Genomic DNA, 72,089 nt, shown 5'->3' on the forward strand with positions numbered 1-72,089 from the left:
TAAATTCATGATTTGATTTGATTACTTTATGATTTGTTACATGTTTTACATGATGTATTTTCATATCTGTATATTGATGTAACTTAGAAACATGCCTTAGAATCCTTAAAACAATAAATATTTGGGTTCACAATAGAATTCTAGGTTAAATCGTGTAAACAGGGTTTGAGTCGTCGATACAGTGCTCGAGCCTTGGGGGCAAAGCTCGAGCCATAGATGAAAAGCTCGAGCCTGTAAGGAAAAACTCGAGCAATTAGATATAAAGTTCGAGCCTGAGAAGGAAAGCTCAAGCAATTAGGTGAAAAGCTCGAGCTGAAGTAGGATACTCGAGCCTGATATAGGATGCTCGAGCAATTGGAACAAAAGCTCGAACCTTACTTGGAGAAGTTTCGGAAACAGCGTTGTATTACTTTTTATTGAATTTGAGGAGTCCTAAACATCAAATAAGGACTACAAATGGGTTTAAATAAATTTTAAACAAATTTAAATATATCAATGCATGCTATTTGATTCTTTGAGGAATGAATGAACTTAATCTTTATTTTGTTCTAACAATTAAGATTAAATGTGTAGCATGAATTGTATTTGGAGAATGCTTACTTGACTGTATAATAAAATATTAGCATGGTTAAGATTCAGTTGAGTAGGATATACGATGTACAAAGCTTAAATAATTTTATAAGTTATTCCTATTTTGCGATAACATGATATCATATTATTGTGTTTATTCTGGATTATTTGATGTACTCCTTTAATTGGTACTTCAACTGTTGGATTGTGTGGATGTGGTGCACCAGTATAAGATGGTGGCACTCTAGGGATGGATTAACTTATCAGTTAAGTCCTACCTATTTTATAAGGGAATGGATTAACTAAAATATTAAGTACTACTTATATTCGTATCAAGTCAACTGAACAAGTTGGATGATATGTAGTGGATTACTTTAGATAGGATATATACAGACATATGCCATGATATAAGCTTGAGTCGTAGGATCAGTGGATAGGGTGTGTATATTGTCAGGGATGTGTAGCTAGATATAGTGTGGTTGTGTGCCCTGGTAGGTCTAAGTATTCATATCCACTATATATGCGTTTTTGCATATTGCCTACTATTCAGATTGAGGCAACTCTATAGTCTAGTGAGGTTCCTTTAGTGTGTATATGTACTATGGACTATATAGTTATTGCATGGGTTAGCTATAGTTATATAGTTTCTCCGGTCTCTGTTTGGGTTGTTGTGGAAAGAACTTGTTCGTGGACCTGACCCACTATTACTTTTTAGGTGTTCATCAATTCTAGACATAGAGGTTATTCGTGCTGAGCAGAGACAGTCCACATCATTCTTCCGGTTCTACGTAGGACTCTCTTTATGTTTTAGTTTCGGATTATGTATTTTTTCAGTTGTTTTAGTTAGAATATCATTAGGGGTCCACTAGATGGATTTCTGAGTTGTAATGATAATTTAAGGTTTTGGATTATTTATTTAGTTAAGGATTTATTATTTAGTTTTCTTTCATGTTATTTATTTATTCTTAGTTATTTCTTTTGTAATCAATTGCTTGTTTATGTACTTAATTGTTTGGTATCCCTCGGATCTGTGCTCAGATTTGATCACCCGTAACTCTAGAATCAAGGGGTATCACAACTATTCATCTTTTGTCAACTTTAAGGTTATTATATAGTAATTTTGTTTCAATTTGGTCACCAAAATCTAATTTTCCTATTTTGAATTAAGATTGTTTTTTGTGGTAAATTTGTATATAGCAAGTTTTCAAATTGGTAACTATTCATCTTTTGTCAACTTTAAGGTCACCATATATCAATTTTGTTTCAATTTGGTCACCAAAATTTAATTTTTCCTTTTTTGAATTAATATTATTTTTTGTATTAATGTGCTGGTGTAATTACTTGCTTAAATTAATATGGGTTTGTTTATTTGTGATGATTTAGGTTATACTCATATTTTGTCTAAATTACACTACCTCGAAGTTCACTATGGTGGTAAATTTGATAACACAGAGAAAATGAATTATATTGGTGGGTTTGTTAGTAACATTGATGGAGTAGATCTTGATCGCATGTCAATGATAGATTTTAAATGCATTTCAGAGTTGATTGGTTGTCCTCGAGAAAGTGGTTTGTTTAACATATGTTTCATTGATGGGACTATGACAAAATTAGCCACTGACAAGGATTTTATTGACATGGCAAGGATAAGGTAAATGGATTGATATGCCCAAGGATTGTGGAAAAGTTAAAAAAGAATTCAGAAGATGTAAGAAGATTGCATGTTGAGGATGTTGGTAATGGTTAGTATCAGGTAGATAACATTTCATACCAAGATGCAAAGGTTAGTGATTATGTGAATGTCTCATATAGAACCTGTTTATGTAAGTATTGGGATATTAGTGGCATACCATGCCCCCATGCAATTGCTGTGGCAATGTTTAGAAGGGAGGATTCAGAAACATATGCTAACCCTTACTACTACAGGGACTCTTACTTCAAGTGTTATGGTCATGTGATAACACCAGTCTCATTGAGGAATATGAGTAGATAAGTTGGCACTTCCCGTATATTGCCACCACCTATTAGGCCTCAACTAGGAAGACTTAAAAAAAATAGGAAGAGAGGTCCAACTGAGGCCCCTAAAATTGGTGTTGTAGGGAAGAAAAAGGAAAAGTTGAGGTGCACTAGATGTCTTCAAAAGGGGCACAATGTAAGAACTTGTAAGGCAGTTGAACCTGTGAAAAGACCACGCAAAAGTAATGGTGGAAGACCCCCACTCCAGAGGCATACAGGTGGTATAGGTGGTAGTAGGGATGAGACTATTAGTACTAGGGCTGGAAGAGGTGGTGCTAGTGTTGTAGGTGACTCTGTTAGTACTAGTAGGGGTGGAAGAGGTGCTAGTAAAGATAAATGTTAAGGTCTTGTTAGGGGTGGCAGAGGTAGAAGTGGTGTTATTGCCACTGCTGTAGTTGATTTTGATGCTGCTAGAGCTGCAGTTAGGGCTGCAAGTGATAGGGCAGGTGGTTTAGGGCTGCAAGTGGTTTTATAACTGCTGCTAGGAATGCAGGTGGATTTATGAATGCTGCAAGGGCTACAAGTGATATTATGGTTGCTGCTAGGGCTGCAAGTGGTTTTAAGGCAGCAATAGATGGTTCTAGCATAAGATATGATGTTGGTGATCATTCACAGGTATATAAATTCTGTAACTATCAGCTTGTTTGATATATAATTTTGTTTTAGCATAAGATATGATAACTATCAACTTGTTTGATAACTATTAACTTGTTCGAGCATAAGATATGATAACTATCAACTTGTTCTAGTAGGTATCATCATGTTCTATCAAATTTGAAACTATCAACTTGTTCTAGTAGTATAAGATATGATAACTATAAACTTGTTTGATATAAAATATGTAACTATCAACTTGTTTGATAAAACCTATAACTATCATTTTGTTTTAATAGGCATCATCATCTAGCCGCCAACATTAATTGGTTGAAATGGATTTTCCTTCAACACAAGGAACACAAGATTGATTGGTGATGAAGAATTTTTTTGTGAATGAGGTATGTAGTGCCTTAAGACATAAATGTTTTTTCAGGTTGTTGTTGATGGAACATTAACTTATGGCTGCCTTTAATTTTTTTACAGGTTGATGGATCTTAAACTCATAGTTACAAGTGCACAGCTACCTTTCTGAACATTAATATTTTTGCAAGATGGACCTCATAGTTTTTGTTAATTGACCTCTTTATTAATTGATGAAATATTTGTATGAGGGATCTTGAAGTAATGGTTGTAACTTTGTAATGGATGATGTTATTTTTATGGACCTTATAGGTTGTTGTAACTTTGTAATAGATGATGTTATTTTTGTATGATGTATATTCCTTCTGAGCAGGTTATTACAATGTGAATGGAACAATATCATATGCAATTTAACGATGATATTGTGCATTTTGAGCAGGTTATTGCAATGTGAATGAAACAATGCCATGTGTAATGTGAATGGAACAATGCCATATGCAATGTGAATGGTTCAATTATAACATAGTGCAACCATTTCATTCTACCTCTTACATTCATAAAATATGAAATATGGTACAAATGATTAAATTCCACCACTTAATAAAACAGAAGCACCAGAGAAACAAAAATAACTTTTTATCTCCTTAACAAAGAACACATCACAACAAAAACACATAAGATGATACAGGCTGCAATAAGAACCATGATAAATTTCACTCTTTCTTCCCTGGCTTTTATATGCGACCTTAACTAAGTAATATCGTATTCTAATACCCTTTCAACATGTTGCCGAGTCTCAAATAAGTTGCCTTCACTTTGAATGGTTTCTTATGAAATTGGATAACATCATCTCCAAAATCCACATTCTTTGTTACGACATTTATAGTATAGCTTTCCCAACTTGTTATTATCGTTCTTTCCTGTTACCAATACTTTAGCCAATTCCCGACAATCACAATAAACATTCTTATACCTCAGATCTTGACCACCACCGAATCGAATGCTTGAGGCTGATATTATGTGATTAAAATCTACAAATCATACCAAAATTGAATTTGAATATATGAATATATATATAAATAGTATGCATTGAAAATAGTTGAAATATAAAATCCTAAATAATACGATTATGGTGTTGAATGAAACGAAGATGGATTACAGAGCTTTCCTTTTAGGGCTTCGATTGCACAGAGTAAAGGGGAAGGTGGATTACGGATTTCCTTTCCTTTTAGGGCTTCAAAGCTTCGTGGCCTCCCCCTTCCCTTCAGAGCTTCTGATTTCAAAGATGAAACCTTTGCACACATGATTATATATATACAGACAATACACAAGATTATATATATACAGTACACATGCTTATTTATATATATATGTATATATAAATAGAGAGGAAAAGGGAAGGGGAAGAGGTATTTTAAGGAATTTTTTTTGGTAAGCGCTTGTTGGTTACGCGTTACAAACCAAACGGCAAGTTAACGAATTTGAACGGAAATGGAGCAATGTGATGACGGTTTATAGTTCAGGGGGGTGTTTAATTTTAATGGGGCTTTTTAGACGAAAATGATAGTACATGGGGTTATGTGATTTTTCTCCTTTTATTTTTTAATTTGCATGAATAATTGAATAATATAAAGTAGATTATTTAATAAATTAATGATTCAGCATATTATTTATATATTGATTATTTCATAAGAATATTAGTATAAGGTTTTTTTTTTATTATTTTTTAATCTTAATAATATATGAAACATATATTTTCCAACACATTGAACTCTATAATCCATTGCTAGCCATCGAGTGTAGTTGAGTTGCAAATTTGAGGACATAATTTGATTTTAACTTCATTGTTTAAGATATCAATCTAAAAAAAAAAAAAGTAGAGCATAAGTGGTAGAAAACATAGAGAGTTTTAGAAAAAAAAAAATGTAGAATATTACATTATTAGAATTTAGAAATTAGGAGAGTGTCTCTACCAATTGGACTAACCAACTTACATTGAGTTGGGGACTTCCATACACTACCATGCAAAATTGCACTAAGCCCTTCTTAACTATCCAAAATTTCAAAAATTGCTTCAAAATTATTTTATTTTTTATTTTTTTTATCAAATAACATTTCTAACTCTTCAAAGTTGTCAAACTATGGCCCAATTCAATTGTGCATTTTGAGCAGGTTATTGCAATGTGAATGAAACAATGCGATATGCAATGTGAATGGAATAATGTTATATGCAATGTGAATGGTTCAATTACAACATAGTGCAACAATTTCATTCTACCTCTTACATTCATAAAACATGAAACATAGTACAAATGATTAAATTCCACCACTTAATAAAACAGAAGCACCAGAGAAACAAAAAACAACTCTTTATCTCCTTAACAAAGAACGCACCACAACAAAAAACATAAGATTATACAGGTTGTAATAAGAACCATGATAAATTTCACTCTTTTTTTCCTGGCTTCTACATGCTACCTCAACTGAGTAATATCATATTCTAATACCTTTCAACATGTTGCAACTTTGAATGGTTTCTGATGAAATTGGATAATACTATCTCCAAAATCCACATTCTTTGTTGCGACATTTATAATACAACTTTCCTAACTTGTTATTATCGTTCTTCCCTATTACCAATACTTCAGCCAATTCCCAACAATCACAATAAACATTCTTATACCTCATATCTTGACCACCACCAAATCGAATGCTTGAGGCTGATATTATGTGATTAAAGTCTACAAATCATACCAAAATTGAATTTGAATATATGAATATATATAAATAGTATGCATTGAAAATAGTTGCAATATAAAATCCTAAATAATACGATTATGGTGTTGAATGATACGAAGATGGATTACAGGGCTCTCCTTTTAGGGCTTCGATTGTACAGAGCAAAAGGGAAGGTGGATTACGGATTTCCTTTCCTTTCCTTTTAGGGCTTTAGAGCTTCGTGGCCTCCCCTTCCCTTAAGAGCTTCTGATTTCAAAGATGGAACCTTTGCACACATGATTATATATATACATACAGTACACAAGATTATATATATACAGTACACATGCTTTTATATATATATATATATATATATATATATATAAACAGAGAGGAAAAGGGAAGAGGAAGGGGAAGGGGTATTTTAGGAATTTTTTTTTGATAAGCGCGTGTTGGTTACGCGTTACAATCCAAACGGCAAGTTAATAGATTTGAACGGAAATGAAGCAATGTGATGACGGTTTATAGTTCAGGGGGTGTTTAATTTTAGTGGAGGCTTTTTGGACGAAAATGATAGTACAGGGAGTTATGTGATTTTTTCCCTTTTATTTATTAATTTGCATGAATAATTGAATAATATAAAGTAGATTTTTTAATAAATTAATGATTTAGCATATTATTTATATATTGATTATTTCATAAGAATATTAGTATAAGGTTTTTATTTTTTATTGTTTTTTAATCTTAAATAATATATGAAACATATATTTTCCAACACACCGAACTTTATAATCCATTGTTAGCCATCGAGTGTAGTTGAGTTGCAAATTTGAGGCCATAATTTGATTTTAACTTCATTGTTTAAGATATCAAACTAAAAAAAAAAGAAAAGAAGTAGAGTATAAGTGGTAGAAAACATAGAGAGTTTTAGAAAAAAAATGTAAAATATTACATGATTAAAATTTAGAAATTAGGAGAGTGTCTCTACCAATTGGACTACCCAACTTAGATTGGGTTGGGGGCTTCCATACACCACTATGCAGAATTGCACTAAGCCCTTCTTAACTATCCAAAATTTCAAAAATTGCTTCAAAATTATTTTATTTTTTATTTTTTATCAAATAACCCTTCTAACTCTTCAAAGTTGTCAAACTATGGCCCAATTCAGTTCTGAACACTTTATTTTGTACTTTTCTAACGTATTTATTTATTTTTATGTATCTTAGCGCTGTGTTTGGAACTGTAGGATTTAACGGGAATTGAATTTCAAAAACCAAATTCTTTGGAATTTGGTTCCAAACAAAGTCTAAGGAGGTGGGGAGAAGTGGGTTGTGGGCCTGTGGCTACCAAAACGATACGATATAGTTGCATACAAGCAGCTACTGTTCTGTGGTGGTGGTGGTGTCGCTCAAAACAAGCGAGAGTGAGTGTGGAGGATGGCGTCGATTTCATTCAGTGACCAGCGGTTGTTGTAACAGACACAGCAATCGCAGGTATTCCCGTCCATAATGGCGGTCACTACACACTTTCGTTATGGCCTCAGGCTTCCCTTATCCTCAAGGTCAACCACCACTCCAGCAGTCGGAGGAGGCTTCAACTTCCCCACAAATTCTCTCTCTACAAACCATCATCTTCTTCTTCACAAATTCTGTCATTCTTCTCTCTCTAAACGGAATGTTAGCTGCTCAACCCGTCGGCCCTCTTTTTGCGTGCTTTGCCAGCAGACTATGGACCTGTCCTCCAATGCTGGCCAGGACCGTCTCTTGAAGGTAATTTATTTATTTATTATTGCTTGGGCAGCTTAATTTCTATATTGATTTTGGTCTTGGGTGTTTCAATTATTGGGTTTTTTTGCTTTTCCCTCATTTTCAATGATAGAGAAGTCCATGAGTCCGAAATTTTCAATTCAGTACTCTGTTTGTTTCCTAGGAAAATAGTTACTTAGAGAGTATTACGGGATAAAAAATGTTCAGTCCAGTTCTGGGCAAGTGTGTGAGAGTGAATGTATATATACCCATCAAAAATGGAAAAAGGAAAAACTAATAATATTGGGAAAAAAAACTTGTTCTTTTATCAGTTTGGTTCTTGGTTCAATAAAAGTAACGTTCCCAATCAATTTCCTGGAGGGTATATCAATCTTCCTGCTGAAATAATTGATGAGATAAATTAAGTATTTAATTCTTATTTTCTTTTTTCTCTTTCCAATTGGTGGAGATCTTTTAAGGCTACTATTTCCTGGAGAAATAAATGGATATGGCTTGCCCATGACATTACATTTTATTTTTATTTTTTTAGTGAAGGGCTATGGTATTGTATTCCTCCAAAAGCAAATATATTATAGTTATGACTCCAAATGCCAACAATAGTTCCCCATTTTGTACATGTGCTTTTAAAGGCACTAGTACTACCATTTGCTGAAACACCTCCCCTGTTTGGTGAGAAAAAAATTTCTTTGAGTCTAATCAAGGTCCTTAAAGAAGTCTTTTTTCTACAGAAGGCAACAACATCAAATTATGAGTATCCTTTTATTGAAGTGAGAATGAGTTTTGTTTTAGAAAATGATTTTTTTTTTCAAAACATAGCTTCTTGTGCATGGGAATCTTACGAGAACCAAATTTTCTTTTTCTAAAATGCAGGTCCCTACATCAAACATAAGGAATTTCTGTATTATTGCCCACATCGATCATGGGAAATCAACATTAGCAGATAAGCTGCTTCAATTGACCGGTACAGTGCAGAAGCGGGATATGAAGGAGCAATTTCTTGATAACATGGATCTAGAGAGAGAAAGGGGCATCACAATTAAACTACAGGTTTATATCTTGACCCCAAAAAAAGTTGTCTAGATATTTTGTTGGATTCCTGGTGTCTCTTGATTGCAATTTTAGCAAGCTAGACGGATAAAGAAAAGAAGACGGAAAGGTTCTTTTCAATCTAGATTGATAATATATGCCTAAATTCATGAGGGATAATAGTTCATCAAATCCATATAAGGCCTTACTGTGAGCAGATTGCATCCACTTGGGAATATTCGTGTAATGAGCGTAGCGGTAAGGTTGCTCCATTGTGACTTGAGGTCACGTGTACTAAACTGGAAACAGACTCTTCGCAAGAAGGTAAGGTTGTGTACGTCTGACCCTTGAACCCTAGATGTGCAATGGAATGAGCACTAATTGGTGAGAGTATATCAATGTGTCAAATTACCTTTTTAATGAGGAATGAGGGTTACCAAATTGCCTTTTAATGCAGCATATATTCCGTCTACAACCTCGGGAGGTAACTAACACTAACTAACTTTTCAAAACTTCTAAACTAAGCTAGAATGTACACAAAAGTACAAGCTTGAGTTTTGGTTAACGAAATTTCCAACAGGCCAGTGGCCTAGCGGTACCAGGCCCCTACTTCTCAAAGAGAGGTCAGGGGTTTAAGTCTCAGTAGAGGCATGTGTATGTGAGTACCAACTAGGAAAAAAAAAAAATTCCAATATTAGTCTTGTTGACCTAACAAAAAGAAAATTAAATAAAAGAAATGTGTTATTATTTAGGATGATAAGAGACCAAGGTCCAGTTACTGTTTCATTTCTGATTTCAGCAAACAAAAGTGACAAGGACTCCAAATTCAGCCTAAGTAAGAACATCATAAGTGTCGGCTTTAGTTGATTTTTTTCGTGAGGATGCAATCCTGTTTTAGTTGATTTTTTTCATGAGGATGCAATCCTGTTTTATTAAATGGAATGATCCTTAACTATATATTGCTAAAGGAACTTTATTCTTCCTATTGCACTTGTAAAAGAACTTCATTAAGACACCCAATCACTGGTGTTTCAGTTGTAGCCAGATTAACTATCTTTGCTCTAAAAGGCCAATGATTTTTATTAGAACACTACGATAGACTGCTTTGTTTTCACTTATCCGAAAAAAAGAAAAGAAATGAACTGCCTTGTTGTCCACATGTTTTTTTCTCTGCAAGTGAAGTAAATATCTTTGTTAGTCGTTTATTCAACAAAAATAGTCAATGGGTCCTTAATACTATAGTTATTGGCCAGTAATCATGTGAAAGGTGAATAGTCTCCCTTGTTGAGGATTTTAGTGCAATTAGCAAGTCTTACTTGAGAATGATGGCTTCTTTGATTCTAACGAGTCATGTAATCTCTTCGAAAAAATCAATGTTGCATCCTTATCTTTTTCTTTCTTCGGTTTCTGTTGCAGGCAGCTAGAATGCGTTTCATGTGTGATAATGAACCATATTGCCTCAATCTTATTGATACTCCAGGGCATGTTGACTTTTCTTACGAGGTATGTTAACATGACCTGTTAAATATATTTTAAATATAACTCTCTTTCAACATTACAATTATCCATATGAGAATGTACCCTTTTCTGGTCTAGGATCAAACTCATAAGTTACTATAGATTTATAGTCACTGCTACATGTATGAATAACTTTCAATTGTCATGAGAAAAAAATAAAATAAATGGTGCTTAAATTGTCCAAACTGCAAAGCTTCAAGAAGATTCTCCTGATATATAAGTGTCATTTATTATTTGATAGTGCGAATGATTATGTACTTTATGATGAAACAAACTTTGAGTGCATTTAAACCCATGTTCTTGTTTGACTCAGTTAGACTGTTTTTAAGTGGACATATTGTCCTCGTCTTCTTCTATTGATCTTGTTGCAACTGCAAAAGAGGGGTGAAGAAATGCCCCTCTTGTTTGTTCAGATCCTCCTCAAATCTGCTGGTTGGTTCTTTTCTCTTTTATAAAATGTTGAGTGACAATTATTGCAAAATATTATATCAGTAGACTTTTCATAAGCAGTCCTGTTGTTAAATTTTACCTCAACCTTCATAGGGATCATGATAGAAAGTCAATTGCAACATCACTTGTGTGCCAGCCACTAAAATAGTTTCTGTACTGAAAGAAGAAATAAGGCATTTGACATCCCTTTTCAAACTTATGGCCTTCTGGTATTGTGGTTTTCTCCTGGAACAAATTCTGAATGCTTCATAGCTATGATATACCTGGAAATCATTAGGTTCATTACTCATTTATACTGATATCTGATATCACATGACAGCTTCAGAGAACATTGGTATTTTAGAGACACACGTCTAATGCTTTATGTATAAACATTATATTGTGCTTCCTCTTTGTTGAGATTAGGGTTGTAAGAGAAGAAGATGAATACTGTTTGGGGAAATTGTGTAAGAGAGCGTTAACTGCTCTCCCTCACTCTCTCTCTATATATACACACAAAAGGGTAAAAAAATTGAAATACCCATGGGATAAGCTAATCACAAGTGTGCCCCAAATTTATCTATTCTAAAACTCCCCCTCAAGATGGAGAATATATATCATATAATCCCAGCTTGGAACAAATAGCCTTCGACCGGTTTTGACCAAGAGCTTTTTCAGCCAATTGGTCTTCAAACTGGAGTAGACATGTTCCCACTCAATATTTTGTCTCGAATGATGTTATAATCAACCTTGTTATGCTTAGACCTCTTGTGAAACACCAAAAAAAGGGGAAAAATGAATAATTGCTCGATTATACTCTTGTAAATGATAAAATATAAGTGAAGAGAAAAATGAAACAAGAAGACCACAAAGATATTCCGTGGTTCAACCACTAGGGCTTACATCCACAACACACAAAGCCCAAAGGGCCACATCTCTTTCATTACATTCTCTCTTAATTTTTTAATACAATGATCACCTCTAGGTGGAAGAATACAAACATGTGATAAATATGATATCGAAAACATTTCTAAAATCCCTTCCATGATTCACTCATACCAATTTGTCAAGGAGTGATTTAAGGGCTTTAATCATTCCTATAATAATTTTCTCCAAGACCCCCCTCAAGTTGGTACACGGGGATTTTTTAACTCAATTGTCCAACTTGAAAATAAATATGAAATTGTCGAGAGTCCAAGTCGAGTAGATCCGAGACGAGTTGATCCAACAATCTGAGACAAGTTGATCCGAAGATCGAAGATGAATTGATTCGGAGATTCGAGATGAGTTAATCCGAAGATCCAAGACGAATTGATCCGAGACGAGTATAGAGTAGGGTATGATAAACATGTTTTGATACCATGTTGTAAATGATAAAATATAAGTGAAGAGATACCATGTTGTAAATGATAAAATTTAAGTGGAGAGAAATGAAACAAGGACACAAAGATATTACGTGGTTCAGCCACTAGGGCTTACATCCATTACACATAAAGCCCAAAGGGCTACATCTCTTTCATTACATTCTCTCTTAATTTTTTAATACAATGATCACCTCTATTTATAGGTGAAAGAATACAAACATGTGATAAATATGATATACGAAACATTCCTAAAGTCATTTCCATGATTCACTCATATTAATTTGTCAAGGAGTGATTTAAGGGCTTTAATCATTCGTATAATATTATTCTCCAACAATCACAAAACAACGAAAGAGGAGTTTGAACTCCCAAACCAAGTTCTTCAAGGAAGCCATGTCAACCCACTAGATGTATGACCCATCACCCTGTACTCACCTTCTGCACTAGACTGTGCCACAACTGTTTGTTTTGTATCTTCCACGTAACTAGATTACTTCCTAGGAAGGTCAGTGGATTTTCTATCTGAGGGCAAACCAGCCCAATCAGTGTAAAACCTTCCACCTTAAGGTGCCCATTAGATTTATACAACCACCCGAAACCTGGAGCTCGCTTGAGATAACGGATACTTTGAACAACAGCATTCCAATGTGGCACCCTAGGAAGTTAACTCACTACGCTAACCACATATGAAATATCAGGACAAGTAATAGTGAGATAAATCACATTTCCAACCAGTCGTCAGTGTCTGCTAGGGTTGTCAAATAAATCATCATAATCATCTACGAGTTTTTATTTGGATCCATAGGAACATCAATTGGACAACCACCTAACAGACCTGTCTCTCCTAAGTTATACCTTTCCCAGAACTGGACTGGCCTGACACTGAATTATCCGAAAACTGAACAGAAAAAAAAAAAAAAAAAAAAAAAAAAAGCTGGCTGGAACTGGACTGGCCTGAAATTGGTTGATTGGATCTCTTCTCTGTACATTTATACTGGTCGGAATCTTAACCAAAAGAAAACAACAATCTCCATCAACGACGGTGGCAGCTACACAGCACAACAGCAGTCACTGCTCGACGATGTCGATCACCACTCAACGAAGATGATAAATCTAGATGCAATGATGATGACTGATCAATACACAATGACTGCCTTCGATGGTAACAACACAACAACAATGACAAGATTCTTTGTCCGATGATTAACTTGGATGAAGACGACGATCATCTGGCTTTGATACCATGTTGAGATTAGTGTTTTAGTTAAAGAAGATGAAGACTGTTTGGGAAATTGTGTAAGAGAGCGTTAATTTATCTCCTTAACTCTCGCTCTATAAAAATACACACGAGTATAAAAACTAAAATACCCCCGTCGGGTAAGCTAGTTACAAGTGTGCCCCAAATATATCTATTCTAACACTCTTCAATAATTAGGTTGTAACTCTGTACCGTTATATTTTTATCAACCTTTCCCTTCACCCAGAGTAGTTCCCCCATTTTCACTCCTAAGAGATTATAAGGCCATTTGTGTTAGTTCTCATTGGAGTCAGTTCTTGTTATATTCGTTCATTTCTCATGAGTGACTTAACATGAGAGTTGGCTTTATGGATTGGATTTTACATTAATGCTTAGTATATATTGTATCTTTAGAACATAGTTTGCTTCATGTGTCTCTCGAAATAGTTTATCTTTCCCTCTTCCTGTCTCATATGAAAAAATGATTAAGATGTGCATATTTTTAATTGTGGATTTATCACCACATATAGCACATTTAGGTCATCCCCATTTCATGGCATGCTTGATCACCTTATCCAGAAAAGGGTACTAATTCTTGGAATTGTAGACTGTTCTTAGTTACTAATTCATAGAGTTGTACTAATAATCACAATTACACACACACACACATATATATATTTATATATTAGGCTGTGTAATACTGTTTTCATTTATGTATAGGTTTCTCGGTCTCTTGCTGCATGTGAGGGGGCTCTCCTTGTTGTAGATGCCTCTCAGGTAACCTCTTTTTTTTTTTCCTAGATCAATTATTTTATTTTATTTATAATGTTCTTCCATCTCCTTTCGAACTTCTTATGCTATTGATAATGTTGAATTTTGGTTTTAAAGATTGCATCTAGGAAGAAACCTTCTTTGTCATAAAGTGTACATGATATTACTCCTGAAGAACAAATGTTACATATATTAATTTTTATTGGATATTGATATTTTTTATTATGCGTATGATCTTATTTTGAAGGGAGTGGAAGCTCAGACGCTGGCTAATGTTTATTTGGCTTTGGAAAACAACCTAGAAATAATTCCAGTAAGTTGGCTGCCATGTTGTTTTTTGTTTATCTTATGAGATTCTTCCGCATTTCTCATTCAGCAGTAATTACACTATTTTCAGAAATTTATCAAATAAGTATATATCATTTGGTTTTTGTCGGACTTAGTGCTAGTCGGTTTACTTTGCTCGTCTATTATCATATAAGCTTTAACGGTCTTTGTGTAATTACTCTGACTTGGCAAAATTTCTTCTGACATTGTTATACACTTCCACTGTAACTTTTAAACTAAAAGTTAAAAAGGGTTAAAACCCCCTTCAATCATAAATGATGGTTGGCTGGGAGTCTCCTCCGTTCTCCCTGCCAAATCTTCTTCTCTCGTCGATGAGTTGCCTTATGTATTATTTTCCATTGATTGCTGGCATTAACAGCTCCATCCTGATAGAAGGTCCTTCAACTTTAACTTTGGACTAGGGTCCTAACATTTTTGGGCATTTCCTGCAAGTTTCTGTTTAAAATTAACAAATAACGTTCTCTCTCATGATACGCTGGACTAAGAAACATGATGTGCAATATTCCTCTCTATAACTTTCTGATCTCTTTTCTTCTCTCAGACGCCGGAGTCCTCTACTCCGGCGTCCTCTGATTTTTTTTTTTCCTCTCTTCTTTCTGGTTTTTTCTTTTTCCGTTCCTCATTAAGAAGTGTTGGGGAAAAAAATAAGGAAACACAACAAACACAAAACCAGAACAGCAACGAAATCCCAGAACTGAAATTTTCCCCTCACTACTGGGCAAACCTCTAAGATTAACAATTTAGAGCAGAGATAATAAACCAATAAAATATAAAATCAATCACACACAGGAGACCAAGATATACATGGAAAACCCTTCAGATTGAAGGGGAAAAACCACGTGGCAAACTCTGAGAAATCTTCCACCATCAACAATAATGGGGTTACAACAGGTCTTCTCTAGATCAAGTTAGAGGCATACAATTCATAGAATCATCAAGGGAAATTAAAACCCTTGAATAACAGCAATATAACACAATGAAACTTCACCCAGAAACAGGGTGGATATCGACGACGGACATAAGTGATTTCACCGGTGTAGAGCAGAACATAAAACAGTGTAGGAGGTGAATGGAAAATCTGACCGTATGTCAGAATCCTCCCTCTGAAATTACACCTTGATCGGAGTTTATTTGGTCACTGATTTGTAGAGAGTGTGGGCTATTCGTCTTCCACAATCTTTCACTCTTCTCACAGCTGAAGGAACCCCCAAATCAGATTATATGTCTCTTTCTCTCTCTATTGTCTGAACCCTACATCTTCCTTACAAAGGGTTTAAATACATGGACTTCCACATGGGCTTTAGACATCCAAGTGGGCTGACACAAATAAGAGACTTATTGGGCTATCCATGTAGGAGGGAAATTCTCAACAGGAAGCCGTGAGAGCGTTTGAGGGAGAGAAACTTTTGTTCCTTGATGTGGCAAGACTTCCTTGTCTTGCCATTAACGGTACAGTTGAAAGTGAATTGACGAGCAGAGGACATGTTTTCAGTGTTGACAACCATAACACAAAGATTCATGAGGCTGTGCTGAAATCTTGTTTGGTTGGGAGATTTGACGGAGATGGGTTAGTCTTCAAAGGATTGAGGAGTGGGCGTTGAAGATCTGGAAGATTTCTAGTGGGGTGATGGTTTCCACCTTGCCCAATGGTCTTCTCCTGTTCAGATTGCCGTCAGAAATTGAAGCACAGAGGGTGTTAAAATTGGGAAAGAAAAAGTGGGGAGAAGCACCGTTGTTCATCGATGCTTGGTGTTTTCGAGTTGGTTGCTCGGGATTGAGGAAGAAGAGCAAGAAAAGCAGAATCGTGCTTTATGGGCTTCCTCTGCATCTATGGTTTCAAAAACTCCTTGAAGCCATCGGTGACTTGTGGTGGTTTTCGTGATGTTGAGGCGTACAAAATGAGCGATACAGAGAATTGGGTGAGGCTTAGCATGAGACTTCAAAAGCTTGATGCTGGGATGGGCAGAAGAGCTCAAACCCTTTCTAAGGTGCAGGAGTATGGGAGTAACTCCTTAAATTCTATTGACCCAGTTGTTTTTGGTCCAACTAGAGAGGCAGTGATGAAACCTCTCCGGCATGATGAAAGATTTCAAGGCTGTCCTTCAGTAACCGTTTTGGGCGTTTTCACTATGATTGAATCAGTGAGCTTTCGGATGATTGTCATTCACAATCAAGGGCTCATTCACACAGAGAGTTCAGAGAGATCAGTCATCCAAGAAGGCGATGGTCAAGAATGGAGAAACAGAAATGGTTTTCTAACAATAAGAATGAGCATAAGCCTGGTATGTCCTCTTACTTGAACTCTTGGATCTCTCTTTCTGCTCCTTCTTCTACTCTTTGTGGGGTGTTGAGGAGTGTTGTGGGGGGTGGAGAAGGATGGTTTGTTGATGGTCTCTCGAAGATTATCGCCTGTGTTCGAGGCGGAAACAGAGGTTTGCTTGGCAGGGAAGAATAAGGAGGCTTCTGTTCAGTCTGGGTGCTCTGGGATGTCAGCAAGGGTTACAGAGGATATGGTTTCCACTGGGGAGGGATTTGAGGTAGTTGCAGTTCATGTGGGTCGCAATGTCCAGTTCTGGTTGAGCAACAAATCTGCTGCTGTTTTGGTCAAGGAGCTTCGGCTTCATAAGGCTTTGAAGGGGTTGAATTGTATACCGATGGAGAATGACAGGGATGATGATTCTGAAGGGGTTTTCGGCACCCCAAGAGCCGCCAGTCTTTCGTCAGCTTCTACGTTCGATGACTGGGTTGGGTTGTCGGATTCCTCGAGGGGTGGGCACTTGGGGATTGTTCCTTGGGAAAGGAGTGAGTTTCTGGACGATGGTCTGTTGATCCTCTGGCTATGGTGGGTCTGGAGAGGAGAGGGCTGAGGGTGTTGATGTTTGGGGAGGGGTTGATGGGACTGCTGAGGCAGGGAGGGAGGATGGATGAGGGAGAATGCTGGGTTTGTGGGCAATCTCATTGGTGTGATTTGTGGAGATGAAAAGTGTCAGGCCGTGAGCATATCTTCATGGCTTCAAAGATCAAATTCTCGCTAGCAAGAAGTTAGCTACAACTGCCAATGCTTATTCTTGACTATTGAAATCACCTTTGGGGCAAAGCTTTACTGTACCTCCTACAAAGTCTTCTACATTAGTATCTAGCAGTGGAGGTCGTGGTGGCCATGGTGGTGGTTGTTTTCGTGGTGGTTCCTGTGGTGGTGGTCGTTCTAGTAGATGTGTAACAGGAAGTGTAATGATTGTGGTGGTACAAATTACACTGAACCTTTGCCATAAATGACCGAACATCAAGCTTCGACACCGACTCACCCCAAGTTATCTTCTCCTCATTCAAGACCCTAGATGCCTCCTTCCTTGAGGGTAGCTGGAATAACAGATGAGAGTTTGGCAAAGCAGAAACTCTCACCCCACACGATTCTTTCCAGGCTTTCGAAGTCCAAATCCCAATCTGCTCCAAGTTAACCCACCTTTCTGTTGAATCTACCTATCAGGTACGACTGTAGGACATCCCTTCTTTTCACCGCGTTCCTGTTATCAACCCTGAAAGTGTGCTCCCTTACCGCGACAGCATTTCAACCTTGTTGTTGGTGGGGATGCCTAGGCAGCCTTGGTACCTCCAGAAGGATTGATTCCCTCGCCCCCTCATCTCCTCCACTCTCCTTGGTTTCTAACTAATCATCCTAGACTAAATTTCAACTTGGTTCAGAGCCACAAATGCCATACTTCCTTAGTCCTTACACCAAGAACTATATTTGTATGAAATTATATTTGTGAAATTCTGGAAGCAAGAGCTTCTAAGAATTAATAAACGGATCACCATTAAACTGGAAGGGTAACAATTATATAAGGCTACTGGATATCTCTCAAATTTGAAAGTTGAGACTCTGACTTATGTAAAATATATGAAGACCTAATATCATGACATTGAAGAACCCATGTACCACTAGTGCATCCCGTGTCCAGAAAATATGAAAAAAGTACAAGAATACCCTTTGGACTCCTAAAACACAAGGAAACGCATATGAAATGAACCAGTTTCAAACTAACCTGGAGAAAATATAACGTAGGACTTGAATTTAGCTAAGCTTAGTTATGGGAAGGTCTTAAGTAGCTCCTGATTTCAAGTCAAAATGATTTTATTCTCTTTATATTTGCTTTTACTTTGCATCATTATTTAATTTGCAGCATCCTGACATCATTCAAATGAACATTCATATCTATGCAGGTTTTGAACAAAATAGATTTACCAGGCGCCGATCCACTTCGTGTTTCCCAGGAAATTGAAGAGGTTGGTGCACAAGAAAAATTTTGTTTCTTTGACGGATGTAGCTTTAATTGAGGACATGCATGCTGGGAAACTTTATAATAAGCATTAAGGTCTTGTCTCTTGGAATCATTGGCTTTAAACGCGCATCTGTTGGAAACATTGGCTATGAACATATATAAAGAAAAGGAAAATATTGGCTTTTGTTGATATTAAAATATAAGTGAAGAGAGAAAATAAAACAATAAGAACACAAAAATATGAAGTGGTTCAGCCACTAGGGCCTACATCCACGGCACACAAAGCCCAAAGGACTACATCACTTTTATACTATTCTCTCATAATCATTGTATAAAATGATCACCTCTATTTATAGGTGAAAGAATACAAACATGTGATAAATATGATATAGGAAAGATTCCTAAAATCACTCCCATGCTTCACTCATATCAATATTCTGTCAAGGAGTGATTTAAGGGCTTAAATCACTGCTATAATGATATTCTTTAAACATAACATCTTCCAACAGCTCTGATACCATTTTTTAATGGAAAGCCAGTTCTGCATTGCAGAACTTGCACTTCGTCAATCTTTTATGTGCTTGAAGATTAAAATTACAGTTCATTCCAATTTCTGCAAAAGGAGCTATTTTACACTAGTATTACCTTTGCCTGAATTAACTATCTGGACTATATATATATATATATATATATATATATATATTCATATTTAAACACTTGATGTGCTTCCTATTTGTCTGAATTAACTCTCTGGAGTAGTTGATGCTTTCAGGTATCTCACATTCTATAGATTTACTGTGCTGCTGTGATAATATAAATAGAATGGAAAAAGTTTCTAATGTGATTGCATATTTAAATTAGTTCTAATATAGATACATCTTCCCATGTAGGTGGTTGGTTTAGATTGTAGCAATGCAATCTACTGCTCAGCAAAGGTTAGTTTTTGATTGATCTTGTCTTTTAACTTTCAATTGAAGTGGGGCATCCTTTTGTATGTGAAAAAGAGTAGTAAGAAAAATTTAAGTCAATATAATTGGTTTATCCTGATGATGTGGAGAATTCTGAAGTTCTTATTTGTACTTGTCTTTCTTTTGTAGGAGGGAAAAGGTATAACTGAAATTTTGAATGCAATCGTCCAAAGGATTCCCCCGCCTCATGATACTGCTGAAAGAGCTTTGAGGGCCCTAATATTTGACAGGTATTTGTTATCACTACTGAACCTGCTGTTATTGAATTTCTATATTCATAGCTTATATCTATACACACACATAAGTATATATTTTGAATTCCACAAAGAAAATCTTTCAAATCCTTGCGTAAGGAAATATTATTATGGCTAGTATTCCATGTCAATTTTGTTTTCCCTTAATTGTTAAGAATTGAATGGCAGCAGAGGGAAATATTGACTTCTTTGTCTTATGGAGAGCTGTATAATGGTATAACTTAAAATGACAGTGTGGAAGCCATTCTTTGGTTGTTGTGGAGCAGCAAGCTCCAAGGAAAACTACCATCACTCCTAAGGTCATTTCTGATAGTTTTCTAAGTTCGTGTTAGGGGTTAGCCTTGAGTTTGTATCATCTGTGAATGAAATGATATTCCATTGTTGATGAGATGAAGAAGACCCAGTTAAGAAGAAGATACCTGATGAAACCTTGGAATGTTGGGTATTAATATGTATTGAACAAAAGAAGTTTGCTTAAGTTCCACAAACTAGAACATTGAGTAAAAAGAATTTCGTAGTTGAGATGTATGACTAATAGATATCTTGAAGTTACCATTTATGGCAGCAATTACCTCATGTTGTTTTCCACTCCCCATTTCTCATAGGAGCAACCTTTTGCTTGAGTTCGTCTATGGCCGTTACCCAACACTTTGATACGTCATAGTGCGCCAAAGTTCCAATCTAGACTTAGGATGATTGTGTGGCACTGTCCAAATTTCTCTAAATTTCTTGTAGTTTGATTGCGTGGTACTTGGTGTTGATATCTTGATGCTTTAGAGTTGTTGAATCGATTCTCACAATTTACTACACACCTTGTAATATCCATAAATAATTTAATTTATTTTTTATTATTTATTAGGGGTGAAATAGTAATTGAGTTAATTCTAGTCCATGTGGGAGTAGAAATTATAGTTGGAATAGTATATGTGTATAACCAAACAAGCCTAAATAAATACACGAATAGATAGGCTAATATAACTAATTAGGGCTATAGAAAAATTCCAGCTGCAGAGGCTTGAGAGTATACAACTTTTGAAGTGTTTCAATGCATCTCCAAAAGTTTTTAATCTTCATTAAATATTGAAAGTAACTCCATCTTTGATTTTTACCTTAGGAAAATTTTTCTTCTACTCTTTCTAACGGTCTTGTGCAAATAATGGTTGATTTTTGTAAACTGATTACTTGACTAGTTGGACATTGTTTTTCGTTCTATTTCTTTGATGTATTACTTTGTGCTATGTTCATATAGATTTTATTATTTATTTTAAGATTTACATTCAATGTTGTTTTATCGTTGGACTTTCGTTGTCTTTTGTAGCTTAGTTTCTACATGTGTCACTACCCTTTGCCATTAATTGAGTTTGTTCCTTAATTGCTGCAGCTACTATGATGCATATAGGGGTGTTATTGTATATTTTCGAATCATTGATGGGACTATAAAGAAAGGTGACAGAATCTTTTTTATGGCGAGTAAGAAGGTAAAGTTCTTTATTCAATTGTTTTTTTTTCCTTAACCCAAGGTAACATTTTCTGATTGTTAATATCATGTAGTTCTTTAACTAGACTGCTTACCCACTAAATGATTTTGATTTGTATTACTAACCAACAAATTGTTGATAAAAAATTATCACAGTTAGAGTTTTGACTGTTAGTTTTCTTTTTCTCACTTATTTTTTTACTTCAATTATTTAGCTGCCTGTATATGTGCAAAACCATTGTTAATTTTGGAGCTATGTATTTTTCTATCTGCAGGACTATTTTGTTGATGAAATTGGAGTTTTATCTCCCAATCAGTTGCAAGTTGATGAATTATATGCCGGTGAGGTAGATAATGCATCATATGAATTTTCTTTAACCAAGATTTATCTTCTTGGTTTTTAATTATCTATACTTCTTGATTACGAGTTTTTATTGATTTGTTTGAAGTGTGTATTTGTTCATGTTAGAGAGTTGTATTTTCTGTACTTTTCTATATTTATAAGGGGTAACTTTGTCTTTTCCTTTCCTTTAGTTAGTCAGCCTATAGGGCATATTTGTTAATGTATTCTTGTATAGTACCTTCTAAATCGCATGATATACGACTGTTTTTCTTCTCTCTTCTTCTCGGTGAAAACTTCACATGGTATCAGAGCATCAATCGATTCTGGCCCTATACTTCATCGCATAGCATTGCACAACTTCGTCTTCACTTCGGTGCAAACTAATGTTGATCGTATAGGAATTTTACTGTTTATTAATGTAGCTAAATCAACAAGCTACTGCTTGTATATGCTTATCGATCCACATGGCTCTTTATCTTCTTCCATTTCAGGTGGGTTACGTTTCAGCTTCCATAAGAGCGGTAGCAGATGCTAGGGTGGGTGACACTATAACACACTACAGTAGGAGGGCAGAACAATCACTGCCAGGATACAAGGAAGCAACTCCAATGGTGTTCTGTGGCCTGTTTCCTGTTGATGCTGATCGGTATTGATCTTTTGCATACTATTTTCTTTAACAAATTCTAGATTTTGACTTCATGTGCTCCAATTTCTTTGTCACTTGATCTACATTCTTTTAGGTTTCCTGACTTACGTGATGCATTGGAAAAGCTGCAACTTAATGATGCTGCATTGAAGGTATATCATGTTAATACTGCACGTACAGGAGCAGTTTTACAGAGTTGTTATGTTGGATTCTGGATATTTGTGTTGAATGTTAACAGAAATGTTTTCCTCATCAGACATCTATTCTGTGTTTCAAAAAACCACTTCTTGATATTTTTAATCTCAATTTTGCAGTTTGAGCCTGAGACCTCAAGTGCCATGGGCTTTGGCTTCAGATGTGGGTTTCTGGGCCTCCTCCATATGGAAATTGTTCAGGTTTGCATTGTTATAACTCTGTGCCTTCTGTTCTAATATGCTGACACATTGGTCTGACTATCTTTTGTCTCACAGGAAAGGCTCGAGAGAGAATACAATTTGACGCTAATAACTACTGCTCCAAGTGTTGTATACCGAGTCAACTGTGTAAATGGTGATACTGTAATTTCTTCCTCATCCTAAACTCAATGCAATGCTTTGATTTGTTAATTTATTTAGTTTTAAAAAATTTATATGGATCCGCTCTTGGGGAACTAAAAAGGTAAGGGAAATAGAATCCAAACATTTACTTGACTGGTCAGTATTAGCTTGTATTGGCTTTTACAAGTAAAACCGTAACAAACTCCTACAGTAGGTGCAAAACCTCTAATTACTCTACAAAAGAATGCAGTGTAAATTGGTATTTTTCCCAACTCCAAGGGGATGGGCTTAACAATAAGGCTCTCATCTCACATCTTGGAGGTTTGGGGTTTGAATCCCTTGAGGCCATCCCAACAAATTCTTTTCGGTAATTGCTCGCTGCATGTGGAACAGAGAGACTACATGTGTCCAGTGGTGGATTATGGGGTGATCTAAGATCCCGGACACCACCATTGTCCAAAAAAAGAAAGGAAAAAAAAAGAAAAAGAAAAGAAAAAAGGCATTTTCCTGAATTTCCGAATTGCAGGTTGGGCTAACATCCTCCTCTACAACTCCCTAATAGACACTTCCTCCTTCCCCTAGGTACTACAAAATTCCTTAACAGTTTTGTGCTGCATATCTGGAACTTATTCTTTTTCTTTTCAGTTACGATACATGTCATTTTAATTTCAGTACTAAATTAAAATTTTAAACTGAGTATTTTGATTTAGGTGGAGTGTTCAAATCCATCTTTGCTTCCTGAGCCTGGAAATAGGAGGTCAATTGAGGAGCCATTTGTTAAGGTTACTCATTGCTCAGATGATTTCCAATACAGTTTTTGCTATGAAAGCTTAAAGTATGGTAATTATGTGATGCTCAATGATTTGAACAGATTGAGATACTCACTCCAAAGGACTATATTGGTCCACTTATGGAACTTGCTCAAGACCGAAGGGGAGAATTCAAAGAAATGAAAATTATGACTGAGAATAGAGCGTCACTCATCTATGAATTACCTTTGGCAGAGGTAACCTTATGAAAACATCACTTGCATGGAACAACTAATGTTATGTTTCTTATTCAATTTATTTTTTGTTGTTTCTTCTTTTCCCTGCTGGTTTCATTGTTATTCTTTTGGTTTAGGTAACTTGCATTTTGAACTCATTTTGCAGATGGTAGGGGATTTCTTTGATCAGCTGAAGTCCAGAAGCAAGGGTTATGCTAGCATGGAATACTCCTTTATCGGGTAAATCCATGTCATAATTGTCAATATGTAGTTATGAACAACTCTCATTAGTCATTACCATGGAGGTGCTTAACAATTATTAGCGTGGGTATTCCAGAAATGGTTGAATTACTTCCTTGAATTTTGTTGAAACACGAATTGCACATTCCAACTAGTTGGGTATTGATATGACTGATATATGTATGACTGATATATGTAATAAATTTCAATACAAATTCCACTTCATTATCATGGAGGTGCTTTACATTTTTTAATGTGAATACTCCTAAAAAAAAAGTTGATTTGCTTCGTGATGAGACACAAATTTAAATTCCTAACTAGTTAGGTCATTTATGATTGTGACATATGAAAGGCAAAAAGTTGAACATATGATATGGTTGCGTAGGTAAATAAATCACCTGATAATTTTTTAGGATCAAGTTCATAAAGTAATTAGGACTCTTAGGTCAATCGGACTTAGGTTTGCATAATTCATTGATCAAAACTTGAGTCTGTACTTCTGTATTAATTTCTAGTTTATTTTAGAAAATTTTCAAAAGTTAGTTTAGTGTTAATTACGCATTTGGGCTACAGTTCGAGTCAGAGCAGAAAGTCCAGATTCTGCTCGAAGTGTTGGAGGACTTCTAACCACTTATCCGCCAGAAGAAGGGGTGAATTAGGTTTCTAGCACTTGGACTTGAATAAGTTCAGGTCTGGAATGGGATGACCATTCTAATTAGAATGAAGAAAGGGCACTTGATTGATCCGGAATTCCAAGCCCTGTCTGGGGATTACTTCCCCAATTCTACTCTTTTTTATTTCATTTTCAAGAAAATGCTACATCTTCTTCTGATTTTGACGATGAACACCAGACAATGAGGGGCTATTCAAAGCATCACTCAAGCTTGCGTTATAAATTCAATATTTCGTACAAAAAGGTAGGGCATCAAGCTCCCTCGGTTGCACTCTCTCTAGTTATTCTTCAGCATGTTAAAAGAGCTTTGAACTTGATGCACAAATAGATAGAATGGCAGCAAATACAAAAAATACCAATTCAACAAGGCCATTCTTGTCCTGTGCCGAGCGTACCGGGGTACGGCAATTAGAACTTCTTTTAAAATATGAATTTCTTTTCTTTTAATGTATGGGCTCTCTTGAGTGCGAACACAAATTCATAGTGAGAACAGCTTTTGAAAATCTACAAGGTTGCATCATAATGTTCAACAATTTAAAATAAAAATAATTTTTTTTATTTTGCCTTTCACTTCTGGACTAGGAAATTGAGCTTACCTTGTGAGTGGAAGAAGAAAGATGCTGGTGAACAGTACTCTTTATGGGTGCAGGTCCCTTCCGTGTGCTAAGTTTACTATAACTGTTGGCATCTCAGTCTATGTAGTATGTTTGTGAAGGTGGAAACAAATCAATTTAATGGTTAAATCCGCTTGAAGGATCCTTGACTAGTAGTTGCCTCTCGTCTTAACAATTTCTCTACGTAGAGTTGAAAACCAGTATATCATACCCTATCATGCTAATCTTTTAGTAAAAAATGACCCAACCTATCTCTCAGAAGTTTGTTATTCACAGCACTTGTTTAATTTATTATTTGTTATCATTGTGACTACCAGGTACAAGGAAAGTGAATTGGTAAAGCTTGACATTCAGATTAATGGTGATCGTGTTGAACCTTTGGCAACTATTGTTAACAAAGATAAGGTAATTTTAGTCATGTTCACTTCAGATCATTTAAATCAGAAGTTGATTCTCAAAAATGAAATCGAACTTAATTTTCAGTACACTACTTGATACTGTGAAATGAAACATACTTTTGTTGGCTTCTCAGGCATATGCCGTGGGGAGGGCATTGACTCAAAAGCTAAAGGAACTTATACCACGACAAATGTTTAAAGTACCTATCCAAGTAAGGCCTGTATCTTTCTTTAGTATGTGCACTTCTTATGTTGATATTGCATGCCTTCCCCTTTTGAAGGCTCTCTAATATACCCTTTACTTATCAAAAAAAAAAAAAAAAAAATTTATTGCATAATATATTTGGTGTGGTAAATTTTGTGATGAAATTATGCTGACATTTTACTGGATGGAAAATGAGTGAGTTTCTAGTTTCTATTTTCAGAGTTCCACCGTTAGCACAAATCTTTATCCTTCTTCATCTCTTTATCTAATGAACAAAATATTTGAAAAATAACACGTGCTACATACATTGAAAAGAGTCCCTTTACAGCTTCGTCAGTGAGTCAATGACGAAAACCTTGGTACTAAATATCAGTTACCTTTAGCATCCTGTGTTGCTACTTAACTACCTCTCTCTTACACATACACACGCACACAATCAAAGGGATAATTATGTTTTTGAGTTTGTCGTATACCAAAGGTATGGTGATCGAAGAATTTTTTTGTTCGGTGATGAGGAGAGGTGGAGCACTTCTTCATTGTATCTTCATCACACAAATTTGATCAATTGAGCGGACAACCTTGGGTTTTTTTTTGTGGTAACCTAAGCCGTTTTGTTCTATACTTATCCGTTGGCATTATTTTGCGCATAGTGGCTAAATCTTCGAGGTTGGAAACCTTCGAAGTTGCTTCCCCAAATCTTCCAAAATAGATCTTCATGGTTGCTTAAGATTTTTAAAATGAGTTTTGTTAGAATATTTATATGTAAATATATATTTATGTTGGGGTCAGATTGTATTTAGATATAGGGTTTGTGGCTATTATGCAAATAGGCCTTTCTTGTATTGTATATTTACCCTTTTATGTTTAGGGTTGAATGAATAAATGAAAAACACAGAGCTGTGCCTCCACCATTTTTGCTCTGCTCCATCTGCTTTCTCTTCTGTCCCTTTCATCACATATTAAAACTTTCACATGGTATCAGAGCACCGATCTCAACCTTGAATTGTTCGTCACTGTTTGCGCGAAGAGGGTGTCATCGTTGTGCCTGTGTGTTGGCTTCGTGATCATCGAGAGATTGAGTTCCTTTTAGTTTTTTTTTTTTTTTTTTTTTTCATCTTCTGTTCTCACACGACCAGTTACAGAGGTGCAGATCTGTTCTTCGCCAAAGGTTGAATCTGTTCTTCGCCGAAGCTCTGGTTCGTAGTCCTCAGATTTGAAGCTGGAGTTGTGTTGCCGTTGCCGCTGCGTGTACTAGCCTTGATTCTTCATTGCGAACCCCGGTTGCTTGAATTTATTGTCGGTAGCAGATTTCTGTTCTTGTCAGCGCTGATGGTGGAGAAGAAGAGACGTGTTTGGTTGCAGGTGTGGAGCTATCAGGATATGCTATCCTGATCCAGGTTTACATAAACCGGATTTGTAGACGTGTTTAGCTACAGGTGTGAAGCTATCCCAACCTTGGTTTACTAAAACCAGGTTTGCAGAGATCTGATTATGGTTCAAACCGATTTCCTAGATCCAGCCCATTTGAGATCTGACCTGTTCGAGATCGGGGTCTGTGCTGTTCTACTTTCTTTGGTACCGAAGTTTTTTTTTTTTTTTGCTTGTTTCTCTTCGGTTTCTCTCGGGACAGTAAGTTTTTTTTTTTCCTCTTTTTTGGGTTCATCATGTCAGACTCTTCTAATTTTGCTACCTTTGCCTAGTCAGGTCATATTACATGTTTTTTAGATGCCTAGAGTTCATCCTCCCCTTGGGTTCTTGACTCTGGGGCCTCTATTCATCTAACGGGTAATAAGTCTATATTTTCTAATTTTCATAAGTCTAGCTCCACATCTTTTGTTACTTTGGCAGATGGTAGAACACGTCCCATTATTGGTCAGGGCACTGTTAAACTTACTACTTCCCTCTCATTATCTTCTTTTCAATTGGTTCCACAATTTCCTTTCAATTTATTATCTGTGAGTCAATTGACTCAAGCACTCAATTGTTTTGTGACCTTTTATCCTTCTTTTTGTGTCTTTCAAGACCTCAAAATGAAGAAGACAATTGGTGGCGGCCGTAACAGAATGGCCTCTATTGCTTGGATTGTCAGTTGTCTACTAGTGAGGTGTCTACTAGTGAGGTGGCACTCCATTCACAAGTTTCTGTACACCAGTGGCATTATCGGTTAGGTCATCCATCCTTGAGATACTTAAAGTCTATCTTGCCTTTTCTTAAGTTAGTGTCTTCTTTAGACTATGAGTCGTGTCAATAGGGTAAGCACCATAGGGTGTATTTTCCTCCTCGTATTGATAATTGCCGGTCTTCTTTATTTGAATTGGTACATACTGACATTTGGGGTCCTACGCATCATGTGAGTAATTCAGGTTTTTCATATTTTTTTACCTTTGTTGACGACTATTCAAGGATGACTTGGCTCTTTTTAATGAAAGACCGGTCTGAACTTTTTTCCATATTTCAATTATTTCTTAAAGAAATTGAGGTCCAATTTGGCTATGTTATAAAAATTCTCCAATCTGGTAATGCTATGGAATATGTCAAAGGTGCTATTTCTACATTTTGTGAGTCTCGTGGTATTTTGCACTAAACTTCTTGCTCTTATACTCAACAAAATGGCGTAGCAGAACGGAAAAATAGGCATTTAATTGAAATAGCTCGGACTTTAATGATCCATATGCATCTTCCAAAGCCATTTTGGGGCGATGCAGTTTTAACTGTTTGCTATTTAATTAATCGTATGCCATCTTCCGTTCTTAACTGGAAATGCCCTTTTTCTGTTGTTTTTCCTACTCGACCGTTATTTTCATCTACTCCTCGTGTTTTTGGGTGTGTGTGCTTTGCTCACATCTTATGTCCTGGCAGTGATAAATTGTCTCCTCGTGCCATTAAGTGTGTCTTTATTGGGTACTCTCAGACTCAAAAAGGTTATAAATGTTGGGACCCTAACACTCCTCGTGCTTTTGTGTGTATGGATGTTACCTTTTTCGAGGACACTCCTTATCTCTCTGCCCGTGGTTCATCTTTAGATACGGAATTGTTGCTTCCGTTACCGGTTGTGTCTACTTCATTAGAGTTTGTCACACCACAACCTCTTCCACTGTCACCGCCGCTTCAAGTGTATAGTAGATGACCACGAGTAGCAACCCCCCAATTGTCTACTTCTATTGAGGCTCCGGCTCCTGTTGCTGCTGATGATCTTCCTATTGCCTTACGCAAAGGTACTCGATCTTGTGTTACTGCACATCCTATTTCTAACTTATCTCATATAATCGTGTTTCACCCACTTTATCTTGTTTTATATCCAAACTGTCTGCTATACTTGTTCCCAAGACTTTGCAGGATGCTCTTTCTCATCCTGGTTGGCGACAAGCCATGATCGATGAAATGGATGCTCTTCATCATAATGGGACATGGGATCTTGTTCCCTTACTTCCTGGTTCCAAACCGGTTGGTTTTAAGTGGGTCTACACTGTCAAATATCTCCACGATGGTTCTATTGAGCGTTTGAAAGCTCGTCTTGTTGCAAAGGGGTACACCCAGACTTATGGTGTTGATTATGATGAGACTTTTTCCCTTGTTGCAAAGATTTCTTTTATACGGGTCCTTATTTCCATTGCTGTTAATCATAATTGGCCGTTGTTTCAATTAGATGTGAAAAATGCTTTCTTACATAGCGACTTAGTTGAAGAAGTTTATATGGAGCAACCACCTGGGTTTGTTGCTCAGGGGGAGTATCGTCATACTAATTGTCGCCTTAGGAAGGCCCTGTATGGATTGAAGCAATCTCCAAGGGCTTGGTTTGGAAAGTTCTCTGCAGCAGCGTTAGCATTTGGTCTTAAGAGATGTCAGACAGATCATTCGGTGTTTCACCAGCGCACTAAAACTGGTTTCATTTTCCTTGTGGTATATGTAGATGACATTGTGATCACAGGTGATGATTCTAAAGGTATTGTTATATTGAAGTTGTTTCTAAAAAATCAGTTCCACACTAAAGACTTGGGTCAACTTAGATATTTCTTGGGTATTGAAGTTGCTAGATCCACAGAAGGTATAAGTTTATCTCTAAGAAAATATGTGTTGGATTTATTAGAAGAAACATGTATGTTGGGTGGTCGTCCTGTTGATGCTCCTATAGATCCAAATACAAAACTCTTGTCAGATGAGGGTGATCTATTTGATGATCCTGGCAGATATCGACGGCTTGTTGGGAAATTAATTTATCTCACTATCACTTGACCAGATATCTCATATGCAGTTAGTGTTGTAAGTCAGTTCATGGGATCTCCTAGGATGCCACATTGGAATGCAGTTCTTCGGATTATCTGATACCTCAAGCAAGCTCCAGGTTTTGGGTTGCTATATAAACCAAATGGACATCTTAGGGTAGAAGGTTTCACAGATGCTGATTGGGCTGGTTCTCCCTCAGATAGGAGATCTACTACAGGCTACTGCACATTTGTTGGTGGAAATCTTGTTACATGGAAAAGTAAAAAGCAAACAGTGGTAGCACGGTCTAGCGCTGAAGCAGAGTACAGGGCAATGGCCCATACCTCTAGTGAGTTAACGTGGATACAACACTTTCTTGAGGAACTTGGGTTAATAGTCAAGACTCCTATCCCATTGTTCTGTGATAACCAAGCAGCTGTTTACATTGCATTCAATCTAGTATTTCATGAAAGAACCAAGCATATTGAAGTTGATTGTCACTTCACTCGAGATAAAATATTGAGCGGGAACATTTCTACTCTATTTGTGAAGTCTGAAGATCAATTAGCTGATATGTTTACTAAGGCTCTTGGTCATAATCGGTTAAAAGCGATTTGTTCCAAACTGGGATTATATGATATATATTCTCCAGCTTGAGGGGGAGTGTTAGAATATTTATATGTAAATATCTATTTATGTTGGGTCAGATTGTATTTAGATATAGGGTTTGTGGCCATTATGCAAATAGGCCTTTCCTGTATTGTATATTTACCCTTTTATGTTTAGGGTTGAATGAATAAATGAAAAACAGAGAGCTGCGCCTCCACCATTTTTGCTCTGCTCCATCTGCTTTCTCTTCTCTCCCTTTCATCACATATTAAAACTTTCACAAGTTTGAAACCAAAATCTGCAAAATAATAGTTAGGGACTGTCTAGAAAGCCTAAAAAGCTAGATAACTGCATGTAATTCTCCATATTTGTCTAAAACATGCCAATACTAGCCTCCATGTTGACCTACAATTGCTTCCACTTTGTTTTGATTTGGTACCGGCATTCGGGCTTCTTTTACGTCAACTTAAAATTGGTTTTCTGAAAACTAATTTTGATTTCCACATCTTCACCATATACTTTCGATTTCTTCATTGAGAAGACACTCTCTTTCTCTCTCTCCTCCTTACCTAAATTGAGACTCAATGAATATGAACCATGAAATACATGGAGCGACTGCCATAACACCAAACACCTAACAGTGGCTTCTGTAGATCATATTTATGTTTCCATGGATCTATCAAAAGTGTTTCAACAACAACGAAAAGAAAACAGAACAAATAACAGATTAACTTTGTGAAGAAGTCAGCCAGTTGCATAGTGGAAGAAATAAATGGTAAAGAAATAGTACCAAGCTGTTGATGATGGTGCACAAAGTGACAATCAATCTCGACGTGCTTGGTACGCTCATAAACTAAGAGACATTGTTGATAATTGTTAACAACCATCTACTCTAAAAGCTTAAACTGTTAGAGAGGGGGTAACTTAAATATTTAAATCCTTCAACAAGCCCCCTCACGTGTGACCTTCTTTTGGTCCAACACGTATTTCAATTTTAAATCAAGGTGTCGGTGAGATTTGAACACAAGACCTACCTTGCTCTGACACCATGTTAACAACCATCTACTCTAACAGCTTAAGCTGTTAGAAAGGGGGTCACTTAAATATTTAAATCCTTCAACAATGGTTTATCATATGAGGAGACAACCTGATTAGTTGATGGGATTTTTGTGGCGTTTTGGAGTTGTTTATTGTCGTGTGACAGAGTATGGCAACTTTAGAGTCCTCGACTGTTAATTCTCATGGCTCGACTTCTGTGGGTGGTGGTACCATTTTTCCCACCAACTAGCTGAGTCAGATATATTATTGGTTCTAAGGAAAAGCTAGCTAAGTCGGATAAGACATCCATAGTGGTTTGCAGATAACGCCATGGTTATGTCTTGTCTAGTCAATTCAATGCAACGAAACATAGCCGTTGGCTATATGTTTATGAAGACTGCTAAGCAAATCAGGGATACGGTACAATGCACTTATTCTCAAAGGCAGAATAACACAAAGATTTTGTAGTTGGGGCGAGATATCACCATGATTACTTAGGGTGACTCGACAGTTCAGGTTACATCGCTAGGTGTCGTGCTATTTGGGAGGAGATGTCGTATTATGATTCCTTTTACTCTTGGAAGGATCCAGAGAATGCAATTTTATATGTGAGGATTGTGGAGAAGAATCGGGTGTTCCAGTTTCTTGCCAGGTTGAACAAGAAGTTTGAATATGCTCGTTTTCATTTGTTGAGCTTGTCTTTATTCTAGAGAATGATTTTATTTGGCTTCCTTTCTTGTAATATTTAACATGTGGTCTTTTAGTATATAAATACCAGAGCTGCGAATGAGTGATTATTCTCGTTCAAGTCTTTACATACTTGCTTGTATTTCTTCTATTTCCTTGCGTGAAGATGTCTGTTTTTTTTGCATTTCATGGGACTCACTTAATTGTCCATGGTTTGTGCATCAGACACTTCCATAATATCAGAAAGTGAAATTGTAAACAGAAAGATCCTCAGGCGTGAGCTGTGAAATGGTTAGATTTCTTCCATGAAATGGCCTGATATCTAATTCCTTTATTGTTCAAATTCACCAAGATATATCTATATTTTATCCTTGAGACATTTCTTGGCAGAGAAAAAAAAGAGTATAAATTAAGTTTGATAAATAAGAAAATAGAACTCCTTTTCAAGAAATGGTTTTAAATAAATTGGCATCTGATCAATCTAGCGGAATTTTTATGCAATAGCATTCCTAAAGGACCAAAAAGGTCTTAGTAACATCTCTTTCTAATCAATTTAGATTCCAGATTAGGAAGATCAGTTTCCACAATCAGGTTTTAACTAGATTTTAACAGAAAATGTTTTGTAGTTTCATGAACAACACTATATGATCTGGAAACCTTGTGCCACATGAAGCAGATAAATGAACTTGTCTATAAGGTTTAAACAAAGTTGCCGCAATTTCTCTTACTATTTCTATTTGGAACAAAAGAAGATTTGGGTTTTGGCCTACTCAAACTGAGAGCCAAGCGCTATATTTATTTACAAGAATATGGTACGAAAAAAAGGAAACCAAATCAAAGAAAAACAGGAAAGATGCCAAAATCTACGTGATCCCATGATTATGGGGATCTTACATAAAACACCTAATAAAAGGCTAAAAATAGCTAATAAAAATAAAAATAAAAATAATGAAGATCTTCCAACACTCCCCCTTAAGCTGGAGTGAAGATATTAATCAATTCTAACTTGGTAATCGAGGAATGAAGCAAAGATGGACCCACGGATTTAGTGAAAACATCGGCCGACTGATTAGAGGACTGAGCAAAGCACGGCTTGATAATTCCCGAATGAACCTTCTCTCTGATAAAATGAATGTCCACCTCTATATGTTGAGTCCTCTTATGAAGGGCAGAATCTGAAGCAAGCATGATGGCAGACTTATTATCACAAAACAAGTCTGAAGACTATTTTTCACTTAGCCTTAGGTTCTCCAAGAAAGATCGAAGCCAGAGAATCTCACAAGTACCCTGAGCCATGGCACGATACTCAGCCTCTACTGAAGATCTCGAAATCACAGTTTGCTTCCTACTTTTTCAGGATATAAGATGATCTCCATAGAAAGTACATAAGCCAGATGTGGAACATCTGTCAGTCTTGGACCCAACATAGTCTGCATCACTGAAACAGGATAGCCCAACCTGCCTGCTAGAAGAATAGAATAACCCAAGTCCAGGATAGGACTTAAGATATCGAAGAATATGATATGCCACATCCATATGAGTTGTACGAGGAGCATGCATAAATTGGTTCACAACACTAACCGCAAAAGCCAAATCAGGACGGGTGTTGTTAAGATAAATCAATCTTCGTACCAAGCGCCGATACTGTGAGGGATCAGAAAGGAGATCTCCAGACTCAATTGATCTTCAGATTAGGATCCGTATGAGTGGAAGCAGGTTTACACCCAAGCATACCCGTGTCTCGAAGAAGATCCAAACCATACTTCATTTGCGATAAAAAGATACCCTGCTTAGATCTAGCAACCTTAAATCCTAAGCAATATTTGAGCTACCCAAGGTCTTTCACATCAAAAGCTTTAGTCAATTGAAGCTTTACTTGAGCAATCCTAGGGATGTCATTGACGATAATGATGATATCATCAACATAGACAATAAGATTGATACATCGACCAGTGGAGGAATGGTGGATAAAACATGTATGGTCAGAATGGTATCTAACAAACACCATGGATAGAATTACATAACTGGAACGGGTGAACCAAGCTATGGGAGATTGTTTTAATCCATATAAAGACTTCCGCAATCGATAGATCTTTCCAGCATACTCCCCTCAGCCCGAAAACCGGGTGGAGGATCCATGTAAATAGTCTCGAGAAGATCATTGTTAAGGAAAGCATTCTTCACATCAAGTTCATAAAGAGGCCAATTCTGAGAGGCAGCCAAAGAGACAAGCAAACGAACGGAAGTCAATTTAGCCATTGGAGTGAATGTATCATTAAAGTCTTTACCAGGAATTTGAGTAAACCCTTTGGCCACCAAAAGGGCCTTGTACTGATCAATATAGCCATCAACCTGTTATTGAACATTGAATACCCATTTGCAACCAACAGTCTTTTCACCACGAGGGAGAGATACAAGCTCCCATGTTTCATTATGTTGTAAAGCATCCATTTCTACCTTCATAGAAGACATCTAATTGGGATTCCAGAGAGCTCCAGATACATTTCTGGGAATGGAAATGGAAATGGAATCAAGTTTGCCTAGAAAGACTTATCAAAAAAAAAAAGTTTGCCTAGAAAGGCTCAGTAAGACCCGGAAAGACCATCATAAGGGATATATTGTGAAATAGGATGATCAGTACTACAAGCGAATCCAAATCTAGCAAGGGATTTGCGGTCCCGAGTGGGATACCGAGACTTAGGAATAGGGTCAGGGAAATGTAAAGGAGAGAGAGGAGATGTACCTGAACTTGTATCTGAAAAGGATGAAGGTAGTGGAGGCGGAGCATGTGGGCGGCGAGAATAGACCTGCAAAGGGGGTGAGGAAACCACAGGAGAACACTGTTCTTGAAAAATAGGAAGAGGACGAACAAGAGGAGAAGCCTCATGATCGGAAGTAGAATTTTCCAGCAAGATGGTGTTAGAAACATAAAAAGGGGTATGCTCATGAAAGGTGACATCAAGAGAATGATACATGTGTTTGTGTACAAGATCATAGCACCGGTAACCTTTTGACATGGAAGAGTATCCTAAAAAGATACATTTAATGGCCTTCTCATCAAGTTTAGTACGAGTAGGGCTACGATTCTAAACAAAACATGTACATCCAAACACCCAAGGCATGATGGAAAAAGAGTGATATCAGGCTCAAGCACTTGTAAGGGGGCCTTACCATTTAATACTCTACTAGTGGTACGATTAATGAGAAAAGTAGTTGTAAGAACTGCCGTGTGCTAGTATGACTTTGACACATTCATACCACTTAAAAGACATCGAACAATTGACATTAGTTGGCGGTTTTTACGCTTTGCCACACCATTCCGTTCATGGGTATATGAACAAGTAAGCTGATGAAGAATACCTTGTTGGTTAAGTTGAGACCAAAACTCATTGGAATTATTCACGACCATTGTCAGACCTAATATTCCGAACAACAGTTTTATATTGAGTTTTGATCATTTTGAGGAATTGAGTGAACAAGGGAAAAACTTCAGGGGCTTGCTTGGTTTGTAACTCTAAAAACAGTTCTCAAAAATTCAGATAACAGAAAACAGTTTTAGAGAATAATAAATGACAGTTCTTTGAAAACATGCATTTTTATAACTGAGAGCCAAGAGCTATATTTATATAAATAAATAAAAAAAGAATTTTTTGTGTTTTGGCTTACTCAAACTGAGAGCCAAGAGCTATATTTATATAAAAGAATATTGTACAAGAAAAAGGAAACCAAATCAAAGAAAAACAGGAAAGATGCCAAAATCTACGTTATCCCATGATTACGGGAATCTTATCTACGTGATCCCATGATTATGGGGATCTTACATAAAACACCTAATAAAAGGTTAAAAACAGCTAATAAAAATAATAATAATAAAGATCTTTCAACAGGAACATTGATCTGATCCTCCTATGATTGCTGCTTTATTTTTAAGAATTTGCGTTCTTGGTACTTTTGACTGCTTCGGATGCCTCTTATGTTATCTTTTCCATTCCTTTTTCCCCCTGTTGAGTGCATTGCTATCAATATAAATTGGTTTCATTCTGTTAATCAAGTTCTTCTTACCATCTATCCTGTGATTTATCTGTAGCCAATCTTGTATTTATTCACTCAGAATGGGTTTTAAGTGCACGACTCTCGCAATTAATTTCATTTTGCATCTTTCCTTGTTCTGATCGATCCCTTTGTTTTCTTGTATGTGGATTTTTTCATGACAGGCATGCATAGGTACTAAAGTGATAGCTAGTGAAGCTTTATCTGCAATTAGGAAGGATGTTCTATCTAAATGCTATGGTAAGATGAGTAATCTACCTCTTTTGATGTGAAAATTGTCAGCCAAACAGATCTTTGTCATATCCAATTGATGTTCCTAGGGAATTTCTATGACAAAAGATCTTGAGGAATTTGAGTCATATATCTCATTGGTTCTGGAGAACTGTAGTTGTTGCTTCTCCTGTCTTGTAGTATGTAATATTTCTTCCATTGAACAACTTCTCGAAGTTCTTCTTTTTAAATGAATATAGAAAGATTGGCCGGTTTTGTTCATTTTAGGTTCAATGTGTTGTGATTTTATGACATGAATTATGTCTAACTTTAATTATTCTTGTAGGTGGGGACATTACAAGAAAAAAGAAATTGCTTAAAAAACAGGTTATTTTCTTTTTGCATGCCTAAATATTATGTTGAATCTCTTCCATTACCATTGCACTGATGTCAAACATTAAACAAAGATCCCTAAATTCGTGTTCTATTATAACTGTATCTTGTTAACACTGTTCTAAAGAAAGTGACAAGGATGACATGCTTTGCTCAAATAATCTGGAGTATAAAGGAGGTCAAGGACATGCTTTGCATCCATTTTATGCCTACTTGAATTGATATAATGGTTCCAGGTTTCATTTTTGTTTTAGTATGACCGGTGTTTACTTTAAGTTTCTCGTTACCTTCTAGGAAAGTTGGAATTGATGCTCCAATGAAAGCCGAGACCATTTAACTATATTTAGTACAAAATTCAAGATAGGAAATCTTAGGGCCCGTTTGGCAACCACTTTTGCTTTGACCTAAAGTAGAAGTAATGTTTCTGTTTTAGAATATGTTCAACACTATTTCGAAACTTGTTTGGTAACATAAATTTGTTGCAAGATTTTTGGAAGCAAAAACTTGAAAGCATGTTTGGTAAAAAGTGTTGTAAGTTTGAAAAATTAAATGGCTAGTAAAAAATGTCATTTTGGATTTATTTATTAATATTTTTTTGAACACTGATTTGAAAGCACTGTTCAAAAACATGAAAGCAACCAAAAGCATCATTTTTATGCTTTCGACCTCTTTTTCGGAAACACTTTGGTATTATTCAAATGACAGCAAACGTTACCAAACATGCTCTTGTTTTTGCTTTGCTATAGTACAAATTAAAGGGGATGATAATTTCTAATTTCCCCATAGATTTATAATTTCTGTCCCGTAGCCAAAAAAAAGAGTATTAATACAGAGTAGTGATTGTAGTTTTGTAATAGCATCATTCATTACATTTGATCATGGTTAAAAATTAAACTTGTTGATTTTGGAGTTATGCTGCCATGGATTCAGTTAAAAATTGAGAACATTACTGTAGGAAATTACTTGGCTGTGCATAAATTGATTATCTTTCTTCTCTTGTCGCTATCAGGCTGAAGGAAAGAAGAGAATGAAGGCAATTGGGAAAGTTGATGTGCCTCAGGAAGCTTTTATGGCTGTATTGAAACTTGAAAAAGAGGTGTTATGATAATTTTACTTGTTCGCTTGTAAAGAATATTGGTGACAATTTCAAGAAAGATTTATTTGATAAATCATTACATTTTGAATAAATAAGTAATCAAGTTTTTGGTTGTATTATTTGAATTATGAAATCCAATATCAATGTAGTACAGGAAAAAGCTCCAATGAGGGCACTCTCATTGTCCCAAATTATATTAGCATTTTAAGGTAGGATAAGTTATGTATGATTTGGTTTAATTTTATTTATTCAAGAACTAAACGGTGGTATTATTTGTAGATTTTCTTAAGCTGTACACCACCTTCCAAATTGGCGAAAGAAACTTCTTGTGTCCAACCACAAAATTGCAGTGCACACACGCACGTGTGTGTATATATATATACACACACTGTGGGATCCTAGTTTACATCTTTCTGCTTTTATAATTTCTACTTCGTTGTCTCCCTCTCTTTTACAGTAAACAAAAGCTTTTATTCAAGCCTCAAACGGGAGGCAAGGTTTGGGGGCTGGTACTCACCTGCTCTGGGGTGAGGACTGAAACCTCGGTTGGTGTTGCCATCCCTATACATATATATATCATAAATGATCTCTTGTTCTTAAATATTTATGATACAACTAGCAAACACAAGCTACAACTCAAACATTTACCTAATAAGCAAGACTGTAATTGACCAAATGCATTTACTTGGCTATAAAGGAGTACATAGTATGCATTAGAAGTCCGGTGCTTAAGCATATCACGCAGCTTTCGAAGAAAACCAATTAACCAATTCTTGGCAGATTGCATGACAAATAGAGTAGATTTTAGCAGTTTTTTGGTGAAGAAAAAAATATATATGCAAAATTCTGAATGCAAATCAAAGTAACATTTACTTTCAAACATGGGTACAATGAATCTTGCTCTTTTATATTGTCAACCTAAATGTGTCAACATAAACAATTGAATAAAATGTTTGTGTGTGTGTGTGTGTGTGTGAGAGAGAGAGAGAGAGAGAGAGAGATTAAATTCACTCGGTTATGTCAAAACAGAGTTTAGCTTCATCCCAAGGACCATTGATCTCAAACTTGTATTCCTGGATCCTTATAAGCCAGTAAGGACACACCACGGTAACGAAAACCAAGACACCCAACAACAGCACAAAAAGTACCCTGTGAAACCTATAGGCAAAGGCCAATGTCACAACCATCAACCCAAACGACAACCAGATGTGCAACCGAAAAGAGTACTTCTTGATACAATAAGTGATTAATGGAGCAAAGAGGAACACTTGCAAGGAGAATAGCACAATTGCAAACACATGAAGCCTAGATGGGAGGCGAGAAGCAATAAGAAGTGAAGCCACGATGGAAGCATTTGATGAGATATTGCTTGTAAATGTCGGATTTTCTGGAGCCCCCGGAGCTCTTACCGTGGATCCTGAGTAGTCATGGAGGAAGAGATGGAGTATGATAAGCGAAACTGTTAGTGCCCATATGGAGTCCGAGCTTATGGACCAGGTAAGTGTGTGGTAGATAGGAGACAAAACGTACAATCCGGTTATAAAGAAAGAGATTTTGAGAACGTAATTCAGAAGAAGATTGAAGTAAAGCATTTCTGCAGTTAAAAGTAGAACAAAGAAACCTGATCCAAGAAGGCTTACATCTAGAAGTAAGAGAGAATTTTCATTAATGGTTGATTGAAGAGTGTAGGCCCAAACCAAGACCACCAGAGTGACAATGCATATGTATTGAGAGATGGAAACTGAATCTAGCATCACCTTAAGTATATCACGTTTAACAACGTTGGCATTCATGACCATATATTCAAGAAAAGATTCATCTGTATGGTTGTCATCAAAACCAGGTTGCATCCCTCCATATGCGACTTTTCTCCATTTGAGTTGGCTCGGACAAGAACTTTCGATGATACTGGTCGCCATTTGGACTGAACACTGAATGATTGTGTGTATACGATAGTAGCAAAAACCAAATTTCAAATTCGTTATGTGAATCTTGCTCTTGTAGTGATGTTCAAAAGTGTCCAGGATCTAATAGACAGCATATCTCTGATTGAACAATTTTGCATCCCCATGATCACTGAAATCGCAGAATCCTGTTCAGCCAAACAGGCTATCAGGGGTCCATACCTATGTTGTGGAAGTTAAGAAGTTCAACAATTGCAGACCCAAAAAAACATTAAAGTAACTCCATAGGGATCGAAATTAACAAAAGCAGTATATAATGAACTCGAACAAATTAATAATTACTGAATCCATACATCCCCTTAAAAATCCTATGGTAAAGCAGACCACCATGTTTGAATGAGATCCTATAAAAGCAATTTTTGACTGGTTTTGTAAAAATGCACAATTAACAAAAAAAACCATATTCCAAAATGCAAGTAATCAAAAAACAACCTGCATGCCTCAAAGTGACAAAGAGTATATTCCGAAACTTCAATTGAATTGATATACTCCATCTTTATATTATATGATTATATCAACATTTATACACTGATTAATGGGTACTTTAGTAATCTGATTGGCAAAATTTAAGTTAATCTTTTTCAGCCCAAATATTCACTCAATAATAAAGATATGTTTAAATAAAATTTATTTGAAAAGGGGTGAAATCAAACAAAAAGGAGTGCTAGAAGTTGAGTATCATCAAAAAGTATAGATATTTTTTTTGCACATTAGTGAAAGGCATTCACTTACGCATTTTAACAAACACGTCTTGTGCATTTTAACAAACACGTAGACAAACACAACATAAGGCTGTAATTGTAGGAAAGGATAATGGATTTTATATTCATCTGTATACTCTTCAACAGGGAGTGACAATGGATTTTATATTCATTTTATTATTAGATTATTTACAATATATATGGTAATTATGTAGAGCTAAAAAAAAAAAAAAAAAACTCAATCAGAGTTATTCTATTTCAAAACTCTATCAGGATCCAGAAATAATATAATAAGAAGGAAAAATATAAATTAAAAGTGTCAGTGAAAAACGAAATTAACATTTCATAAATGCAGCTCAAAGATTGAGAGAGAGACAGATAGATTGCACTGTGGTGGAGAACGACGACTATACCTGGAGTAGCTCGCGGCGGAGAGGAGAGAGAGAGTGGTGGAGGATCTTCTTCTCTCCGGTGGCCGGTGGAGGGGATCGCCACTGACGGTGGAGGAAGTCGCGATTGAAGTAGGAGGAGGTCGTGAACTTTGATTGATCGTGAATTTGGGGGTCGATCGGATAGGGACAAAAAGTAAAATAAAGAAATGTAGGGGTTAAAATGGGAAACGTGTTTACAGTCTTATACGAATATTTAGGATCTCACTGTGCTAAAAATAAAATTCTAGTTAAAAAAGGGCCTTCTACGGCGACGTTTTGTGTATGTAAATTGGGTGCCAGCTCAGGAAAGTGAATATAACTCATTATTTTAATACGAAACACTAAATTCAGGGGCAAACAGTAAGTTAACATAATTAACTTAATAATCCAATGGTAATCAAACATAAACAAATGGAATTAGGTTAATTAGGATACAAAAATAATATTGATTTAGAAACTGAACAGTTCGGAACTTTCTATATTCCTTCCCGCGCAAATTTTGTAGGGCATCCGAGGAAATAAACAACCATCCCTCTCTCGCCGCCTTTGCAAATTTTTACCCAACATTGATTTTCCTATTTCTCTATATATATATATATATATATTTTTCCCGGCGAATTCGACCATCATCGGGCATTATTTGGCGGGGAGACATCCATGTTCATTTTCTCCTCGTTCAAAACCCTAGATGAGGTAGTTTTTGAATTTAGATTTAGATACTTATTTTTAAATAAACAATTTGTGTTATGAAGGTGATTTTTCGAACTTTTGAAACCCCCGTTAATTTTTCAATTCGATTGTACTGTGATTGAAACCTAATGTTAGGGTTTCAAAATATAGTTTATTTATACGATTTGATACGAAATTGACTTGTAATAAATTATTACAATTAAATATTTTTTTGTTTATGGTACAATCAGTGTGTAATCTATTTAATACTTCAAATTTCCAAAACCCCTAAACTACTCTTCAATTGGACTGATCAAGAGTTGATACTTAAGATTAGGGTTTGAAAATATTGTTTCCTTATCTCAGTAACGAATTTAGGTGCATTTATAGTCATTGTACCCATTTCAGTGAATAACACCCGAATTTAAGTGCATTTATAGTCACTGTACCAGTTTCAATGAATAACACCCTTATTCTCGAAAGCCATTACCCAACCTACTTTTCAATTGGACTGACCAAGAGTTGATACTTAAGATTGGGGTTTCAAAATATTGTTTCGTTATATCTCAGTAACGAATTTGAGTGTATTTATAGTCCAGTGTACCAGTTTCAATGAATAACACGTTTATTCTCAAAAGGGTCAAATGTAAAAAACACCCCTCAAGTATGTATACGGTGCATATTACACCCCTCCTGTACAAAAAACACCCCTCAAGTTTCTATTTGGTGCAATCAAGTCCATCTGGCACATTTAAAACAAAACTTGACTAAAGTACCCTTAGTCAACAATTTTATAAAATATGTAAAAATACAAAATTTTGTAAAAGGACCAAAAGGACAATAAACAGTGACTCTTTTTGCACACCCATTCTGCAATTCGGTCTGGGTTATGGCAAAGGAAAGAGTGGCGACCATGGGTATGAAATTGGTGGTGTTAAATGGGCAGTATAGAAGGTCGAGGGTCGTGGCGCCGCTGTGTGGGGGTATCCGGCGAGCTTGAGATTATCTTCTTGGACCGCCTCGGGGCAGGTCATCAAGCTATGGACAAGTCAGAATCCGGTCTCCTGTGTATCCACGAGCACCACCGGCCGCTGTGGCTCCACTACGGCAGCTCCAATTTCTGGAATTAGTGATACAGGCGGCAGAATTCTCAACCCCGGATCACAAGCAAGCCAAATCGCAAAATTCTCAACACATATATTGATTTGCAAAATTCTCACCAAATCTCAATATAATTCTCAACCCTAGATCACAAGAATTGATTTGCAAAATCCAATCGAAAGCGAACCCAATTGCAAAACCCCTTGAATATTTTTTTACGATCAACAATATAATACCAAAACAAGAAACTGGGATTTAGCTGAGTTCAATGACAAAATCAAGATTGAAGTGTCCAATGATTTTTGGCCACCCGCTGTTTCCACCTCCGACCGTCCCAATCGCCTGCTTCGGCGAGAGCCAGAAACCTCATAATCAGAAACACCGATGAGCAAAGACGATGCAGGGAACTTGGAATGGCAGTGCAGCGATGGTGACAGAATGGGCCAACTTTGACCTTGCGTCATGGCACCGGCGGGCAAGGAGAAGCTCGGCTATGAGCTTCTCGGCTTTGAGCGACGAGGAGCTCGGCATTGATGATGGAGGCAGCGGCGAGCTCGGCTTTGATGGAGCGACGATAGAGAGGACGGATAGTGGTGAGAATGGTGAGAAGACGGGCTCGGCTGTGGAAAGCTCAGCCGTGGATGACTCGGCGGCGAGCTCGGCCAATGGAATCAGCGGCCGGCTAGAAAAGGAGGGCTCGGCGATGCAGCGGCGGTGACGGCAGATGCGCTGTGGAGAGCTTGGATTGAGTTTTACACACAGTAGAGAGAGAAGGATGAAAATGGATATTTTGGGAAGATTAAAAGGGCAAAATGGGTATTAGAGTAATAATTTATGTTAAATTTCTGACAGAGGGTTAATTTTATACAATTTTAAAAGATTAGGGATATTTATTACATACTTTTTTAAATAAAGAATAAAAGTACTACTCAAAATATACTTGATGGCAGTTCCCTTCTGTATATTATTCATATGTTTGCTCTTTTGGTAGCTCAGATGATGTGATCTCATGTCCTCCTGTCTCTGCCTGCATGTGTGTCTTGCCTTTTCTTTTCGCCTTTTTGTATTGTTATGCCCTTTTATGATTTTCCTATTCATGGTTTTTACTATTTATACAGGGTAGGAAAAAAAAAAAAAAACATTCGTTGTCCTTTTCCTCAACTGTAGTGCTTTAACATTCTTAGAATTTAATTCAGCATTGAAGATTGTTACTTTATAATCACAGATCACTTATGATCCGGGTTTGGGACGTTTCAATAACATCCAAGCACCTTAGGGCATGTAGTCCCGTACTAGACTTGTCCTTTTATCCCCGCTACAATTTACTCGGTGCTCGTGAATTTGGTCATACTTAATTTCCAAACATGCAAGCACCTTAGGGCTTGTGGTCCAATCCTAACTAAATTGGTTTACACTCTTACAATTTATTTTAGATTGAAGAACAAAAGTAATTCAGTTTCAACATACTTATTCTTTGATTTAGTACTCAGTAGTCAATTTCAAAATTCAAAAACATTATTATTTAATCAAACTTAAAGTTATTCCAAGTCATTTCATTTGAGCACATTATAGAAATAACCATTGAATAACACCCTTTGTGATTGAACTAAACACATTTTCACCATCCATATGACACATATTCTTTAATTAAACACTAGATAATGCACTTCTTTAATTTCTGCCCAAATATTCACATTTTCAATAAATTTATTCCATTTGAATGAATGATTTAGTTTATAAATGCATCTTTTAGTATTTATATTTCAGAAAAATGTTAGATGGAAGGAAGTCTAAATATGAAATTGTCATTATATGATGTAATAATATGATACAATCTGATTAATTGTAGTTAGACACCTTTCAATGGCTCCGCTTCATGAATGAAAACGGAAAGGCCAATCCACCTCATCGAATTGTAGAGATGTAGATGTTCATGCTATCAATTCATTGGATGTTCAAGTTCTGGCCACAACGTCGTCGTGCTTGTACTAAACAATGAGTCTTCCATACGGTGGAAGCAAATGAGTGAAACCGAAAAGAAACAATACAATGATCAGTTCCAATTGTTACGTGAACAATACAATGTGAAAATCAAGAGGGTGGAAAAGAAAATTCGGAAGACAATAAATTTTTTTTTCCCCGACTATTCAACAAAATTATAATTCCATTTACTAATAATGCACCCATATATTTAACAATTTGCCATAACTTGTCGAAGGACATGCAAGTGACAATGATGCCTCCCCAGTTTTTTTTTTTTTTCCTAGTTCGTACTCACACACAAATGTCTCTTCTGAGACTTGAACCCCTGATCTCTCTTTGGAAAGTAAAAGATTGATACCGTTAGACCACTTGCCCGTTAGTTCTGAGTTTTTTATTTTTTTATTTACTGTCATCAGTTTTAGCGAAGAGAAAAACTAAGCCATACGAGATGTGGGGTTTGGCCGTGTATTGAATTTGAAGTGCCACCGCATAAACCACGACTTGTGCGAGAGTTTTTGGTCCAAAATTTTGACGAGTGTTTACATAGTTTTTCTTAAAAGTTTCTAGTCTAGTGTTATTAATTACATGTTGAAAAATACTGATTTATTTAGTTTGCAATTTGGTTCACTGTAACAGGATTCAGAAGCCCCGAATGCAATTTGGTTCACTGCTCAAGGACTCAGCTGTACGTCTTATTTCAGTAGCTTATTTGTTAGGGCTGTTCTTTCTGAAATTTTAGAGAGGAGGAGTTTGTGTTATACGCAAAAATTTGCTTGTAAGTGCTCACTCATAATATAAATTTAAGTAGTGATACTCACATCGAACATTTGTTGTAAATTACATAATTCAATAATTTTTAATTAATTATTTATACCCAATACAACTAAGTGGAGGGCTCTACTTCCTTATTTGTTGTACAATTGACCAATAAAAAAATAGATCTAGCAATTGACTGTAACTTTTCGGTGCAAAAATCATTAAACTATGAATTTTGGTCTACATTTTACAACTCCATTAATCTATCATAGGGAATGCTTCTTGTACACTCAAAAAAAAAAAAAAAAAAAAAAAATCTAACCAAAGCTTGCTCATTTAGTTTTGAATTCTTGTCTTTGGTAGATGTTTATTAGAACCCTCTCTCTCACTAATAATTGATTTGTATAAGTTTTTAATAATTGATGGAGCAAATAGAGATTAGAAATATTTATTTATTGGACTATTATTTCTTATATGATAAAAATTAAGAGCAAATCAATAATAAATGTTACCCATTTGGCATGCGCTTTGTTGTAGACGTTTTTTTTTTTTTTTTTTTTTTTACTAAAACAGAAACAATGTTTTTGTTGTACAAGTGTTTTGAAAAAAAATCGGAAGCACGTTTGGGAACAATGTTTTAGGCTTTTGTTTTTGGCTTGTGTTGCACTACTGTTATGGTTTTGGGCCATGAATAGTTATCAAAATAAGAAAAAGCAACTTTTTGGTGTTTTGGTTTTGGACCTCTGTTCATGAAGTGTTTTAACACTGTGTAAAATAAAATAAGGCCTCACCAAATATGCTTTTGTTGTTAAAATCGACACCGTAACAGTCCAAAATAAAAAACATTAGAAACAAAATGCATGCCAAACGGACCCTTAGATGCAAATATGGGTTCATTTGGAAGATGTTTAATACAGCACCTGTGATTTTATTAAGTTAATCTTACGGGTGGATACTAAGACTAGAGCAAATGTTTTTCTCATACAAGTCATGTCTACTCTTATATTTGATTTTTTTATTCTAAAAAAAATTTATTTTTAACTACTTCATATTCAAGTAACATTATGCTTGTTGATTCTAGTGGTGGCAAACGGGTGAGTTTGGTTGAGCAGAAATTGGGTGAGCAAAAACGGGTCAAATTTTAAAAACCATTTTTATATTGAGCTAATTCCAGTCGTGAAATGAAAAGGTAGAAAGACTGGTCCATTCACAATAGACCCGACTTGTTTACTAAAAATTTGACCCATTTACAAAAAGATAGAATTTAGATCTTAAAATACACTCCCTCTATAAGAAGACCATAAAAATATTTTGTACATAAATTTGCCCAAGTACAAATAAATTGGGATGAATTGCAATATTATGTAACTAGTGATGCGTGAAAAGTACTCTGAGGAGTAGAGTTGTAAATGAATCGAGCTGTTCATAAACAGTCGTTCATTTAGTAAAGGAGCAAGTTTGAGCTCAATTTTCTAGCTTGTTTAGTAAACGAGCCGAGCTCAATATCACTCATTAAGACAAAAGTACATATATTTACCATTTTACATTATATCGCTCGTTAAGACAAAGGCCCCATATATTTACCATTTTACATTAAAAAAGTTTATTTTATTAATAAGGTCCAAAAAGGCCAAAAGAGTTTAATTCTTTAGCCCATGATCCAACTAAGGATTCATCTCAGATCCTCAACCATTAATTTATTTCATTAGAGCCATTGCTTTACTCATGTTAATAAGATACATAATTAACCTTAAACTGCTATGTTTGGTACGGTGGGTTTGAAGAGAAATAATAACATTAGTTACGAGTGAAAGGGAAAGGAAAGGAAACGGAAGAATGATTTTAATCCCTATCGTATTTAGTTGATTAATGAAGGATAAGAAAGGGAAGTATATGTTTGGAAAAAGAAAGAAAAAAGAATTATTTTAAAAAATTTATTATTATACTTTTTTTATTTTAAAAGATATATTGTCTCCTATACTTTTAATACACACAAACAAATTACATACCTTTTTTTACATTTATGTATTTAGTATTAAAAATAATGCAATAGCAAAATTTCAGCAACCTCGACCAAAAATTAAAAAAAACGTAAAATAGTCTGGGCACATGCATGATGGGCCACAAGAATTTAACCCAAAAAAAAAAAAAAAAAAAATTTTATGGGCCACAAGAAAAGAAAAACAAAATTTAGGGCAAATCGTTTCAGCCTCCCCGATCTCTCCGCCTCCATCTCTATTCTCGTTCTCAACTCTGAACTTACCCTCTCTGTATGTCTCTCTCTCTCTCTCTCTCTGCACTACAAGAATCAGAAGTTCAAAACCCATATATTTCAGTTTGTCTATCTGTCTGCAAGAATCAAAAGTTCAAAACCCATATCGGCATATCATTTCAGATTGTTCAAAAAATCAAAACCCATATCTTTCAGTTTCCATCGCCCGCTGTTCCAGTTCGGGTTCGCCGTTCGCAAGCTTCAGCTGTTGTCTCTCAACTCTCCAAGCTTGCCCCCCATTCCGCCGGCAACCCTCTACGACACAACTCTCTCTCTCTCGTGGATCAGCTCCACCGTATGAATCCGCCAGTAGCCCTCCATGCCACAACTCTCTCTCTCATGGATCTCGAAATATCCATAGATTGAGTCCATAAAACCAGGTATTTCATCTTGAATTTTTGTTCTTGGAATTCATCTGAATATGTGGTCATAATTTTTATTTATTTATTTTTTCAGATATTGAGATCGGCGTTCATGGTTCTTGAATAGGTGATCGTCAACGTGTAACCGAGCCCGAGCCCGAGCCGGGCCGAGCCGAGTCCGAGCTTGCGAAAACTTTAAGATAGTATCTGTTGCTCTTCCAGTATCCGTTGGTCTTCTAGTGTAACCATTTGGGTAGGCGTTCCTAAGACCAGATGCTGAAAATCCTAAGACCATTTGGGTAGAGATGATAATTTTCAGCATCTGCCTACCCAAATGGTTACACTGAAGACCAACAGATACTATCTTGTTATGAGATCACTCGTGGGAGTCCGTTCAGAAATACGAAGGGGTTTGGTTGAGTCATCACAATCGGGTTTAGGAGCTATTGCTGAATCATTTCGAGTTGATAATTCTGATTCAACAACAAATTTTTTGAATGATTCCGATCTAGCCTATTGTAGATCAATTCTTTCAATACCATAGAATCCTGCAAAAACATTTGAAAAGGTCCTCAAACGTATAAAGGACATGGGGTGCGAGTATATGGACTACAACAAAAACATGTTGTAGCTAAGCCATCATCATTTCGTCTCTCCACATGTAGCTTGGACCTAAAACTGTATCATACTTATCCATTTATTTTCATAATTTTCTCCTCTTTGCAGTATGTTTTTTTTTTTTTTTTTTTATTTAAATTTTGTCTCCCCAATCTAATACTTTCTTCATTTGTTTTTATTGCTCTATTTTCAGCTGTATAGATGCGATATATTCCCAGCTGTTTTCTATAGATTCGATATAGTTATACACATAAATTTTCACACATCTCTTCTCTGCATAAATATACTGATATTAATTTTGGGACCATAGTTAGACCTATTACATCAAAAGGATGGAATTCTTAAGCTCGAGTCAAATTTCTAATAACTCAAAGCTTATAAGTCGACTCTCTCCCTCTTTTCAAGCTATAAGACCTTTTTAGCCGAAAAAACTTTCCAAGCCTTTTTTGATTGTTTATCTTGTAGAAATATAGAAGAACTACTGTCGGCTTTGCTCACCAAGCGCATGTTGATATGTCTCATATAGTCCATTCTATTTCTGACATTAACATACACAAATCAGTGCTTTTTGAAGGTCCAGCAGGTTTGTTTCTGTCAAACAATTAGTCCTTGAAGTATATTTAATTTTAATAACCAATAGTCATTGTCCTGTAGGATGACATATTTATCTCATTTAATTTCAGGTACCAGGAAGACTTCTTGTGCTCGTCTTATTGCCAGTCGAACGGTATTCCTATTTGGCACACCATTTTCAATTTATAAGCTGTTTTGTGGCCTTGTTGAATGTATTACATTATATTTCTCTTCATTTTTAATATGCCATCATGGCAGGGTGTTCCGATGCTATTTGTGCCAACCGGAGTTATTTTGCTAGAGTATATCGACAATAGTGAACGCCTATTAGGAGAACTATTTTGGATTGCTCATAGGCTTCCTGGTGCTGTAATATTCCTTGATGGGGGTAATTCTTTAAAATTAGCTCTATGGTTCATTTATTTATTTGTTTTGGCTAATTTATTTTGGGTATATTTTTTAAAAAATATAAATTTCATTGTTCTTTTGTTATTTCAGCATGATACATTTACTCTTCCTCGTTGTGATGAAGAGTATAAAGCTACATGCAGAATTGCATCAAAGTTACTGGAAGAGGTTAATATTTCTTTCTGATAATTGTTTGCTGATATATATGCATACAGTTGGATTTATTTATTATTTTTGTTTTCTGATATGGCGTATCGAGATTCTAGAAAGCCTATATATATATATATGTATATATATATATATATATATTGATAATTGTCGTAACTAGAAAGCTATATGTGTATGCTGATATTGACCTTGGGCTGTTTTTATTTTCTGCTGCAGATTGAAGATATTGAACATGATGAAAAATAATGGTCATTGCTGCAGCCAGTAGTACACACAAGCTTTATGGAAATTTGTTAAGGTATTTAGGTGGCAATTTTTATTTATACGGCGGTAATTCCCAGGTTTTCTAACTTGTATTTTATTTTATTTTTTATTATTATTTTTTTTTCAGTGAGGATTAAATTTGACCTACCTGATTAGGGGAACTGCCAAAAAATAGCTTTGCTATTTGCTAAGCCCTTGACAGCAATTGAATTAGCTGAATTTGCAACAAATAGTGAAGGGTAAGTTTGACATAACCATCACTGATTAAAAACTTTTGCCTTTTGTCTTTTTTTTCTTTCTTTCTTTCTTTCTGTTCTATGCATTTGAAATATGTTTGGTTTGCTTTGACTCTAACAAACAACAAATAGTGAAGGGATACGTACTTGGAGACATCTGGGTATATCCCGAAACCTAGGACTATAAATGTCATCATTAGGGCAAGAATAAAGAATTAAGGCTTTATTTACATAATATCTTTTAGTTTCTTGTTAATTTCATGCATTCCGAATCATAACTTTCTTTGAATTAATTCTATGCATATTGGAAATTTTATTTACCTATTCACTTCACGTTCTTTTTCATGAAGAACACCATTTGTTAAATATTAAAGGGTGATCAGAGAATAAAAGGAATGAAACTCAATTTTCCTATGTAATATGAATGTAAATTGCATTTAAATGAAGTATTCAAAATTATGCAATGAAGATTGAACCTGAACATTATAATCAAGTAAATTCCAAAAGCCTATATTTAAAACTCGGGGGGAAAATGATGACTCTCAGATTCCAAACTAAACAAAGAAAAAATTATCAAACACAATAAACATAGAGTAGAAACATAGAAAGAAAAAGAAAAAGAGAAAAGCAAATATGGATAGTCATAACTATAAAGCAAATATGCAACCAACAAAATTTATGTTGAGATCAGTAAAATCGAACCTGCATTTTAACATTAATATAAGTTTTTGATAGAGAAGGAAGTCGAGAAGCCGAATTAGAGAAGGAAATTATTTGATAGAGAAGGAAATCCTTTGGTAGAGAAGGAAATTATTTGTTATCTAAATTATTAAGCGTTTGATAGAGAAGGAAGTCGAGAAGCTGAATTAGAGAAGGAAATCGTTTGTTACTTTTGAAGTATGAACCCAACCTCAAAAATCCTAATTTAATCTAAAACCGTAACATTAATAAAATTAAAATCTCTAAATTATTAAGTGTTTGAATTGTTTTGTACCTTTCGTCTACCAGAGCAAAATTGAACTTGCATTTTAACATTAATATAAGTTTTTGATCGAGAAGGAAGTCGAGAAGCCGAATTAGAGAAGGAAATCGTTTGATAGAGAAGGAAATTATTTGTCACTTTTGAAGTATGAACCCAACCTCAAAAACCCCCAATTTAATCTAAAACCCTTATATTAATAAAATTAAAATATCTATATTATTAAACGATTTGAATTGTATCGTATCTTTCATCTACCAGAGCAAGCGTTCATCAGACAAAGAGAGAGAGATTAACTGCGAGGGTGTAGAGAATGCTTGCTGCTTGCGGCCCAAGCGTGTGCTTGCTTCTCAAGTTAGGGTTTTATTCAACTTTTAGGAATTCATCTTATATTTATTTAGAGTGTCAAGTGCTAAAAAAAAAAAAAAAAAAAAAAAAAAATTCTCATTAAACTATTCAATCATTGGAATTCCCTTGGAACTACAAAATGCTCTCTTTAATTATTAATTTGTTGTAATTAAAGACAATTCCATTACAAAAGATAATTTTATCTTTTTCTTAGTAAATTTGTCATTTTTATTAAATATTTTAATTATTGTTTCTCTTATCTAAATCTTAATTATACCATTTACTTTAATTTTATTATTAATATCAATTTATCATAAAAATAAATAGATTTGTAATTACCATTTTCTAAAATGATTAACTTACTATTTATTTTTCATACTATATATTCATGAAAAATTAATAAAATACTTAAATAAAAATACATTCTTTTTCATGCAATAAATTCATGACAACTTAAGAAATTACTTAAATTGTTTTACAATTTTACTGCTGGATATATTTATTTAAACTGTTAATTTAAAAAATTAAAGGTAAATTTATGCAAATTTAATGGAGAATATATCATCAAATTAATATGATTTTTTTTCATAAATTATTTCAATAACAAAAATTGTTAAGTGTAATTCAAGAGGAAAGGGCATAATGTTCTTTTAATGAAAAATAGCTTTTAGGCATTGGGACATTTTGCAAGAAAATGTGATATTTCATGGGGTATTATGCACAAAATATATTTCAAGTGAGTAATTTGCAAATTTGAATATAGTTTAGTGTGTTTTTTTGCACTTTATCTTTATTTATATTTTTAAAAGTGTTTCTAAATTTATTTTTTATTATTTTTTTTTTTTATTTATTTTTTCAGTTAACCTTTTAAGTCTTTTTTTGACTTTAATCCGGTAAGTCTGTTTTTTTGGGTAAATAATTTTCTAAGTCTTTTGTTGGCGAAAAATCTAGGGATTATTACGTATAAATAATGTAAATGACTCATATTTACCATTGATTTAGTCAAAGTTTCATAATTTCAAAAAAAATGAAAACATGAAAAAATACTGTTTATCCTCACTGAGGTACCACTTTTAAGATCATATCTGAGCTTTGGGACTAGATATTTGAGATGGTTCTTTGGTTATTGACATATCCACTCAATTAAAATTTATTAATCCACTTAATATTCAGGTTAAAATTTTAGGTAGAATGGGTAGTCATATTATTTTTAATTGGTCAATGCATGCTTAAATTTAAGAAAGTGTGATACTCCACTTCTTTATCTCAAACATTAATAACAAATTAAATATATTCCGTCAAATAATTATATGCAACTCTTCAAATCAAATATCATTACTCTTATATCACCAATGACTTAAGAGTTACGTTTAATGGCATGTTGGCATACTTGTGTTGATTATGATTTTCTTGATATTCCTGTTTAAGATCTCGAATTTCTTTATCTATTATTTGCTTGTTGATTCAAGGGAGCCCAAAGCAAATGCTTTAGGCATTTTTTACTGAGCCATTGTGCTCACCCATTCTTTAACATTTTTATGACATGGTAAGGAAATTGTAGAAGAAGCACCCTGCAAGCTTAGAAATCGTTGATGCATTTTGTTATTCTTTGGAAATGTAATTACATAGACAATGGAATCATTTAATCTTATTCTTTTGCTAGATTCATGTGAAGCTTTTGTAATCATGGCCACGGAGGCCTTATTGTTTTGTAAATCTATTCTTTTGGATAATGAGTATTCTTTTGGGATATGTATGTAATGGATCATGAAAGTTTTCAATCTTTAAATGATGAATCAATTATCTTTGATGATTATACGTGCTTATGATGAGGTAGATGATATTTTGGAACGTACATTTTTGTGATTATTGAGTTTGGGATGCATATGAATGGGTTTGGGAAATTCGATCACGTGGGTTTTGTGCATGATCTAAACGATGAGATGGGGTCATCTTAACGTTTAGATCAGATCTGGGAACCATTTATGCGAACAGATGCATTCATCTGCCCATAGAGATGATCCCTCAGTTTGACACCCTCACTGGATTTTCCATCTATACGATATGATGGACCATCTGTGAGCACATATGATCCAATATTCACTGTTTGACCCATATTTTTATATAATTACCTGATTACCCCTAGATTTCACCCAAAGCCTATAATAGCCATAGAAAATGATGGTTTTATCCCTAAAGAGTTTGTAAGCTATAATTTAACGTAGTAAATGACTATTTTACCCTTTTGGGATTTTAAACCATTATTTTACCATGGCAAATGACAATTATACCCCTACAAACTCGTGAACTACTATATTAATGTGAAATGAACATAGTACCATTGTTTGTCATACCCGGTTAGTGATTTGGATCCTCAGATTTGGGTCATCACAATTTATTTATATTTTAAAAAGAGTTTCTAAACAAAAGTTAATTTGCTTTTTTACCTTAATTTGTTAAGTCTTTTTTTACATTAATTTGTTAATAAGTCTTTTGTGGCCAAAAAAACTGTTATAGCTCAATAAAAATATTGTTTTTTTTAAGTTAATTTTTTTTAAGGACCTACATACATACATCACGATTGGGTGAAAACAAATAAACAAAAGTTCTCTCATACATTCCGAGAAGAATATCAAAAAAAAAAAAAAAAAAACAACAACAAACAAACAAAGTATAACTTTGCCAAAAAAATTAATAACCACCGCACTAACAATTTCCATCAGAAGAGTTTCGGATTGTTCATGTAAGCAATGATTTATTTATTTATTTTATGGGAGGAGGAGTCCATACCAGTGGAGCTAAAACCTTGATAGTTACCAATGAAATTTGAACTGCAAAAAGAAGAAAAAAAATATTAACAAGAATCTTTTTTTTTTTTGACAACAGTCTAATTGTAAATATATATAATTATATTATTAAATTTAATAATCCATAATTTTACTATATTTTTTGCTAAAAATAGACATCATCAAATACGAACTCATTTATTTGTAGTATTTGAAATTATAAGGATAATTTTTTTAAAAAAGAAACAACCAATAATTATTAACCATTTGATTCAAGTGAGTAAGAACTCAAAAAAACATCATGCCTAAAGTAAAACTACTCTTGAGTACAAACAATCCCTTAAGAGGAATGCGTGAGTATTAATTATTAAAAAAATAAAAATAAAAACCAACAAGAATTGTCCATGCCACGCCTTTGATGCAAGTTCATAGTACAAAGATTAGAATCAGAACTCTCTTTGAAAAGTTCAATATATATATATATAGGTCCTAGAAATTTTCTTTGTCCTCATTTCATGTGGATGAACATGAATCTAGATGCTTGAATTATGACATTATGGCAGATAAAACACAAGGGTTTTAAACCCACCGTTCAGTCTTCAAACAATCTTTTACAAAAATACTATAAATAGCAGACCATTATATCCACTCTTAATACAGAAAAATTAGCATCAAGAAATTGCTTTCTCTGCTTCTTGTTTTTATCTTCTCAATTTAATTACTCATGAAGATTTTCTCCAATGCATTTCCCTGCAATCTCAAAACTCCACATCAAATATCTCCAAAGTCATTTACACACCAAACAACTCTTCATATTCATCTGTCTTGCACTTCTCAATGCAAAACCAAAGATTCAACTCAACCTCCATCCAATACATCGGAGAAAAAATTAGTTGAGGATTTTGCCCTAAAATATATAATAAAAATAAAAATAATATCTATGTATATATATATGATATGATATGAGAGGGAAAAGTTATGTTTTTAAGCTGACTATGAGTGGTCTCACACGCTGATGAACAATATTGAAGAGAATGTTCTGTCAGCAATACTTTTCAATCTCTTATGAAAACTTAAATCCTTAACTTTACACTCTTTGAAAATTAGAGAAAATAGCGTTAACTATAACCATTGATTGAGTGACATGTTATTTCCTCAAAAAAGCTATATCCTTTTTGAGTCTGAATTGTATATATTTTGTTTTTAGTCTGGGATTTTAACACATTTGCTCTTTACACACAAAAAAATAAAAAAATAAAATAACTTCTAATAACAATTACAGGCCAACCATATATTTGAGAATTTATGCCAAAATATCATACATGCATTACTTTTTTGCAACAAGTATTCTGTAACAGCGGTCCAAAACCACACAATAGATTACATTTAGACATAACTAACAAATTTTATTTTATTTTATTATTATTTTTTTTTCAGCTGCAAATTTTATACTATGGTATTACAAGAGTTTTTCTTTAAGAACATGTATCTTATTAAGAGAAGCTAGTCTAGAGGATCAGAGTTTGGCATAGACTACAAATGCAAACAAAATAAAAAGAAACACAATATTGCAACACACATACCTGATAGCTGGTGGAAACTCCATGCTGGAGCTGAAATTCTTCATTTCCTTTATGCACCTCCAGACGAAAAGTCCATCTACAAAGCCATGAACGAATATGGGCTCATCAAATTTAGCTTCTTCGCCCATTCTTTTTCGTCCTCTGCTTCTTTTGGCTCCTTCCAAAGGTGCTGACAAACCATTCATGATACCTTGCGACAAGAGTGTGCCCAATGATCAACCCAGCTACTAACCCACCACCATAACCCATGCATATGACAATCCAATCACTTCTATCAATTGCAAGCCATGAATGATCATCATCTTGTTTGAAGTTCGAAGGTAGTGGTGGTGGTTGCAATGCGTCTGAGTTGTCACATCTCTTCGACAAAGGGTCTCCACACAATCCTAAATTCCCCTCATAGGAATTGTTTGGAAATGTATCGAATTGCCTCCCTTGTGGAATTGGCCCTCTGAGATGATTAAAAGAGACATTGAAGATTGCAAGGAACGTAAGTTGGGATAGTTGCTGAGGTATCTCTCCTGAGAGCTTGTTTTGAGAAAGGTCCAACGATTCAATCTCCGTTAGATTCCCCAACGAAGATGGAATCTGACCAATGAGGTGGTTGTTGGAAAGATTGAGCATGTGAAGACACTTGAGAATCCCAATAGATTCCAGAATCTCTCCTTCAAATCGGTTGCTTGACAAATCAATGGCAGTGAAAATATTTAGGGTATACAAATACACAATTTGCACACCTTTGTTTGTCAGTGTCAACGCGTTAGTAAATCCATTGTCAACAACTCTCCCAATATATGTTGATTCATCACCATCAATAGTTTTCATGGCTGTTAAGATATGGAAGTAATCGAAAGATATGAAACCATTGTGAGAGATGTCAAGAATGTGCAATTTGGAGAAAGCAAAACTGGAGTTAGGGTTCCACATTACACCATGGAATCTATTGAATCGCAAAATCAGAACCTTCAATTCTGGAAGTGTTCCCAGCCAAAAGGGAAAAACATCATCAATCTGATTGTTTCCAAGATCAAAACTCTTTAGAAGTGAACAATTGACCAACGAATTTGGCACTGGCCCTTGCAATTGGTTTTGACTCAAGTTGATCATCCTCAGTTGGGTTCCATTGTTATATGTTTGAGGAATGGGGCCATGTAATTTATTGTTTCGAAGATTCAATAACTCCAGAGAATCAGAAAAACTGCCCAAACATTGAGGAATGATGCCACTTAGATTGTTATAAGATAAATCCAGGACCCAAAGAGAACTCGCATTGCAGATCAATAGTGGAATCTCCCCAGTCAATTTGTTGTTTGCGACATTATAAATGCCGATGGATGGTGGTGGGACAAGGAGTGATCCTTGCAGCATGTTAGAACTAAAGTCTAAAAGCCATAGTCTGTCCCACGGAAGGACTAAAGGAGGAGGTTGGTGAAAGGCAGTTATAAAGTTTTGAGAAAGGTGAAGGGAAGACAGAGTTTGTGTACTCATGTTCCATATCCATGTAGGCAGGGGGCCTTGAATACTGTTGTTGCTGAGGTCTAATGACTGCAAATTGTCTTGAGTTTTCAAGAAATTTGGAAACTCAGTTAAGTTGCATGAGTTCAAACCGAGGGACTCAAACTTGGGAAGCGTAGCATTGATGAAGCTACTGGTGAGCAATGTTAATTGGTTACCCGATTGATAAAGACTAGTAAGATTCTTCTGATTAAGAAACACATCTAGCTCCACTGTTCCGTTTAGGTTATTATCATCAAGATAAAGAACTTCCAGATTCACAAGTTGAGAGATTGACTCAGGAATGGGGCCATGTAACAAATTAGAAGAAAGGATAAGATATCGAAGCTGTGTAAAATTACCAAAGTAAGAAGGTATCTGACTGTTTAGGTTATTACCAAGAAGATAAAGAACTTTCAGATTCACAAGTTGAGAGATTGACTCAAGAATGGGGCCATGTAACAAATTAGAAGAAAGGCTAAGATATCGGTGTTGAGACTTATATGCCCTAGCATAGCAAATTCCTATCTGGATTATAATGACATATGTTCCTGACATATCTGAAATATTTATGATTTATATAATTGGTGAATTCAATGTATTATGTTTCGATTCACTATGAAATTGATAGTGTCCCTGTAATTACAAGAAATATTTATATATATGTATGTGATGGCAATCAATGCATGATATATAAATAGTAATTATAAATTGTTCATAGTCGGTAATTATGGATGGACTCATAATTAATTAAGACTTGAACTGAATCCGCATTAGGTTGAGATATATTGCGAGAGCCGTCGTATGCAATTACTCCCTATCACCGTCATGGCATTTGACTCTTAAGCATGAGAAAAGTATAGACTCTTTTATTAATTAATAATTACTTTGATTTGTTCGGCGGATTCTTCGGGATCCTTACACCGACACTTTGGGTAGTTATGTAATTAATAATTAGAGGGTTATATTTTTCAATATTTGCATCATTGCTACTTGTATTTATTTTGTATTGATTATGGTTGATCAGGAAGTAAATTCGAAGGCCTTCGTGTGTTTTCAGACAAAATGATTTATTATATATTTATTTATTTAAATTATTATTTTTGTCAAACAAATGTTTTATTGTGATCGAGCCAGAAATAATCAAAGGTACCAAAATAAATATATTAATTAAGTAGTCGGATTGATGGCTTTATTTATCCGATAACTAATTATGCATAGAGGGGTCAAAGTGCAATATTGACTTAGTGGTTATTTATTATTTAATTGGAGTTCAATTAATTTCTTTTAGTGGAGTAGAAATTAATTTATGAATTAGTTGAATTGAGTCCATGTACCGGGCCAATTATTAATTCATTGTAGCCAATAAAATAATAGGCCCAATGGATTCTCACTCATAGCCCAACTTGATATTGGAATTATATTAGATTTGAGACATGTGAATTAGAGATTGAGAAGGATTTATTGTTTCCTTTTCTTTACCTTTATGTTACCTATAAATATACATGGTTTATGAATATTTTAGGGGTGATTTTTGGAAGAAGGAAAAAGGAATAAATTTTCTCTCTCTAGAAAATTAGGGTTAGTGTTCTCATCTAATGGAGGCTCCCACAAGCCTAGTTTTTCAAGGTCATTCATGGAGGTTTATGAGTGATTCCTAAAGGTAAGACCATTACCAAGAAGATGGAGATCCATGGAAAAGGTGTCTAGCAAAACGGATCTACAATAAGTGAGAACATTCACTTTAGAGGAGAGATCTAAGGTTTACTCAAACCTTGATGTAAGTATTCAATCTTTTAATTGAATGATACATTATATTTTTATTTTTTTCATAAAACTTGTCTCTATGTAATGAATCAAGATCTATGAATTAAAATCCTTCGAAAAGTTTTTAAAATTAGCACGTTTCCCAACAGTGGTATCAGAGCCTGATCCAGCCGGAAGAGTGCCGACGGGGACGTCGGGCCTCTAAGGAGGGTGGATTGTGATTACCTTGTGGGCGGGTGTGCCGTGGGCGGGTGCGAGAGACACTGTCAGGCTACCACACTAGTGAGCTACGGGTGCACAGTCCCACATCGCCTGGGTAGAGAAAAGGTGAAGTGCTTATATGTAAGTGTGTCATCTCCAATTGGTATGAGGCCTTTTGGGGTGAAACCCAAGAGCAAAACCGTGCGGGCTCAGGCCCAAAGCGGACAATATCATACCATGTGGTGGACTGGGTCGTTACAAATGGTATCAGAGCATGGTTTGATTCATTACTAGAGATCATGATTTTATGAAAATCATCATTTATGGATCCAAAATTATATTCATATTTATTTTTATTGATGTATGTTGATGTATGATTTAATATGTTGATATATATTGATACATGATGATGTATGAATAATTGTGAATGAATGATGATGTATGGTTGGGCCATGGATGAAATTTATAAGTTAAATTAATGTAATTTTATTTTTGGATGAATGTAATTAAGGCTTTGATTTAGCCGTTTGAAAATTCAATGATGTAATTTAATTTTTTTCATTGTATTTCAAATTGTAATTATTTATTAAAGCCATGTAATATTCATCAAAGGATGCTATGAAGTTTCAAGAAGGTCCAAAAGGGTTAAATTATGCTTCAGTAATTTTTTGAAATTTTTCCAAATTTTTTGGAATTTTTCTGGAATTTTTTGAGGTTTAATTTAATTTTCTGGGAATTTTTCTGATTTTTCTGAAATTTTTCGGCGTTTTTCCGGTGGCCGAAGCATCGCCGGCGGCGAGAAGAGGCGTCGGAGGAGGCTGGAATCAGATGTGGTGCATAGAGGGTGAGCCTGGCGCGTGAGGAACACGCGCCAGGAGGTGGCATTTGCATCACATGCTGGCGCGTGCATTGCACGCGCCAGCCAAAGGTGTATTACCTCCACGCCCGTGGAGGCGCGTCCAACGCGCCCTTGGCCCGTGCCTGCGCGTGGGGGCCCGTGCCTTCACCTGATGCATTCCCCAGGCGCATGTAAGCGCGTGTGGGGCCCTCTGGGCGCGTTCCAAGTGCTGTTTTGCCTCCGCAAGCGCGTACCAACTCTATACAGGTGTTTACAAGTCGGTGGTGGACCCTCGCACAATACTTAGAGCAATTAAATGTTAAAAGCTGATTCCATTGGCCATTTTATTTACTTTATCTGTCATTTATTTATTTATGCGATGTATGAAATGCATGGAATATATAATTGTTAATTAATTATTATTCATGCATTGGATCCATGATATTTATTTAAATGGCTTGATTTATATTAATTAAATTATGAAAATTAATTGGATTTGATTACTAATTAATTTGAGGGCACCTATTGGGAAACGCAAAATTATTTTTGTAAATTATTTTTAAAGTGTGCTTCAAATTAAATATTAGTGAATCGTTTAAAGTCCAAATATTTTCTAAATTTAATTGGATTAAAATCAAGACGTTTTGCATGCATTATATCATGTAAATAAATAAATTCAAAACCCTAATTATGAATGATTAAAAATTGAGTGGGAGTGGGGATTTTTATACATTACCCCATGGCATTCGTTATTAAAACTATTGTAATTAGATCTTCAAAAATAAGGCCACACGCATGATTTGAAGAGTCTTAATATTACAAAAATGGTTGTCTCATGAAAATAATAATATTAAATTTTCATTGTAATTAGATCTTTAAAAATAAGGCCCTACGCATGATTTAAAGAGTCTAGATTATAATGACATGATCTTTAATGTTTTATTTTTCATTAGAGTATTAATAATGTTATACACTCAATCTAAAATCAATAGTGTTAGCTCCCTAACGGAGTGGTCTACAATAGGTGATTTTAGAAAGGCTAAACATAATCGGGAATCATTTCATATAGATAGACAAGGCATTGTCTTAAGAGATATGGAGATGATGGGATTCGCCCGCCAATAGCAATAATGAACTTCGCCAACCGAATAAGTTATTGGTGTATTGGTTATCCGATTTTTCATGCAGTGGTTAAGGGACCCACATACTATTTTAATGGAAGTGCTCGCCTAATAGTAAATGAATCTCAACAATAGTAATAATGAACTCCTCCAACAGGATAAGTTATTGACATATTGATTGGTTGATTTATTATGCTACAGAGTTGAGGGACCCGCATTAATTAAAAGGGATTGTTCACCAATAATGATAATGATCTCTTATTCGATTGAGATTTATTGTATTATGTGGTTAACAAGCTCATTTTAATTTTAAATATGCATGACAGTATTAATAATTCACCTTGCATATTGTATGAATGCATTTATATTCAGATTAATTATGTCTAATCCAGTTTATCTGCTTGCTTACATATTCAATGTAACTGGATCTCATTAATATTGACTGAGAAAGGAACTTAGATATTTTATTCACAATGTAAGGGTACAAATATATTTACTACTCCTAAACCTAATCATTTTACTTTAAGATATCCAAGAGAACATTAATACTTTGAATAAGTGAAATAAGGCAAATGAGATGACTTGGTGCAATATTCTAGAGTTTACCTCGAATACGCTCCAAAGCTAACATTTACATTATTTTATTTTCTTCAAGCATCATGTTAAAATTTAATAAGATGTTTTGGTAAGATTAGATAGAGAGTATGCCAAAGTACTATGTCAGACTTGAATAGCATCAAGATAGCCTAAGGAACTCCAGTATGAAATCGAATTTTGAAAAATGATTGTTTATTATTTAAAAATTAGCTGGAGATCAATAGGGCTGACTTGGGTGGTAAGTTTCAAGTTGACATGATTATTGCCTTGTTACCAAACGCGTTCGACTCTGTTAGAGTGAACTAAATAAGGAATCAGTTTGAGTTCACATTCGCTGATATTCTTATAGAATTGGTAACAGATGAAGGGATAATCAAGAGTATGGGCGTTCCTATCAATTTAACCTAGTCTATACCATCTTCTTCTAGGCCCAAGTGGACGGACAAAGCAAAGAAGAAGGATAATAATAGGACTAGGCTAGCACAAAACATGGGTATTCAAAAAGGTTAAAGGGAATAAGGCAGTGTATGTTGAGGGCGAAGGAAATTGTTTCTTTTGCCGCTAACTATGACACTTAAGGACCAACTGTCTAAGCAATGACGTGGCATAGGAAAATATATATTTAATCATTGAGCCATGTTATGTGGTTGTATCTATTAATTCCTGATGAATAGATTCTGGAGCCACTAAACATGTTCGCAATTCATTGCAAGGATTTCAGGAATCCAGAAGCCTCGATGATATGGAATATATTTGTACTTGACCCGATGACAAGGTTGTAGCTAAGTCAGTGGGAGTATTACATCTGAAATTAGAGAGTATAAGGATATTAGTATTAGAGAACTATCTTTATGCACAGAAGTTAAACGCTATCTAATTCTTGTTTCACTTGTGGTTTATAAAAACTGTGTTGTTATTTAGTAAAATTGGTTTTATAAAATTGAATAGATATGCGATTGTTTCTGGTGCATTGAAAGATGGTTAATATACTATAATCACAAACTTTTAAGACTTGCAGGATGTAGAAACTAATGTTGCATCTTCTAGATTGAATGTTAAGAGAAAAATTGTTATTCCTGACTCATTGTATTTTTAGGGTCTATTTTTGGGTTGTAATCAGTCAAAATGAGATTCAAAGATTGGTCAAAGAATGTTAATTACCTAGTGAGGCAGAGGAGCCTAAACCAAACTTGTGAACCCTGTTTTGAAGGATAGATAACTCTTAGGGCTTAATCAGCTAGATGAAATAGACATAAAGGACAATTGGAGTCGGTACACACTGACACGTGTGGTCTTATGAACATCCAAGCAAGATTACTCACGTTTTGGATAAATTTACCTGTTGCGACACAAGTCTTATACTTTTGGTATATTCCGAGAGGGTCAAGACTGATATGGAGCACAGATTAGGTAAACTTATCAAGACACTTCGATCTGATCGAGGATATGAATATTTCTTGGGATAGTGCAAAGACTATATGGTCAATGAGGGTGTTGTGTACCAGTTTTCCGCAATTGACGCTAAATGCATTTAGGTGTCAAATAGGAATAACAGAATTCCACTTAACATGGTTAGATCTATGATCAGTTATGCCACATTATCTCTTTCATTTAAGAGTTTAGCGTTAATGACATCGATGCGCATTATGAACTGCATTCCATCTTAGTCTATCTCAAGGATACCGTTGAGCTGTGTTTTTGACTAAATCTTAGTTTGAATCACATGCACATATGGGGTAGTCTTGCACATGTGCGCTTGATATGGACAAGTAAATTGGAAATAGATCATACGCATGATAGATTTAATAGCTACTCTAAAGGTCACTAGGACGGATTATTTTATGATCTCAATGATAAAAGTTGATTGTTTACACTCAATGTTTATCTATAGGAAAATCATATTTTGAATCATATACCTAGTAGCATAGTGTTAGAGAATATGGAATGAGTACTAGATGTACCACATATGAACACACTTATTATAATAGAGATTGAGAATAATAAATGAATTCCCTATTGATGCGTCAGCATCATCTAGTACACAGATTCCTGCATCGGTACATTAATGTAGTGGGAGGATTCTTATCCAATCCGACAAAATCATGTTTTTAGGTGAGACCATTATGGACATCCCTGTTAAACATGAGTTGGACCCAGTATGCTACACGGAAGCATGAACCGATATGGATACAGATCATTTTGGTGAGTTACTATGAAATCAGAGTTGGAATTTATGTATTCTAATAAATTCTGGGATCTTGTAGAACTTTCTAGTAGGGTGATTCCTATGGAAGGCAAGTTAATCTACAAAAAGATACCAGAAGATTTTTTTAGTGAATAAATCATGAGTGTACAAGGGAATGTCATTATTTTTCTGATTTTATATTTATATATGACATCCTACTCATTTAGAATGATGTGGAAGTTTTGTCATAGATAAAGAGGTAGTTGTTCAATTACTTTTAAATGAAGGATTTTTAAGATGTAAGTTATATTCCTAGGATCAAGCTTTTGCAAGATCAGGTTAAAAGAAAAATAGGCTTATCTTAATAATCCTACATTGGAAAAGTTTTGACCAGGTTTGGTATGCATAACTCAAAGAATGAGTTCTTGCTTTATTAATATGGATTGCTCTATCTAGTAAGTAGTTTTCCAAGACTAGCAGAGGAGATTGAGCAAATGAGACTGGAACTATATGTTTTGGCATATGGGAGTCTCATACATGCCATGGTCTATACCAAACAGGACATCCGCTACATAGTAGGGATAGTCAGTAGAGATCAGTCCAATACTGGACTTGACAACTGGTCTATTGTGAAAAATATCATTAAGTACCTAAGGAGAACCAAGGATATCATACTCATTTATGGATGTGATGATATGGTCCTAGTCAGGTATGCTAGTTCTGATTTTCAATCAGAAGTAGATACTATGAGGTTCATGACTTAATGTATGTTCACTTAATGGAAGGGAGATCAGTTGGTAGATTGTTAAGCAGATTTCAACTGCTGACTCAAACCTGCAGGTGGAATATATTGCAGCCTTAAAGGCGGCAAAGGAAGCCTATTGGTTTGATCTCACTGATTTAGAGGTTGTGAAGTATACTAGCCTACCTATTGAGCTATGTTGTGACAATAGTGCAGAAGTAGTCCAAACCAATGACACAAGGTTCCATAGAGGAACAAGATACACTGAGAGGAAGTATCATGTTCTACATGATATTGTCCGGCAAGAAAATGCACTTGTAGTTAGAGCATTGCATTGGAACACAACTTTGTTGATCCATTATCAAAGGTGTCATTGATCAATAATTTTGATTATCATCTGGATAACATTGGAGTTAGGTGCAATTTGAATTGGCTATGAGGGCAGGTGGGAGCTGTTGGGATTTATATGCCCTGGCATAGCAAATTCCTATCTGGATTATAGTGACATATATTCCTGACATATCTGAAATATTTATGATTTATATAATTGGTGAATTCAATATATTATGTTTCGATTCACTATGAAATTGATAGTGTCCCTGTAATTACAAGAAATATTTATATATATGTATGTGATGGCAATCAATGCATGATGGTAATTATGGATGGACTCATAATTAATTAAGACTTGAACTGAATCCGCGTTAGGTTGAGATATATTGCGAGAGCCGTCGTATGCAATTACTCCCTATCACCGTCATGGCATTTGACTCTTAAGCATGAGAAAATTATAGACTCTTTTATTAATTAATAATTACTTTGATTTGTTCGGCGGATTCTTCGGGATCCTTACACCGACACTTTGGGTAATTATGTAATTACTAATTAGAGGGTTATATTTTCAATATTTGCATCATTGCTACTTGTATTTATTTTGTATTGATTATGGTTGATCAGAAAGTAAATTCGAAGGCCTTCGTGTGTTTTCAGACAAAATGATTTATTATATATTTATTTATTTAAATAATTTTTTTTGTCAAACAAATGTTTTATTGTGATCGAGTCAGAAATAATCAAAGGTACCAAAATAAATATATTAATTAAGTAGTCGGATTGATGGCTTTATTTATCCGATAACTAATTATGCATAGAGGGGTCAAAGTGCAATATTGACTTAGTGGTTATTTATTATTTAATTGGAGTTCAATTAATTTCTTTTAGTGGAGTAGAAATTAATTTATGAATTAATTGAATTGGGTCCATGGACCGGGCCAATTATTAATTCATTGTAGCCAATAAAATAATAGGCCCAATGGATTCTCACTCATAGCCCAACTTGATATTAGAATCATATTAGATTTGAGACATGTGAATTAGAGATTGAGAAGGATTTGTTGTTTCCTTTTCTTTACCTTTATGTTGCCTATAAATATACATGGTCTATGAATATTTTAGGGGTGATTTTTGGAAGAAGGAAAAAGGAATAAATTTTCTCTCTCGAGAAAATTAGGGTTAGTGTTCTCATCTAATGGAGGCTCCCACAAGCCTAGTTTTTCAAGGTCATTCATGGAGGTTTATGAGTGATTCCTAAAGGTAAGACCATTACCAAGAAGATGGAGATCCATGGAAAAGGTGTCTAGCAAAACGGATCTACAATAAGTGAGAACATTCACTTTAGAGGAGAGATCTAAGGTTTACTCAAACCTTGATGTAAGTATTCAATCTTTTAATTGAATGATACATCATATTTTTATTTTTTTCATAAAACTTGTCTCTATGTAATGAATCAAGATCTTTGAATTAAAATCCCTCGAAAAGTTTTTTAAATTAGCACGTTTCCCAACAATCGGAGCTGTGTAAGATTACCAATTGAAGACGGTATTGACCCTGTGAAATTGCAATTTGATATGTCCAATTTATTCAAGGATTGGAAATTTCCAATTGAATTTGGCAGCTCTCCATAAAAGTTTGTTCTCGCCAATCCCAATTCCTTAAGTGGACTCCTCTTGTGAAATTCAGGCAAGTAACCCCTGAGATCTGAATTGTTCTGCACGCTAAGAAACTGTAGGTTTGGTAACTTAAAAATGCCTGCTGGAAATTCACCTTGTAATTGACAATCTTCGAGAAGTAGAGAGGTTAAAGAAGAAAAATTAGCCAAAATGTGAGGTACTGTAGAAGATATGTTCACCTCATTGAGGTAAAGTTCTTTTCAATCCATCACATTCTGAACTAAGCTTGTTAGACCAGGTTTTACGAGCTTCAGTAATGAATTTCTTGAGAGATCAAGCGAAGTTAATTTGGTTAAATTTGAAATTTCCAATGGGATTTGACCAGCAAATACGGAGTATGAGAGATTGAGAGAAGTTAACCTTGAAAGAAGTCCAATATCAGCTGGGATTCGAGATTCATTGAAGTTATTGTCAGCAAGGTTGAGTGTCCGAAGGTGAACAAGTCGGAAGAAGGTACTGCTGGTGTTGATAAAACCGGAGAGAAAGGTGCTACTGAGGTCAAGTCCAATGACACGGTCGGTGTCATCATCACAAGTGACACCGTCCCATGAGTAGCAATCACTGCTACTTGTATTCCAAGATGCAACCTTTGGATAAGCTGAAGCATCCTCAGATACAAAATCAGATTTTATTATTGAAAGGCTTTGTTTGAAGTGCATCAAAGCAGAGCTGTCATCATCGTGGCAGAGTGGCTGCTGCTGCAAAGAAGAGAGAGTGAACAACCATGAGGAGGAAGAGCAAGTAGTGCAAGAATAAGGTGAAGTGACACAATATTGGTGAACAAACACCCATTCTAAATTGTATGATATATAAATTCTCTTTGTTTGGCACTGTATAAGTATATATGATAATCAAGCATATGAGAGGTGGTGTTTATATAAAAGAACAACAAAATGATATATATCCTAGGTAATCTTGTTGAGTCAAGTCAATTGGAGATGGTAATTGAAGTAAAAAGACCGGCAATTCTTTGTCTTCCATAGAAGCACACATGATCACATCGTCAAGTCTCCCCTCTTAATTAAGGATAAGGTCTTCAAACTACAATTTTTTCCCACAAGGGACATCTTCCTCTTAATTTCCACTTTGCTACTTTCTGCCAAGAGATCACCACCACACATGAAACACACACACACACAAGATATTATTGGGCTATACTAATTGATGTAAACGTGGGTTTTGGGCACTACAATTCCACATAGGCCTATTAATTACTCATAAGCATATGTATGTTTATAAAATTATTCTATTATTAATGTTTTCTTCTTTCCGGTTTTTTTTTTTTTAGATTTCCAAGGATAACAAATTCATGTATATTATTAGTTAAGAATCCAAAATTTTATATTTTTACCAAAAATAATAATTATTTTAAGCTTTGAAATAATGGGGTTTCAAAAAATGACATTAGACTCCAAAAAAGTTTTCCATCTCACATTTTACTTGTTTTTCTTTTGTTTTATTAGAAAAATAGATGAGCAGAATTCTCCATGTATTCCAAACTTCGTAATTGTTTCAAAAGTATAGTTTTACTCTATTTTATAGGATTAGTTGTATTATTATTTTTTGAATTAATTTCACTGGCACCTCTTTAGGTTTGGCCAAATATCATCCTCAAATATCTTTCCAAAATAACTATTACTTACATTATAAACTTTTACTCCGTTTTTCACTCACACTCCAACTATTAGTTGTACGGTCATGACACCATATAAAATGACTTAAATACCCTTTGATTTTGTCAAAACAATTCTTTAGCCTAAAAACTCAGATAAAAAGACTAAAATATCCATAAAACTATATATACATATATATATATACCCATTTGTCTGAACATATACATATATATAGGCATTATATATATATACACACATATACATACATACATACATATATACCCATTTTGTTTGGACCCATAATAAATTTATTATATATATATATATGATGTATACACATAATTAGTTTTAGAATACTCATTTTGTTTAAACCCATTATGAATTCATGCTATATACAGTCACACTTCCTATTTTTAATTTGGATTTGCTCATGTATATACCTATTTTAAGTTGGATTCTCGTGTATATACTCCGTATTAATTTGGTAATTTATTTTTAATTATAATTAATTGAATTTGTGTTTAATTATTTTTAGTTGTTATTATAACACTCCCAAATCAAATTATACCAAAATCGGCTAAGTCTCATCGCCGGTGACAATATATATGTCTTACAGCTCTCTATATAATTATATTTGATTATATATAATTAGTTTTTGTATTAGTGAAAGAAGTGTTAATGGAGTTTGAGATCAAGAGGAGGGCGTTTTACTACTGTCAAACCCCAATCCCACATCCCAGGGGCAATTAGGTTTTGATGGGGGTGTGTTAATTCAGATGGATGCTTTCGGGCAAACATTCCACTGGTCAAGTTGTATAGGTAATTCAACAAACCAAAGATATGAAACCCACTTAAAAGCAACAGATATGTAAGAGGCTTTCCAACCCCTCGTCAGCCGCCCATCCCTCTATTTACACATAACATACATTTATAAAATTTTGGAAAGTTCAAATAAACAAACACCCACAATATTAATTTTAACTTTTGATTTTGAGGGTATTAAATACTTAATTATTTTATCATTTATTTATTTTGTCCTTAGAGAATTAGTACTAAACATGGAGAGGACTCTCTTTCACTATGGGATTCACGCATGTTACCCACTATATTAAATTTGAACAATATGGAAGACATTATCTTAGTCTCTTTCATTTTCAGATCCAGTTTCCATCTACAAAAAAATAGACATTACAAATGGGGCAAGTATATATTACAATGCAACAAGAGTTAGAAGTTAGATTTGTAAATGCAGAGAGTTGAAGTCTGACACTCTAAAGTTCACCGAAAACATTAACCCAGTTCACCGAAGGCATTAACCTATTGAACTATCGAGGTATCTACTTTTTCTTATATATAGGAATGACAAAAGGCAAAGTGTGACAATATTGCATGTAATTCAATTATGAAATAGAGCAGTATTTTCTATTTTTATTAAAGTGAATTAAAGCACTATCATCTAATGTAAAACAATGTTAAAGATCTGGTTTGCTTCCATATTAAAAGAGAAATGAAGCTTTTTTTTTTTGTTGGGCTAAAATTGCCTATAATAGATATATATATATCTATATGGTGAACCCAACCCTAAGTAACAAAAAGTGACAATGAGACAAATTGTTACTTAGTCCGAAATTATATGATTTCGGTCAACTCAATATGGAGTAAAATTGAATACAGAGTCAATTAATACATTTACTTGCATGTCAAATTTTAATTTATTAAACCATGTAATAATTTATGTCATTACTTAAAATAAGCGAAATAAAAAAGGTTGATTAATGAATAAAAACATAGCAATTGTTCCATTTTGTCAGTGATAAGGGCAAAATTGGAATTCAAATTATAAAAAATACGAGCTAAACCTTTATAAAAATGAAAAGAGGTGGGAGAAATGGGAGAGAAAAAAGAGGACTGATGTTCATCATTTCTGAGTTCGAAAGCTTCATCCTCCAAATTTGGACCACAAAGGAAGAGAATGCTGTTATAAAAATTCTAAATTATTATATTGTTATTTATAATTATTAGATTAATCTAATATTAATAATTTCTGTTATCTATTATTTTTGAAGGGATAGCAAAATTATTGTTTAGAGAATTTTTAAGTTCTTTGTTCATCTCGATTTTTAATGATTGGATGGAGAGCCAATAAAAAACAGGGAATATATTCATTGAAAGAGCTATCACATTCAACTGAGACTTTTTCAAATCCACAATTTACACTAACTTTGTCCAAGTCCATTACCCATTATCAAGTGTATATAGGTTCACTCTATTACTTTGACGCCCTGTTGGCTGATTTTTTTTACTTCCTTTACTTTGCTTAGTCCGATGCCCTATAAATGCGTATACAGGTTCACTCTCTGCGGACTAGGCAAAGTTAAGGAAGTAATAAAAATCAGCCAACAGGGCAGACAAATAAATAGCTTCTTTTCAATAGGTAAATCACTTCTCAGTCTAAGAATTCTTCTTTCACGGATGCAATTCAAGGCAATTCTTGAGCCTTTGTTCAGAGGCTTTGGCATGGAATTTCAATTAGGATAGTAAGGAGGGAAAACATCACTGCCTCAACACTTAAATGCCGTCAAACCTGCTTTCCTACTTAAGGGGCATCCGCGACCTGGTTGGTCCGTCCATATACTCCACGGCACCATATCAATCAAACTTGGCAAGTTTGTCTTGTTTGCCATCGTCCCTGTTT

At 35.0% G+C, this 72,089-nt stretch overlaps 3 protein-coding genes and 1 long non-coding RNA gene across 10 annotated transcripts; 2 read left to right on the forward strand and 2 right to left on the reverse strand.

Moving 5' to 3' along the window:
- Positions 1-7,631: 7,631 nt before the first annotated feature.
- LOC132300684 (translation factor GUF1 homolog, chloroplastic) lies at positions 7,632-38,819 on the forward strand. 2 transcript variants are annotated; one of them, XR_009480526.1, is made up of 22 exons: positions 7,632-8,030; positions 8,898-9,074; positions 10,470-10,556; positions 14,322-14,378; positions 14,620-14,685; positions 18,942-19,004; positions 19,891-19,935; positions 20,098-20,198; positions 21,604-21,700; positions 21,975-22,046; positions 22,534-22,688; positions 22,783-22,840; positions 23,003-23,083; positions 23,159-23,245; positions 23,935-24,006; positions 24,096-24,230; positions 24,376-24,449; positions 26,054-26,141; positions 26,269-26,346; positions 33,102-33,167; positions 37,091-37,166; positions 37,483-37,529. XR_009480526.1 is itself a non-coding variant. In XM_059797878.1 (22 exons), the coding sequence occupies exons 1-22, from the start codon at positions 7,770-7,772 to the stop codon at positions 38,632-38,634; spliced, it is 2,067 nt and encodes a 688-aa protein (XP_059653861.1). In that variant the 5' UTR covers positions 7,633-7,769; the 3' UTR covers positions 38,635-38,819. The 2 variants fall into 2 exon arrangements, 1 of the variants encoding a protein (XP_059653861.1); XM_059797878.1 differs by lacking the exon at positions 33,102-33,167 and adding an exon at positions 38,539-38,819 and having other exon boundaries at positions 7,633-8,030; positions 37,483-37,523.
- Positions 38,820-39,359: 540 nt separating this feature from the next.
- On the reverse strand, positions 39,360-41,896 carry LOC132300685 (phosphatidylinositol N-acetylglucosaminyltransferase subunit C). Of its 2 annotated transcripts, none has more exons than XM_059797880.1 (2): positions 41,704-41,896; positions 39,360-40,717 (listed from the first exon to the last, which is right to left on the reverse strand). In XM_059797880.1, the coding sequence occupies exon 2, from the start codon at positions 40,542-40,544 to the stop codon at positions 39,633-39,635; it is 912 nt and encodes a 303-aa protein (XP_059653863.1). In that variant the 5' UTR covers positions 40,545-40,717; positions 41,704-41,896; the 3' UTR covers positions 39,360-39,632. The 2 variants fall into 2 exon arrangements, with proteins under 2 accessions (XP_059653863.1, XP_059653862.1); XM_059797879.1 differs by having other exon boundaries at positions 39,360-40,751.
- A 6,330-nt stretch (positions 41,897-48,226) lies between these two features.
- On the forward strand, positions 48,227-54,261 carry LOC132300687 (uncharacterized). 5 transcript variants are annotated; one of them, XR_009480530.1, is made up of 6 exons: positions 48,229-48,882; positions 48,959-50,065; positions 50,166-50,209; positions 50,314-50,443; positions 50,554-50,631; positions 50,848-54,261. It is a non-coding gene; the product is annotated as an uncharacterized LOC132300687 (long non-coding RNA). The 5 variants fall into 5 exon arrangements; XR_009480529.1 differs by having other exon boundaries at positions 48,230-48,882; positions 48,959-50,209; positions 50,848-50,929; positions 51,023-54,261; XR_009480531.1 differs by having other exon boundaries at positions 48,227-48,882; positions 48,959-50,209; positions 50,357-50,443.
- A 785-nt stretch (positions 54,262-55,046) lies between these two features.
- Positions 55,047-58,869, reverse strand: LOC132300686 (receptor-like protein 43). Its single transcript, XM_059797881.1, has 2 exons — positions 56,828-58,869; positions 55,047-55,289 (listed from the first exon to the last, which is right to left on the reverse strand). The coding sequence occupies exon 1, from the start codon at positions 58,313-58,315 to the stop codon at positions 56,939-56,941; it is 1,377 nt and encodes a 458-aa protein (XP_059653864.1). The 5' UTR covers positions 58,316-58,869; the 3' UTR covers positions 55,047-55,289; positions 56,828-56,938.
- Positions 58,870-72,089: the final 13,220 nt, after the last annotated feature.

This window comes from Cornus florida, unplaced genomic scaffold (assembly GCF_030987335.1).
Source record: "Cornus florida cultivar Cherokee Brave unplaced genomic scaffold, ASM3098733v1 CherokeeBrave_3.0.0_Hap2_Chr03, whole genome shotgun sequence".
Lineage (NCBI taxonomy): Eukaryota > Viridiplantae > Streptophyta > Magnoliopsida > Cornales > Cornaceae > Cornus > Cornus florida.

Bases quoted from the DNA above. Each gene is read 5' to 3' on its own strand.
- LOC132300685 (XM_059797880.1), bottom strand. From the start codon at position 40,544: ATGGCGACCAGTATCATCGAAAGTTCTTGTCCGAGCCAACTCAAATGG.
- LOC132300686 (XM_059797881.1), bottom strand. From the start codon at position 58,315: ATGAGTACACAAACTCTGTCTTCCCTTCACCTTTCTCAAAACTTTATA.
- LOC132300684 (XM_059797878.1), top strand. From the start codon at position 7,770: ATGGCGGTCACTACACACTTTCGTTATGGCCTCAGGCTTCCCTTATCC. The intron at 8,031-8,897 runs GTAATTTATTTA...TCTAAAATGCAG, and splicing joins GCCAGGACCGTCTCTTGAAG to GTCCCTACATCAAACATAAG. The intron at 22,689-22,782 runs GTATTGATCTTT...ACATTCTTTTAG, and splicing joins TTTCCTGTTGATGCTGATCG to GTTTCCTGACTTACGTGATG.